General features: G+C 44.9%; 1 protein-coding gene and 1 pseudogene across 2 annotated transcripts; one reads left to right on the top strand and one right to left on the bottom strand.

Moving 5' to 3' along the window:
* The first annotated feature begins 858 nt into the window (after positions 1 to 858).
* LOC139172048 (fractalkine-like) lies at positions 859 to 32,660 on the top strand. 2 transcript variants are annotated; one of them, XR_011559830.1, is made up of 4 exons: positions 859 to 1,212; positions 27,362 to 27,482; positions 29,393 to 32,053; positions 32,216 to 32,660. XR_011559830.1 is itself a non-coding variant. In XM_070760711.1 (3 exons), exons 1-3 carry the CDS (start codon positions 1,134 to 1,136, stop codon positions 30,552 to 30,554), a joined length of 1,362 nt encoding a protein of 453 aa, XP_070616812.1. In that variant the 5' UTR covers positions 859 to 1,133; the 3' UTR covers positions 30,555 to 32,660. The 2 variants fall into 2 exon arrangements, 1 of the variants encoding a protein (XP_070616812.1); XM_070760711.1 differs by having other exon boundaries at positions 29,393 to 32,660.
* A 6,884-nt stretch (positions 32,661 to 39,544) lies between these two features.
* On the bottom strand, positions 39,545 to 47,951 carry LOC139172067 (nuclear factor related to kappa-B-binding protein-like; annotated as a pseudogene).
* Positions 47,952 to 61,420: the final 13,469 nt, after the last annotated feature.

Raw genomic sequence — 61,420 nt, 5'->3', positions numbered from 1 at the left:
AAGTGTTTTTAATAGAAAAGTGAACACAAGAACAAGGGGGCACAATCTGAGGTGAGTTGGGGGAAAGATCAGAAACAATGTGAGAAAATATTATTTTACTGAAAGAGTAGCAGATGCTTGGAACAAACTTCCAGCAGACGTGGTTGGTAAATCCACAGGAACTGAATTTAAACATGCCTGGGATCAAGATAGATCATTCCAAAGATAAAATACAGGAAATAGTGTAAGGGCAGACTAGATGGAGCAGGAGGTCTTTTTCTGCCGTCAATCTTCTATGTTTCTATTTCAAAATGGAGCAAGAAGATAGAATCATCAGGCTGAGGTCTGAGAAACCACCCAACTCAGAAACCCCGTGTCCAGATTAAGAGTATTTTTAAATTATGTTTAACAGACATAAGAACATACTTCCTGAAACTGACACCTGAATTCTATTCTATTCTACTCTACTCTACCCTACTCTACCCTACCCTGCCCTACCCTACCCTACCCTACCCTACCCTACCCTACCCTACTCCATTTCCATTTCCATTTCCATTTCCATTTCTATTCTACTCCACTCCACTCCACTCTACTCGGTGTGGTTTTATTTTGAAGACGTTTTGCTTCTTCCTTCAGCTCTGGGGGTGGGGATCACCTTTGGGACAATGGTTGCCAAGTTTTTCCTTCCTTCCTTCCTTCCTTCCTTCCTTCCTTCCTTCCTTCCTTCCTTCCTTCCTTCCTTCCTTCCTTCCTTCCTTCCTTCCTTCCTTCCTTCCTTCCTTCCTTCCTTCCTTCCTTCCTTCCTTCCTTCCCGTCGCCCGACTCCAGCCGCTCCGTATCGGGACTCCGGCCACCCCGCCCTACCTGGCGTCGGTTCAGCCCCCGTTACGGGATCCTCGTTTTGGAATCCCCGGAGGGGGAGGGAGGGGGAGGGCTGCCCAACACGCCTCCCCACCGTGACATCCGCACGAGCAAAGCCAGCCCGGAGCCGCGCGGAGTTTCCAACCTGCGCCGGTGCCAGCGACACAACCGCGGCGGAGCAAGCCGAGAGAGGTGGCAGAGGCGAGCGGACGCCGCCGCGGCTCCAGGCGACCGGGGTCTGTCGCAGTGGCTTTGGGGTGTCTTTCGGACGCTCCGCTCTCGGCGGCGGGACCATGCCGGGTGCCGCGCGGAGCCTGCTGGCGCTGCTGGCGCTGACGGTGACCTGCCAGTGGCCCATCCCGGCGGTGGCAGGTGAGGCGGGATTTGGGGGTGGGCGTCGGTGGGGGGGATTGGGTGTCCCCCAAACCAGCAGCCGTCGGGGGAGAGACCGTGGGAAGCGACGCGCTGGAAACCCGGATTAACTTCTTTGCACCAGACCCGGGTAGGAACGGGGGTCACACGTGGCCCGTCGATCCAAAAAGCGTTCCGACGGGTTTAGGGTTCGCGCAGCCTGCTAAAATGTCCCTTAGAGGGAACCCGGGGTCGTGAGAACGCAGCTTTTAGGCGTTCAGCCAGCTTGAGTTGGTTTTTTTAAAATTTTTAATGGGTTGCTTTATTACTGTTGCAACATTTTTATTGTTTTTATTCTGTATTACTCTTTTATTATCTCTGTAGGCCTCCCGAAGTCTGCAAAGGAGTTGGGTGGCTTAAAAATTCCATAAATTAAATTAAATTAAATTAGTTTAGCAAGCAGTAAACGGGAAGATGGTATAACCTGATGACTTTTTAAAAAAATAATGCAACACGTGAAAGCAGGAACTGGCCAGGAGAGAGTAGATTAATCCCTTGTGGCTTTTTTTTTTTAATGTAAAGCTTGTGGTTCCCCCCTACAGAATAATTCCGGATTAAATTTAAATTGTTTACCTACAAAGCATAAAAAGTCCCCCTTAAGTTTTCACTTTCTTTTCACCACCTTTTTCAACTTTCTTTTCCAAATTCTTCCTGGATTTCTCTGTTATTATTCATGTAATTACGCCCCCAGGCAGTGGGGCAATAAAGGGGAAGGCGCCGTTTTTTCCTCTAAGATTGTGCTGGGGTGAACGCTACACACTAGCAGTAGTGGCAGTTTTGTGTAGTGGTTACAGGCATCCACTAGCAACTGGGAGATGGTGGGGGTTAGTCCTGCCTTAGGCACAAAGCCAGCCTGGTGACTTTGGGTCCGTCACTCTGTTGCAGCCCTAGGAAGCAGGCAATGGCAAACTACTTCTTAGGAACTTTGCCAAGAAAACTGTTGGCAATAGTCCCTGCATTGTGACTCAAAAGCCCCCCACCAAAAAAACCCTCAATAACCCTTGTGGGCAAATACTAGCTTCTTTCATGTATACAAAAAACTTTGGGTGGTATTTGATGCGAAGAATCAAGAGGTTTCAGAGAATATCAGATGGATAATACACTGCCTGGGATGGACCTCACATTTAAGTACCATACATCTACTAGGGTATGGCTAGTCTAGTGAAGAGAAGGACCAGGGAAGACATATCTCTGTCTCCATCTCCGTCTCCGTCTCTCTCTCTCTCTCTTAATCTTGTATCCATTCATCCATCCATCCATCAAGCTCATATCCATTTATCATCTCTCTTTCTCTCTCCCTCCCTCCCTCTCTCCCTCCCTCCCCTCCCCCCCCCCTCTCTCTTGTCAAGTACGTATTTGTAACATACATAGGTTTAACATTGTTTATATGCATAAAATGGGTACTGATAAGAGGGAATAATTGGATGGGGACTGTAGGCACGCTGAAGCGCTTATGCACAACCCTTACTGACCTCTTTGGAATCAGGTGAGGTCAACAGTGGACAGTCTAAGGGTAAATGGGGGTTTGTCACAGAGAGGAGGGGGGGGTGTCAAGTTATTTTCCAAAGCACCTGAAGGCCAGACAAGAAATAATGGATGGAAACTGACCAAAGAGCGAGTCAACCTGGAACTAAGGAGAATTTTTCTGACAGTGAGAACAATGAACTGATGGAACAGAAGTTGCCTTCGGAGGTTGTGGGAGCTTCATTCCTGGAGGCTTTCCAGAAGAGACTGGACTGCCATCTCTCAGAAATCGTGTAGGGTCTCCTGCTTGGTTGAGGGGTTGGACTACATGACCTATGAGGTCCCTTGCAACTCTGTTAATAAAAATGGCAGGCAGCCTCCTCTTCCCTTTTCCTCTGACCAGGTCAAATGAGCTAGGAGGATTGTTGAATTCCTTAATGCAACTAGAAGGAAAGAAAATTGAAAAAGAAAGAAAGGAAGGAAGGAAAGAAAGAAAGAAAGAAATTGCCTCTTGGGAAGTATAATATGGAAGCACTGAACTAAGTAAGGCAAGGGGACATTTCTCTTGCTTATCCTTTGCACATGTTCAGATGCTAGAATTGGGGTGTGAAGCAGGCAGCACCCTCAATCATGCCTTGCTTGGTTCTCCAATCGCTTCTTTCCAGGCTATAGGACAGCGTTTCTCAACTTGGCCGATTAAAGATCCGGACACTGGGGAATTATGGGAATTGAAATCCACCAATCTTCAAGCCAGTTGGCTGAGGGAATTCTGGGAGTTGAAGTCCACATATTATAAACTATAATATAAAAGTCCATTTATTGTAAAGCAGGTTGGCTTGGCATTCTGGGAGCTGTAGTTTTATGCATCTTAAAGCCTGTGGGCTGGGGGATCCTGAAAACTGAAGACCACCCAAGTTCATCTTGCCAAGCTTAAGAAATATGGGTGGTCTCCGACTTACAACAGTTCACTTAGTGACTTTTTAAAGTTACAACAGTATTGAAAAAAGTGACTCGTGACTGTTTTTCACACTTGTGACCAGGGCAGTATCCCCAGTGTCACTTAACAACTGATTCTTATTTTATTTATTTATTTGTTTGTTTGTTTGTTTTGCTTTGTTTGTCAAGTACGTATTAGTGGTATACAAAGATACAGTGTAATATTTATGTACATGATACTAGTAAAAGAGAAACATTAGGACGGGGGACAGAAGGCACTCTGGTGCACTTATGCAGGCCTCTTACTGACCTCTTAAGAATCGTGAGAGGTCAACAGTGGACAGTCTAAGGCAGCGGTCCCCAAACTACGGCCCGCGGGCCGCATGCGGCCCACTGAGGACATTTATCTGGCCCGCAGGTGAGTGACACAACACAGTGTTCCATCTAATTTTCTATGAATAAAATGCGGTATTTTGTTAGTAACTAATATCAATCATCAAAAAAGTTGCAAAAGTTTTTTTCCTAATTTTATCATCCAGTTACATTCATTTTCTTTTAATTAAATTAAATTCCCTCCTTAATGTGCCTTCAAAAAGTACACCAATTATATTTCTAACTTATTAACCATTATGCCAAAGTGTTTCCTTCTTTCTTTATACATTTTTCTATAAGCCAAGAAAACCTACAATCAGATGTTAACAAAAGAAAATTAAAAACAAAACATAAACATATATGAATTTCAGACTTCTTCTCCCCCTCTAAATAGTACCTTCCCATTTTGTTTTTTACTTTAAAATATGGTATGTGCAGTGTGCATAGGGATTTGTTCAGGTTTTTTTAATAGACCGGCCCTCCCACAGTCTGAGGGACAGTGAACTGGCCCCCTGTCTAAAAAGTTTGGGGACCCCTGGTCTAAGGGTATAGTTTTTAGGTTAGATAATGATACTACAGAGTCTGGTAGTGAGTTCCATGTACCAACTACTCAGTTTGTTTATTTATCTATCTATCTATCTATCTATCTATCTATCTATCTATCTATCTATCTATCTATCTATCTATCTAGATTTGTATGCCGCCCCTCTCCGCAGACTCGTTACTAAAGTCGTATTTCCTGCAGTCAAGTTTAGAGCGGTTTACTTTAAGTTTGCATCTGTTGTGTGCTTGTGTGTTGTTGCGGTTGAAGCTGAAGTAGTCATTGACAGGAAGAACGTTGTAGCAGATGATTTTTTGGGCTATGCTTAGGTTGTGTTTAAGGTGACATCGTTCTAAGCTTCTAAACCTAGGATTGTAAGTCTAGTAGCATAGGGTATTCTACAAATGTCTCGTTAAGTGATGGAAATTTTGGCCTCAACTGTGGTCTTAAATCGAGGACTACCTGTCCACTCAGTGAAGCAGTGGAAGGGATGTCCTGGTGCCTGGAGGCTGTGAGGGTCTGGATGGGTGTTAACAGGCTCAGGCTCAACCCCGACAAGACGGAGTGGCTGTAGGTTCTGCCTCCCAAGGACACCTCCACCCGTCCATCCATCACTCTGGTGGGGGGGGGGGAACTTGGGCGTCTTCCTCGATCAACAGCTGACCTTGGAAAATCATATTTTGGCTGTGGCAAGGGGGTGGCGTTTGTCCAGGTTCACCTAGTGCACCAGTTGCGGCCCTATTTGGACAGGGAGTCTCTGCTCCCAGTCGCTCATGCCCTCATCACCTCGAGGTTTGACTACTGCAATGCTCTCTACATGGTGCTATCTTTGAAGAGTGTTCCGAAACTGCAAATTGAGCAGAACGCAGCCGCGCGAGCGGTCATGGGCCTTCCTAGGCATGCCCGTGTCTTTCCAACACTCTGCAGACTGCATTGGCTGCTGTTTGGTTTCCAGATACAATTTAAAGTATTGGTAGTGACCTACAAAGCCCTACATAGCATAGGGCTGGATTACTTGCAGGACCGCCTTCTGCCGCATGAGTCCCAGCAACTGTTCAGGTCCCACAGAATCGGCCTTCTCCGGGTCCCGTCAACTAGACAATGTCACTTGGCAGGGCCTAGGGGAAAAGCCTTCTCTGTGGGGGGCCCCGGCCCTCTGGAATCAGTTCCCCCCTGGAGATTTGCATTGCCCCCACCCTTCTCGCCTTCTGTAAGAGTCTTAAGACTCACCTATACTGCCAGGCTTGGGGCAATTAGATCAAGCCCCGTGGCTGACGAATGTTTGTAGAATTGTTGTTGAATGGGTATGACTGATTTTTAACACAGTTGGGATTTTTAGATTGTTTGTTTAATTTTAATTTAATTGATTTTAGCTATTGTAATTGTTGTTTTTATAAATTGTAAGCTGCCCTGAGTCCTTGGTGAGGGGTGGCATATAACTTAAACAAACAATCAAACACCCTAGGGAGTCACATCAATATCTCGGGTGGGTTTCTCCCAGTTTGGACTGATTCTCCCGAACTGGTAGCGACCCTCTGGTGATGTCATGATGATGTCACCGACCCAGTTCAGTCGGAGCGCTGCCATCTTTTTTAAAAATTTCTTTTTAATTTTTTAATTTTTTTAAAAAAATTTTTAAAAAAATTGATTTAAAAAAAAGTTTGATTTTTTTTTAAAAAAATGAATTTTTAAATTTTTAATGACTTTTTTTCCCTTCTGAGAATATGCAGAAGTGAAGTTCTGGCACTATGCATATGGTCGCTATCTTTATTTTGGCTTTGTTTTTTTTCTCTGCCAATTTTTCATTACTGCCCATGTGCTTCCATGGATCACCCACATGGGAGGGAGGGAGGGAGGGAAGGAGGGAGGGAAGGAGGGAACCAGCAGCGAGGTAAGTTGGAACCCACCACTGCTGTATCTGCACCCAAAGAGAAGAGCACCAGGCAGCCTCGGAGGCTGGCAAACAAACCCCTTTGCTGCCTGGATTTCTTATTGGGTGGGGAGAGCAGAGAAAACCCAGCCCCCTTTAATTTCCTTTCTGGAGTTATTTGTCATCCCAGAATACTTGGAGGAAACTGAGTGGCAGCCTGCCCAGCGCTGCCTGGAAATTCCCCCAAAGCAGAATCTTGTTGCTTCTTGTCACAAAACCGTTGCCACTCCTGCACACTCCTGGCTTTATGGATTCATGCCAGACAGCATCTGATGGGAGCCCATTGTCTCCTCTTTTGGGTGACTTTTCTTTGTGGAAAATATGCAAGTGGGTTGCCCACTTTGGTTTTGGTTTTTCTTTTCTGAGAAGGCTGATTGGACTGCTTGATGGGCTGCTAACCTGCAGTCCTGTGATTTCCTAGTGGTCTCCCCTCAGCCTGCTAAGCATTTACCGGGCTCCTCAAGGGCTCAGCAGTGGTGCGCTTGCATTAGTGGGCTGTAATTGTCGGATGTTCCTGAAATGTTAAATGCCTTTAAGATGTAAACCATTCTTCCTCCCGTTGTTGTTGTGGCCTGATGCAAACAGAACAGCTGGATCCCTTCAGGGTCTGGCCCAAAAGACCAACCAGAAGCCTCTGTTCTCCCTCAAACCTTGGCATCAATCCACTTCCTGGCTTCCAGTTGGCCGGCTTGAGAAGCCGCAGTCAGTCCTCATCTGGTCCTCCAGGGAGTTTCAATTGGGCTGCTTTTAAACATGCGGAGCAGGGCTCCCGTTCTCTTCAAACATCGGCCCTGGATGTTGCCATGGGGCACAGAAGCATGGGACACCTTTGGTGCAGAACCACACAACTGCCTTTGGTTCGTGTGTGTGTGTGTGTGTGCGTGCAATGGACCTTGCAAATCTGACTGAAAGAAAAACAGAAATCTTCCTTCCTGTTAGCCCCAGCGCAGGGGCAGATTCTGAATTGACATATTTTTGGGAGTATAATAATGGGAATGTTTTATTATTTATGTATTTATTTATTTATTGGATTTGTATGCCCCCCTCCCTGAGGACTCACAACAATAAGTTCATGATTTTAATAAGTTCATGGTTTTTATTAGCTGTGCTTTTACTGAGTGTATATATTACCTAATGAGTGTTACTGTCTGTCTACATCTATTGTACGTGGCTTGTTGTTATGCCCTTTGCCGCTCCAAGTCTTCGGAAAGGAGCGGCATACAAATCTAATAAATAATAATAATAATAATTATTATTATTATTATTACTACTACTACTACTACTACAAAAACAACAACAACAACAACAACAATAATAATAATAATAATTTATTAGATTTGTATGCCGCTCCTTTCCGAAGACTCGGAGCGGCAAAGGACATAACAACAAGCCACGTACAATTGATGTAGACAGACAGTAACACTCATCAGGTAATATATACACTCAGTAAAAGCACAGCTAATAAAAACCATGAACTTATTAAAACCATGAACTTATTGTTGTGAGTCCTCAGGGATCACAATCCAATAAATAAATAAATACATAAATAATAAAACATTCCCAACTGAATATTTTAAAGTCTGGGATAAGGTCTATGATTGGTTGAACAGAAGATTAAGGGATAACTAAATAACTAAATATATTATATGGAAGTAAATAGCTAAAAACTTGTAAATAGTAGGAAATATAAGTATATGTTTCTTTGTATGATATGATTTGCAAAGGTTTTTCTCTGGAAACTTCTGATAAGAGCGGAGCGGTAACAGCTGCTATATTTTGTTGTATGTTTGTTGTTCTCTTATACAGTGGTACCTTAAGATACGAAATAATTGGTGCCGGGGGGAGGTTCGTAAGACGAAAGGTTCGTAAGACGAAACATTGTTTCCCATAGGAAACAATGTAAAGTCAATTAATCCGTGCAACCAAAAAACCCCCCGCAAAAAAACGGCTTTCGGCGACTGCTGGGAAGCCGCGCGGCTGTTTTAAAAGGTGACAGCCGGCCTGGGGGGCTTCCCAGCACCCCCTGAACCCGGGTTCAGGGTTCGGGGGGTGCTGGGAAGCCCCCCAGGCCGGCTGTCACCTTTTAAAAGAGCCGCGCTGCTTCCCAGCTGTCTCCTGAAGCCGAACGCGGAAGTTCGGCTTTGGTGTTTGGCGTTCGGAGACAGCTGGGAACCCAGCGGTCTCCCGAACGCCGAAACCGGAAGGGGCAAGGTGGGGGGGGGGGGAACGAGAGGCTCAGCATTCCGTCAGTCGCAGCGCTGGCTGTCAACTTTTTTTTTTAGCGCTGGGGAGGCAAGTCAGCTCCTGCCCAGTGCTAAAAAGAAAAGTTGACAGCCAGCGCTGCGGCTGACGGAATGCTGAGCTTCCCGTTCTCTCTCCGCCCCCTCGCCCCTTCGCCCCCCTGTGTTCCTAGGAGAAGTGCTGGTGAGGAGCAGAAGGTCTGTCTTGTCTCAATCCCCAGCACTTCTCCTAGGAATACAGGGAGGCGAAGGGCGAGGGGGGGGAGAGAGAACGGGAGGCTCAGGAAGGGAGCTCGGGAAGGAGCCCACGGTCAGTCGGCTGCGGGCGGGAGGAAGGCAATTGTTCCACTGCTGCCAGCATGGCCTGGTTGGCAGCGGAAGATGTAACCGAGCCCACGGGGCCGGGCTCCGTGGCGGAGACCGCCGGCCGCTCAATCGGGCCGGCAGGGAACAGAATGAAACCGGAAGGGGCAAGGGGGGGGGGGAACGGGAGGCTCAGCATTCCGTCAGTCGCAGCGCTGGCTGTCAACTTTTCTTTTTAGCACTGGGGAGGCAAGTCAGCTCCTGCCCAGTGCTAAAAAGAAAAGTTGACAGCCAGCGCTGCGGCTGACGGAATGCTGAGCTTCCCGTTCTCTCTCCGCCCGCTCGCCCCTTCGCCCCCCTGTGTCCCTAGGAGAAGTGCTGCGGGCGGGAGGAAAGCGAATGCCACGGGGCTGGGCTCGGCTCCCCCCCTTACCAGCCCAGCAGGCAGCCGCCGCAGAAGGCTCCATTCTGTTCCCTGCCGGCCCGATTGAGGGGCCGGCGGGAGAAAAGCAAATGTCTCTCTTCGTTGCGCTGCCGCCAGCATGGCCTGGTTGGCAGCGGAAGATGTAACCGAGCCCACGGGGCCAGGCTCCGTGGCAGAGACCGCCGGCTGCTCAATCGGGCCGGCAGGGAACAGAATGGAGCCTTCCGCGGCGGGGCTGGTAAGGGGGGGAGCCGAGCCCAGCCCCGTGGCATTCGCTTTCCTCCCACCCGCAGCCGACTGATCGTGGGCTCCTTCGCAACCTCGGAGAGCTTCCTGGGCATGAAAGCTCGCGAATCCAACCCCGGACGAAAACCAGGAAGCTCTCCGAGGTCGGGAAGGAGCCCACAATCAGTCGGCTGCGGGTGGGAGGAAGGCGAATCCCCCGTGGGCTCCGTTATATCTTCCGCTGCCAGCCAGGCCATGCTGGCGGCAGCGGAACAATCGCCTTCCTCCCGCCCGCAGCCGACTGACCGTGGGCTCCTTCCCGAGCTCCCTTCCTGAGCCTCCCGTTCTCTCTACCCCCCCTCGCCCCTTCGCCTCCCTGTGTTCCTAGGAGAAGTGCTGGGGATTGAGGCAAGACAGACCTTCTGCTCCTCACCAGCACTTCTCCTAGGAACACAGGGGGGCGAAGGGGCGAGGGGACGGAGAGAGAACGGGAAGCTCAGCATTCCGTCAGCCGCAGCGCTGGCTGTCAACTTTTCTTTTTAGCACTGGACAGGAGCTGACTTGCCTCCCCAGTGCTAAAAAGAAAAGTTGACAGCCAGCGCTGCGACTGACGGAATGCTGAGCCTCCCGTTCTCCCCCCCCACCTTGCCCCTTCCGGTTTCATTCTGTTCCCTGCCGGCCCGATTGAGCGGCCGGCGGTCTCCGCCACGGAGCCCGGTCCCGTGGGCTCGGTTACATCTTCCGCTGCCAACCAGGCCATGCTGGCGGCAGCGGAACAATCGCCTTCCTCCCGCCCGCAGCCGACTGACCGTGGGCTCCTTCCCGAGCTCCCTTCCTGAGCCTCCCGTTCTCTCTCCCCCCCCCTCGCCCCTTCGCCTCCCTGTGTTCCCAGGAAAAGTGCTGGGGATTGAGGCAAGACAGACCTTCTGCTCCTCACCAGCACTTCTCCTAGGAACACAGGGGGGCGAAGGGGCGAGGGGGCGGAGAGAGAACCGTAAGCTCAGCATTCTGTCAGCCGCAGCGCTGGCTGTCAACTTTTCTTTTTAGCACTGGGCAGGAGCTGACTTGCCTCCCCAGTGCTAAAAAGAAAAGTTGACAGCCAGCGCTGCGACTGACGGAATGCTGAGCCTCCCGTTCTCCCCCCCCACCTTGCCCCTTCCGGTTTAATTCTGTTCCCTGCCGGCCCGATTGAGCGGCCGGCGGTCTCCACCACGGAGCCTGGCTCCGTGGGCTCGGTTACATCTTCCGCTGCCAACCAGGCCATGCTGGCGGCAGCGCAACGAAGAGAGACATTTGCTTTCCTCCCACTGGCCCCTCAATCGGGCCGGCAGGGAACAGAATGGAGCCTTCTGCGGCGGCTGCCTGCTGGGCTGGTAAGGGGGAAAGCCGAGCCCAGCCCCGTGGCATTCGCTTTCCTCCCGCCCGCAGCCGACTGATCGTGGGCTCCTTCCCGACCTCGGAGAGCTTCCTGATTTTCGTCCGTGTTGGATTTGCGAGCTTTCATGCCCAGGAAGCTCTCCGAGGTTGCGAAGGAGCCCACGATCAGTCGGCTGTGGGCGGGAGGAAAGCGAATGTCACGGGGCTGGGCTCGGCTCCCCCCTCGGCTCCCCCCCTTACCAGCCCCGCCGCGGAAGGCTCCATTCTGTTCCCTGCCGGCCCGATTGAGCAGCTGGCGGTCTCCGCCACGGAGCCCGGCCCCGTGGGCTCGGTTACATCTTCCGCTGCCAACCAGGCCATGCTGGCGGCAGCGCAACGAAGAGAGACATTTGCTTTCCTCCTGCCAGCCTCTCAAGTTGGATGCACCCTCGCTGGCCCGCTCGGCCGCGCCTCCTCGCCCGCCGCCCACCCAGGATGCAGACCTGCTGCCTCACCCCACGCCCGCCAATCCTGTGCCTCCTGCTTCCCCCTCCAGCCAAAAATACAAAGGCGGTCAGCCGCCGCCCGCAGAGCAATGGGAAGCTGAAGCTGCCGGCGGTTTCAGACTCCCTTTGCTCCAGGCTGCTCTGCCCTGCCTGTCAGACTGTCTTTGTGTTTTTCGCTGGGGGGGGGAGAGCAGGAGGACCTTCCTGACTCCCTCCCCCAGCGCCGGACCTCCTGCCCTCTCTCCCAGACAAAACCCCAAAGTGGCCTCCCGAACCCGGAAAGAAGCCCCGCCGCCGGCTGTCACCTTTTAAAACAGCCGGGCGGCTTTCTAGCAGCCTCCGAACGCTGAACCCGGAAGTTCGGGTTTGGCGTTCGTAACACGAAAAAAGTTCGTACGAAGAGGCAAATTTTTTCTGAACCCCGGGTTCGTATCACGAGTTGTTCGTAAGATGAGGGGTTCGTATCTTGAGGTACCACTGTATATATGTTATTGTCTTGTTTTGTCTTAATAAAAAATTTAAAATTAAAAAAAAGAAGAAAGAAACCAAACCTCTCCAATGTCTTCCCAACTTACTGATCCCCAGACAAGGATGTTTCAGTTTGGCGAATCAAAAAGGAATGTATTTAACACCTTACGAAAATGATGGAAATTCTTCTCTGCCCAAAGCTCCAAGAGAAGACATGGGGCCACAGAGAAGGGGACACATCTTGAAAGTCCTGCAGTTTGGATATTGCTATGCATGTCTGTGGGACAGACAGCAAGCCCTTCCTTGCTGAACGTAGGTCCCTCGATGCTGTGCACCAAGATAAGTGGGCCGCCAAGTAATTTGGTGTGTTTGAGCGCCGGGCCTTAAAAACCACCAGTAACAGTTTAAATTGGGCCCTCACTCCAATTGGCAAACAATGTAGAGGCCTACATGGGGCTGAACACATAGGTAGGCGAGTAATGGGCATTTTTGGCCACCTGAAGCCCTATGTCCCATTTTTGTGAAAAATGGGTCCAGTTTTCACAAAGATGGGATGGACAGAGGGTCTGGGAAGCCTGCAGAGAGCTCCTGGGTGCTGGAGGGGGTGGCAGAAATGCCCCCATTTTTGTGAAAAAATCAGGCAAAAAAGCAGCCCGTTTGTGCAAAAATGGGGGCATTTTTGCCATCCCCAGCACCAGAGGTGGGCTGCTAAGGTGGGATGGTGAGCTGTGCTCGCCCCCGTGGCTCTGGGTGCTAGCAGAGTCCAGCGCAATTCTGCTACTGCACCTGGGCAGGGAGCGAAATCGCATGCGGACACTCAGAGCCACGGGGGGCGAGCACATGACATGGTTCCACCTTAGCAGCCCACCTCTGCTCAGCACCCAGGAGCAGGTGTTAAGTTAGTCACACATTTGTTGAGTGAATCTGGCTTCTCCATTGACTTGGCTTATCAGAAGGTCACAAAAGAGGATTGTGTGACACACACAGGGACACTGCAACCATGTGTGTGACACACACAGGGACACTGCAACCATCATGAATAAGGATCGGCTGCCAAGTGTCCCAAGTTTGATCATGTGACACTGGGGATCCTGCGGTGGTCAAAAGTGTGAAAAATTGTCAAAAGTCACTTTTTTTAATACCATTGTAAATTCAAAAGGTCACTAAAGGAACTGTTGAAAATCAGGGACCACCCCTATTCCTTAAGCTTGGCAAGATGAAGTTGGATGATCTTCAATTCTCAGGATCCCCCAGCCAGCAGGCTTTAAGATGCATAGAACTGCAGCTCCCAGAATGCCAAGCAAACCTGCTTTACAATATGTGGACTTCAACTCCCAGAATTCCCTCAGCCAGCTGGCTTGAAGATCCGGGTCCCCATTTTACTGACCTCAGAAGGATGGAAGGCTGAGTCAACCTGGAGCCTGGTGAGATTCGATCTGCCAAAGTGCTGGCAGCCAGCGATCAGCAGAGGGAGCTTGCAGTACTGCACTCTAACCACTGCACCACCGAGGCTCAGGATAGCAACTTGGGACAAGGTTCCTTTCGAAAATGTTCAGGCAAACCTTGATAAGAATGGACTTTAGGGACTTCTGGGGCAGCCACATGAGAAGGGACTCTAAAAAGGGAGTGCTGGATTTATTTTATTTTATTTCATTTATGTTTTGGTCTCTTCTTCAGCGATTAACCTCTTTGTGGAAGGATTTGCGTGGTGGAGTTGGCTCAGCCTCCCCTCCCTCCTCACTTCGTTCCAGGAAGGACTGAGTTTTAGGAGGAGGAGGGAAAATGTCCATCTTTTGTCTCCCCCTTTGACGGTTTAGCTTCTCTTTTCCTCCTCCATTGTAAACTTAGAGCTATTGGTTTGTTGTTGGCTTCCTTGGGCAGGACCTCCAGAACAGGGAAGGGGGAAAAAATGCAAACCATGGGAATGTTTCTTTATTTGGAACCAAGAATGTTTAGCTGAGGCAGGAGTCTTCAAACTTGGCAACTTTGACTGGTGGACTTCAACTCTTGTTACCACTCTGAGTCCTTGTTGGAGTGGGTGGCATTTAAATACAATGAATGAATGAATCCACAGTAAAAAGGGAAGTGAGTCTTTGATCATGTTGTTGTACAGCAATTATAATAATTTATAACTATAAAAAGTAATATGATTAAGAAATAGAATAGGTCAGTAATACTAGAAGTATAAGTATATACTAGAAGTATAAGTATGTGTACTTGAAGTACAGTATGTGTTTGTATGTGTTTGTAGAACTACTTCTAGTATACTTATACTTCTACTATACAAGAAGCATAAGTACAATACTAGAAGTATAAGTATGTGTTTGTGTGTGTATATACACACATATATGTGTGTGTAACATATATATATTTCTTCAATATATAATTTGACACAAAAAAACATGTAACCTTTCCCTGGTACAGAGCTGAAGGGATTGGATACTGTAGCCTAGAGGTTAGTTCTTTGCCTTACAAGGCAAAGGTTGTAAGTTCAAGTCTCAGGGGTATGGCTAGCTGATGAGGCCAAAATAAGGTTGAAATAGATCTATCCTAGTCTCCCTTAAGTTTGAAATTCAGCAAAAACATGTAGGCTGTATGTTTTGTATATTGTGTCCTTTTTTTGTATTGTTCTTTTTTATATAAATGCTCAATAAAGACCATTTTTTTAAAAAAAGATCATGTGGTCATCGCAAACATCTTGACTTTTACACCCCCCACCCCCCAAGGGATATACAATCACAACACTCAGTGGCATGTAACACAGAAATGTTGCATTGAATTTCTGCAAAGCAAGTCTAACTCTGTAATTCCAGACTTGGGTAAGGATTTTTCTGCTCATTCTCCAATGCCTGAATTTTTTTTCCAGGTCTTACTATCTTGATAAGATTCCAGATATGAAGCCAAATAGCTTAGAAAACGGCTTTCTCCCAACAAAGTGATAGGGACTAAAAAATGTTGCCTCTTCATTTATATTACTCTATGCTTTGAAAATGTTGATAATAATCAATTCTGTCTGAGCTGATATCACAATCTGTGCCTTGAGACAGTAAAATGATATCAGTTTTACTGATTAACAGCTAAATCTTTTGATATTTGGCCACCTTCTCTTGCGTAAAAGGCTGTAATTTGATTTATATTATTCTGGACTTTGAAAAGACTGGTGTTAGGGAAAAAAATCTGTTCTGCCTGATTTTATTGCATTCTGGGATTTGAAAGACTAAAATGATACTGCTTCTACTGATTAACAGCTAAACCCTTTGATTCTTGGCACCTTCTCTGATTAAAAGGCTATAAAATGGATTTTTCTCTACTACCCCAGTAATACTTTTTCCTGCAGTCAGGTTGTAATTCTCTCTGCCTATTTGTTACCCCTGTGGTGGGTCCCTGCTTTGTTCTCAGTCTTCTCAGTTCCTCTCCACGTCTTATCATAAGGTGGGGTAAGAAGAAGATGAAAAGAGTTCACTTCAGTACATTTAAAGACAATTGAAATTAGTGTATTTTTTAAAAAAAAATCTTGGTGACTTTAAGATCAGTGGACTACAATTCCCAGAACTCCCCAGTCAGATGGCTAGGGAATTCTGGAAGTTGAAGTCCACCCATCTTAAAACTGCCAAGTTTTTTTTTTAAAAAAAAAACACCAATGAACTCACTTTATTTATTTGGAAAAATTATATTTTATTGTATATTAAAATTTATATTTACATTCTATATTTACCTGCTTCTAGAAGAAAGATACCTGATTGAAATCTAGGTAATTATTGCTTCCAATGTTGCCCAGTTGCACTGACCTTGATAGTTTCCCAATATTTCAGGGGTTGCCCCAAAGAAGAGGAAGTCAAGCTATTCTCCAGAGCACCTGAGGGTAGAACAAGAAGCAATGAGTGGGAACTAATCAAGGAAAGAAGCAACTTAGAACTAAGGAGAAATTTCCTGATGGTCAGAATGGTTGATCAGTGGAACAACGTGCCTCAAGAAGTTGTAAATGGTTTAACACTGGATGTTTTTGAGAAATTGGATAACCATTTGATTATTCTCACTGTCAGAAAATTCCTTTTTTTTTAAAGATTTTTTTTAAATTGAAAAAAATTATTTACAAATATAATACAAGGTACAGTACATAGAATACATAAAACATTACATCCAATAAGAAAAAGAAAAGAAAAAAGAAACCTATATGTTAAAATAACAGCGTGTACAGGATCAGTATCTATATTCTTCCGAAACTATGTACATTTTCTTTAGATTCAGTAACAGTTTTTATCGAAAAAGAAAAAAAAAACAGTTTGGGTTTTTTTAGACATTCAACTCATTTAGTAAATCATAACATTATCTTACTTGCTCTTTTTGTTTTCATCAGGGATATACATATATATACTGTATGTATGTACATAAAAAAAAAACCTATAGCCCCTCCCTGGAACAGAGCTGGAGGGATCAGGTCTGGTGGCTCAACTGCTAATTCTCTGCCTTACAAGGCAGAGGCTGCCAGATCGAATCCCAGTAAGGAAGGGTGTGGCTAGCTGATGAGGCCAGAACAAGGCCGAAATGGGACCATCCTAGTCTCCCTTAATTTTAAAAATTCCAGCTAAAAACATTTGATACATATACATATACATACATATATTACATGTTCATGACCCTAAAAATTAAAGGTAAAGAAGACTCACAATTTTATGATTGTTGGAATTTACTCTACCATTAGTTAGAAAAAAGAAAAAAATCCTTGCTAATTACAATATGAACATGTAAAATATTTATATATATAGAAAATTCCTCCTTATTTCTAGGTTGAATCTCTCCTTGACCAGTTTCCATCCATTAATCCTTGTCTGGCCTTCAGGTGCCTTGGAAAATAGCTTGACCCCCTTCCTCCTCTCTGTGGCAGCCCCTCAAATACTGGGACACAGCTATCCTGCAACCCTTCTTCATATGTTTTAGCCTCCAGTCCCCTAATCATCTTTGTTGCTCTTCTCTGCACTCTTTCTGGAGTCTCAAGTCTTTTTATAGTGTGCTCAATGCAGTGTTCTAGATGTAGTCTTACTAAGGCTTTACTGAATGGTAGTAGTACTGTACCTCTCTTTATCTTGTTCAGGCAAGTTAGGATTGCATTGGCTTTTTTGGCTACTGCTGAATTTCTAGCTGATATTTAGCTGGTTGTTCACTAAGATTCCAAGATCCCTCTCATCTTCACTGCTATTAAGCCTGGTTTCACCCAGTCTATACGTGGACTTTTAGTTTTTCTTCCCTAAGTGTAAAATTGTAAGGCTTTACTTTTCTGTACATTGAATTTCATTTTGTTAGATAGGATCCAGTGTTTAGGTAGGATCCATCTGGGTATTGAGCAAATCTGCAAGTCACACTGATTTTAAAGACTCTGAAACTGGGATTGTGTAGGTGACACCCCCCTAGGCATGTGTGTACAAAAGACCGAAAAGGGAAAGGGAGTGATTCATTCCTGGAGACTCACAAAACGCTGGAGTTTTTCCAGTTTGTCCTGAAGTAGAGAGTATCTTTCATCTGAAGATTGCCAAAACCTGCTAAAATTGCCTGCACAGGAATGAAAACATGACATCTGGCTGATGGGTGTCACCTCGGGCAGCCCCAGGCATGTGCCTTTCAATAATGCTGTTTATTATAGCTCGGCAGGTGAGAGCCACGAAGTAGCTGGTATGAACAGCTCCAGAAGTCTCTGCCCTAATTGTGTGGATGTCTTAAGACAAACAGACTCTTGCTTCATCGGTCACACATCTGCTCCTCCAAGACACATCAGCCTTTCACAAAGGCGCTCCAAGTGTGAAAATAAAGGCAGGATTGTGCAATTCCAGCCTAGAAATAAATAAATAAATATCCTGGCATCCAGAGCCCAATGGAGTGATAGATTTTGGCTCCGGGTAGGAAACCCTCTCAGGGCTGTTTGTCTGGAGGGGCATTTATCAGCGTGTGGGGCTATTTGCACCCAAAGACAGTTTGAAAGGGGAAAAAAAATCAAGAATCTATCCGCAGGATCAATCCCAGGGGTCCTTCTGGTTTTAGATGGAGAAAAATGCAACTGGCAATTTGCATCTGGCATTTTGTAGCTAAGCCAATATCTTTCTCCTGAACTGAACTGAAATTCCTTACTTTAGACTGTCCATGATTTATTCCTCTGGTGAACAAGGCAAGGCCTTTTTTTAAAGAGGCAGCATCTCCATTCTCTTGAGGAAGACAATGTGTGTGTGAGAGAGGAAGGGAGATAAAGAGAGAGAGAGTGTGTGTGAGAGAGACACACAGAGAGATGAAGAGAGAGACAGAGAAATAGAAAGTGAAAGAGGGGGGAAGAAAAGAGAAAGAGGGTGAGAGAAAGAGAGAGAGAGAGTTCTTTCAGGCCCATTCTGTTTTTGGGAATCATTTATATTGCACCATCTGATTTTTACCAGAGAAATTGATCTACTCAGATTCCTAATTCCTTGGAGCCATTTCTAGATCCCTAAACCAACGTCCCATTGCTCATATTCCCCTGTTTATGTAAGTAGCATCCAGAGAGGGAGGTGCAGTAAATAAGTTACAAAGGTGGCTGCAGTGATGTGCTCCAAGTCCCCTCCTCAGCTGTTTCTGGTTGCATAGTCTCTCCCTTGACAGGATCCCATAAAAGCGCCAGATAGTTTCGGATTCTGAAAGACACCATGTATCGATATTTCTGCATCTTGGCAATATGAAAACGTGTGAATTTCAACTCCCAGAATTCCCCAACTGGCAAAGTTTCACAGATGTAGATGTAGACCTTAGACCAGGGAGGGCCTTTTTTGGTTCGCTTGCCAAAAGAGTGTTTCCATGTGCTAGCATGCATACATGTGCCTGCACCAATTCTCTCCCCACACGCATGTGCACCACCCCTGCTGCCCCTGCACATGCGCACAATCCCCATCCCCACACATGTGAATGCGCACAGGCCTCACTGAAGCCTGGGATGGTGAAAAAATGGCCAAATGGGCAAAACATAAGTTCAGAAAAATGGACTTTTGGTTTGCCTGTTGTGCTGTTTTTTGCACTCTGCAGCCGTTAGGCAAGCTTCCTGAAGCCCTGGAGTGTGAAAAACAGTACAATGGGCAAACTGGAAGTCCATTTTTCCAAAACTCTGGTTTGCCCGTTGGGCATTTTTTTGTACTCCACAACTTTAGGAAGCTTCCCTGAAACCTCCAGAGGGTGAAACGGCCTTTCCCTAGGCCGAAAATTAGTTGGCATGCACACTGGAGCCGACATAGGGCAACACCTCCTGTGCCCTCTGATATGGCTCTGTGTGCCACCTGTGGCATATGTGCCATAGATTTGCCATCATGGCCTTAGACTGTCTACAGTTGACTTCTCCCCATTTCTGAGAGGCCTGTAAGGGGCATGCATAAGCACACCACTGTGCCCACCATCCCTGTCCTGCTGTTTATTGACCTCTTTTATTGTTACTTTTTATTTCTGTTTATACAAACTCATATCCTATACATGTTTGACAAATAAATAAATAAATAAATAAATAAATAAATAAATAAATAAATAAATAAATGGGTGAGATCATCTGAGGGCATGGGGTGAGTTGCTATCACTATGCTGATAATACTCAGCTATACATCTCCACTCAGTGAAGCAGTGGAAGTGATGTGGCTGTGAGGGTCTGGATGGGTGCTAACAGGCTCAAACTCAACCCTGACAAGATGGCGTGGCTGTGGGTTCTGCCTCCCAAGGACACCTCCATCTGTCCATCCATCACTCTGGGAGGGGAGCTCTTGACCACCTCAGAGAGAGTCCGCAACTTGGGCATCCTCCTCGATCCACAGCTGACTTGGAGCATCATTTTTTGGCTGTGGCAAGGGGAGGCATTTGCCCAGGTTCGCCTGGTGCACCAGTTGCGGCCCTATTTGGACAGAGAGTCTCTGCTCACAGTCACTCATTCCCTTATCACCTTGAGATTTGACTCCTGCAATGCTCTCTACATGGGGCTACCTTTGAAGAGTGTTTGGAAACTGCGAGGAGCAAGGAGAGAAACTGTGCAAGCGGTCCTGCCTAGGCATGCCCATGTCTCTCCAACACTCCGCGGTCTGCATTGGCTGCCAATTGGTTTCCAGACACAATTCAAAGTGTTGGTTACAAAGCCCTACATGGCATCAGACCAGAATACCTACGGGACGGCCTTCTGCCGCATGAGTCCCAGCAACCGATCAGGTCCCACAGAGTCAGCTTTCTCCAGGTCCCGTCAACTAGACAATGTCACTTGGCGGGGCCTAAGGAGAAGAGCCTTCTCTGTGGGGGCCCCAACCCTCTGGAATCAGCTCTCCCCCCAAGATTCATATGTCCCCACCCTCCTCTTCTGTCGCCAGGCTTGGGGCCACTAGACCTTAGCCCCCTGGCCAACGAATGTATTGCAATCCAGTTGACTGAATGGGAATGAGAGTTTTAATTGGTTTTAGATTTTTTAGATTATTAATTTAAATTAATTGGATTTAGGATGCTATATTATTTCTTTATACGTCTTAAGCTACCCCGAGTCCTCAGAGAGGAGCGGCATATAAATCCAATAAAATAGGTAAATAAATAAATGTTTAGATCACACTTTTAGATCTACAGATCACACACCTATAAATGTCTGGAAAACATTAGACATGTGGAAAAAAATGAATTTGATTCTCAATTGGTGATTTTCAACCTCAGCAACGTAAAGACATGAGAACTTAATTCACAGAATCCCCCAGCTGGCAAAGCTCCAGGATTTCAACTTCCAGAATCCCCAGCTGGCAAAGCTCCACTGATCTTTGGATCAAACTTTAGATCCAGAAACGACACATCTGAAGATGTCTTTGAAACATTAGAGACGTGGGGAGGGGGGGAGAAATTCTGGGAAATGAATTTAATCCTCAATTAGTCACACGAGGACATTCTGCTGGCTAGGGAATTCTGGGAGTTGAAATCCACAGACCTTCAAGTAGCCAAGGTTGAGAAGGATGGGTAGGGCTTAATGGGTAGAACGTTGCAAGGTTTCTGGAAAAAAACCTGACTCTTAACTATCCTCTGCTGTCAGAATGAAGCAGGTCTCACAGCGATGCAAAATAACAACCCGATAGAAGTGAATGTTGGGATTTCTTTCTCCCTTTGGTTCTCTGCATGGTGACTGTGGACTTCGCCTGTCTGTTTGGAATGCTGAAGCTGCAGAGTTATAAGAAACCTCAAATATTACAAAACGGAGATAAGCTCCTGGTGAGTGACTACCGTAGGGAGGAAACCAGATGCGGATGAGATAAGTGCATTCTTGGAAAGTTTACAATTTAGAGATTTGGGGAAGGCCTCCTGTGGCAAGGGAAATCCTCTCCTTGCTCCTCGGCTGATCAGATCCAGATGTCAGGGATTGACTGCTGTCCAGAATGAAACATACGCAGATACTGTAGTCCTTGACATACTACAATTGGTTTAGTGACCATTCACAACCACAACAGCACGGAAAAAAGTGACGTGGGGCCATTCTTCACACATGCAACATCCCCGCTGCCCTGTGATCAAAATTCAGACTCTCACCAACCGGTTTCATATTTAGGACGGTTGCATTGTGTGGGGGGAGGGTCGTGTGATGAACTTTCTGCAACCTTCCGACAAACAAAGTGATTGGGGAAAGCAGATTTGCTTAACAACCGGGTTAGTTAACAATGGCAATGATTCACTTAACTGCCGTAGCAGGCAAAATCGTAAAATGGGGCAAAAAAGCTCACATAAAAATGCTATAAATTTTGGTCATAAGTCGAGGTCTATCTGTACGTCATTGTTGGTTGCGAGGTCTTTTAAAAGGGATTTGTGGAAGAATTTGGGGTGGTGCTTCCCCATCTTTACTGTTTCTGAATCTTGTCTCCACTTCCGCATTTACAATGAGATCAGGAACCAACTTTTTATAGTAAGCAAATGCAAGAGTTCTGGAAATATTGACCTGTCTTCTTAAGGACGTGTGTCCAGCTATCAGAACTGCTATGTTTACTCTGTTGTCATTTAAACGTAGGAAGAAAAATGAAAGTTTATTTATTTATTTATTTTATTCGAGTTATAGGCTGCCCTCGCAGACTAAGGGGGCTCACAATGGTAAAAACAGTAAATAATAATACAGATTAAAAGATTAAAAATATATAAAACTCACTGTTAAAACAATCAATCATACCTCTTTCATTCAAGTGGTCAGAGCAAAGCTTATGGTCCCCAGACCTGCCAGCATAGATGTGTTTTTAAAGCCTTTCGAAAGGTAAGGAGAGTGTAGGCGGTGTGAATCTCCAGGGGGAGTTGGTTCCAGAGGGTCGGGGCCACAACCAGTCGACATTGTTTGGCCGATGGGGCCTGGAGGAAACCGACTCAGTACGACCTAACCGGTCGCTGGGATATGTGAGGCAGAGTTCTTAGTTGCAAACTTTGACTTCACCTTGCTGTAACCATTTTTCTTCTAATGCCCTACTCTTTTTATGACTTTCTTTTAGAGCCTTACTAGTTTATGATTATTATGACCTGTGGTTAGACCAATAAACACAACTCGGTCACCATGAAGTCTTCTCTGAGCTGCAGGGCACATCAGGGATTAAGGGGGTGAGGAGTGTCCCTAAAGGGTTGAATTGCAACCAGCTGCTGAGAACAATGTAAATCAGGAGTCCCCAAATTTTGCGACTCTGGGAGGGGAGGAGAGACAAAATGGTACTTTGCAAGTAACTTGCATGGACTGATTCCAAATGGGTCTCAGTCCAGTTCCAGACTGCCCTGCAGCCAAGGAGTTGGGGACCCCTGATGTAAATGAAGAAGCCCTGGCCCAACCACTGACTGGGATACATCTGTTGTGGCAGAGGTGGGTTCTGGCTTACCTCTCTGTTGGTTTGCTCCTTAATGCGATGCGTGGGTGTGCGTACATATGCAGAAGCAAAAAACAAGATGGCAGCACCATAAGTGCCACAGAGAGAGCTTGTTCAGGGATGGGGTGGGGGGTGACAGGCCTGGGTCACTGCCAGTTCCAGCGACTCAGGCTGCCAAGTTACTACCGGTTCCATAGAACCGGTCCGAATTAGGAGGAACTCACCTCTTTGTTGTGGGTGTCAATTCTGAAGCTGGTCTGACTGAGACCATCTTGGAGGCCTCAGTGTTGCCACAATGGTACCGAGGGATAGGCAGGGGAGAATAGAGATAGCCGGGGTTTTGTAGCCAAAACAAAACAATTTCCCCTGAGAACCAAGGTCATTCCCACAGATGGCTGAAGAGAGGAGGAGTGAAGTTTCCAACTGGGCAGTACCTTGATTGGACCATCCAGGTTACTGATTTTTGGGAAAGAAGGGAAAACCTTTCCTTTTAATTAGGTGTAAACCACAGGAACCATTAGAGCTGGTTTTATCTGTGCCAATAGGATAGAGCCAATTAAACTATTCTTTTGAGGAACCTGCTTGCATCGGAGTTCTGTTTGCTATGGGTATATTCAGTAGTGGGCTGTAAAACTCTTTGCTACCAGTTGATGTGCATGATGCTTTTGTGCATGCTCAGAAGCATCCCAGGCAGATGGGTGGAACATCCTGGGCTGTTGGGCAGAACCAAGGGGGGAGTTTCTACAGTCACCACCATCTTGTTTTGACTTCTGTGCATGTGCAGAAGCTGAGTTTTGGGCACTGTGCATGCATGCGCCCGCACCAGCATAGTGCAGCCATGTGGCATGCAATGCACGCACAGCCACACAGTGCGATGGGAAGTGAACCGGGAGAGAGATAAGTTAGAACCTACCCCTGGTGGAGCCTCCCACCACCAGCGCTACCCATTCACAGAATCAGGTCAAACTGGGAGCAACTCACCACTGGATGTATTATTCGGAACCTGACAGTGGGTTCACACCTCTGTGCTGGTCCTGGAGCAAGCATCTTCCTGTGTAAAAGACACCTGGCTTGGCCTGAAGACTACAGATAGATTTCCTGAGGGGGGGGGAGAGGGAAAGGGAAAATGATCTTTGGAATTTGAGGATGAGATCTGATTTGACTAGAGAAATATTGTGTAGTATTAAATATAAGGTTTGATATTCAAATTTAATTTTAATTTTCAAATTCAGCAAAAAAAATGTGACTATATATGTGTGTGTGTGTGTGTGTGTGTGTGTGTGTATCTATCTATCTATCTATCTATCTATCTATCTATCTATATATATATATATATATATATATATATATTTGTTTTCGTAAATTTTCACGGGTATATATATGTAGATTGTTCTGAGTTCGGGTTTTGCCCTGTGTAATATTTTGCATGTCTATGCGACGTTTCGGTGAAATCACATTCACCATCATCAGGCTGAAGTTTCAAGCTTCGTGCTGTTGTAAAATGGAATGTTTGCAACTGTCATTTCTTCCTAGTATATAGTGTGGGGGTGGAAAAATTCTGCACAAACATAACATCAAAACTTCATTTTGCACTAACCAAAAAATATCTAATATCCTAAGGAGCCCAAAAGATAAAATCCAATTGGAATACCAAGGAATCTATGAAATTCCTTGCAGAACATGTGCAGCCACATACATTGGACAAACCAATCGAAGAGTAAGTGCACGCATTGCAGAACATAAAAATGCAATTAAAAAAGAAGAAAAGACTTCCTCCCTTGTCCAGCACATTAAAAAAACAGGGCACGAAATTGATTTTGAAAAAACTAAATTACTTCACAAAACAGAGAATTTATATAGAAGAATTGCCTTGGAAGCCATAGAGATTGAGAGGAGCCCCCTTTGCATAAATAAAAGAGATGACACGTCCCGCCTACCAGAGATTTGGAAACCAGCCTTAAACAAAAAAACACTTCATAAAAATCACCATGTCAATCCTTCTAATAATTATGATTCCACCAACCAATCAGATCACTAAAACATAATCACCCAATCTATTTGCTACATTCAAACCAAATCTCCACCCCCACACTATATACTAGGAAGAAATGACAGTTGCAAACATTCCATTTTACAACAGCACGAAGCTTGAAACTTCAGCCTGATGATGGTGAATGTGATTTCACCGAAACGTCGCATAGACATGCAAAATATTACACAGGGCAAAACCCGAACTCAGAACAATCTACATACATATACCCGTGAAAATTTACGAAAACAAATATATATATATATATATATATATATATATATATATATATATATATATGATAAATGTTTTTAGCTGGAATTTTAAAATTAAGGGAGACTAGTATAGATCCATTTCGGATCACCCATACCAGGGTGATCCGACATAAGAAAAAAAAATATATATATATATACACACACATACATATACATATACATATACATATACATATACATATACATATACATATACATATACATATACATATACATATATATATATATATATATATATATATATATATATATATATATATATAATATGACAGTCTTGGCATATTCAGGTTTCTTCCCGTGTAGGATTTGGAAATTTCTGGCGACGTTTTGACAAGGTCCCACTCGTCATCTTCAGGCTGGTGCTTCTGTCCTTGTTCTAGGGCGAACACAGCGAGACCTGAGCTGCCTTCCTTCTATAAATACTGGTGGCTGGCTGTGGTTTGATGGCTCAGCAATTGCCTGCTGTGTAGAAACTTCCTGGTGAGTCAGTGGGGTAACACCTGGGGTTGTTGATGTAACTGAGGTATGCTGATTAGTTAATGATTGTGGATTAGGTCTGATATCCTGAGTAGTTGGGGCTTGCAGGCTACTTGGTTGTTTTGCAATGTGTGTTCTGAGTCTGGTTTCAGTTTCTATGGCTGGGATACGTTTAATGTCGCCAGAAATTTCCAAATCCTACATGGGACGAAACCTGAATATGCCAAGACTGTCATATCTGTACCTGTGAAAATCTACGAAAGGTTTTTAAGTACTGGTTCATTTAGAAAAAAAAATGCATTTTATTATCATCTCTGATCTGGAAAAAGTCACAGGTCACTTTTTAATATATTTGCTTTTTTGGTTTTCTGGGGTCATTTTTAAAGTTGTATTTATTGGTTTATTTGAAATTGAATAAAGATATTGTATGTCTGGCAGGCTCAGACAATCAGCGCTGATGAAAGGTCTATCAGAGAGATAAAGGAGATTTCATTGGCCCAAGAGGTCATCCAATTGTCTTTGATCAAAGAATGAAGGGCTGGCAGACTACAGAGTTTTATGAGTTCTTGTGACAGATTAGAAAAGGGAGATAGCAACATCAGAGGCTTCTATATGCAACAAAATAAGTTTTGTTTTTAAAGATCCATATATCAAAAACAACAAACACGGCATAAATACATTAAGAAGACTCTGGAAGTGTTAATTTTTTTTAAAAAAATGGTGTAGCAATACATTAAAAATAAATGATATATGAAGATAATTGCTAAAAATATTAAAGATAATAAGATGTTATATCAATACATAGAAAACATCAAATGGCCATTAGGCAGTTTACAAAGACATTTTTAAAATAATAAAAATGTTATCTATAAAGATATTAAAATAATAATAGAACATAAATTAATGTATTTTTAAACTGTCTTTTAATTGTTGGGGTTTTTTTTGTAAACTGCCCAGAGTCCACGTAGAATTGGACAGCATATAAATTTTACAAATAAATAAATAAATATGTATACAGTACTATATAGAATGCAACTTCAAAAGGTATGAATGTCAACTCCCAGAATGCCCTAACTTCTTAAATTTACCATGGTTAAGCAAGGCTGGGTTAGTTCATATTATGAAACCAGTGGGTGGGCTGCTGGGGGTTTGCAGGGGTCCAGGAGAACCTCTAGCTAGATTCTGTGCAGCTCACAGAACCCCGCACCCCACTCCTGTCTGGCCCCACCCTCCCTGCCCCTCCCAGGAGTAGCCCTGCGGCCAGTTTTAAGTGCAGAATGCATGCGTAGGTTCAGGGAGGGCAAAAACCATGTCTACTACAAGTTCAGGAAGGCCAGAAACGGGCCCATTTCTGGCCTTCCTGAACGTCTGGTGGGCCTGTTTTTCTAGTAGCCTCCCTGAATGTCCAGGCCCATTTCCAGCTTTCCTGAGGGCCTGGGGAGGCCATTTTTTGCCCTCTCGGAGTCTCGACAAAAGCCTCCGCAGCCCAGGAAGGGTAAAAATGCCTCCCCCCCCCTGTTTTGCAGGAGGCCGACTAGGCTATGCCCACCTTGCAACCAGGCAGAGAACTCCTTGCTAAAAAAATTTAAGCCCCTCCCCTCAGTGTGAATCCAGATTTCAGGTTTGTGGTGTTATATGAACTTAACCAATTGCGAGCTTTTATTCTTGCAAAAAATAGAATTGGTGTTGGTGACTTTTAATTCCTTGTTGGATTGTTTCCTTGCTCCAGGAGAACCTGATACAACAAAAACTTGTGAAAGGGAATGCCCTGGGTTTTTAAAGAATGCCATTCCGTTGAACCTACTAAAGAGCTACACAGTTAGCACCTGCAAAGCCAAGAAGTCGATCATGTAAGTGCCTTTGTGTCACAATATTTATCTCTCTTTCCAATTCAAAGTCTCGGACATGAAGTCTCGGACAATGTGGCAGTAAAAATTTTGGTAGCCCTTCACTGCTTACAACCATTTGAAGTTATGACAGGGTTGAAAAAGTAACTTGTGTCTGATCCCCAAAATTATAAGGAGTAATTAATAGCAGAAACTGTGAGAGGGATCTTGGATTCTTAGTGGACAACTAATTGAATATGACTCAACAGTGTCCAGCGGCCGCCAAAAAAGCCAATGCTGCATTGACAGAGGCAGTGAAGGGCTACCAAAATCTTTACTACCATCCTGTGGGTGTGGCTTGTGCAGGACACTCTGCATTTTCTTTCAACATCTTTCAGGGCAAATTGGGTGCTTTGAGGTGGATTCCATTTCTGCTACCCCACTGCTTACCCCACCCATCTGGGCAGCAGCCCACCCCTGGACAGAGGGATTCAATCAAGATCAAGGGAGGTACTAATACCACGCTATAAAGCCTTAGTTAGACCACACCTAGAGTCCTGCATCCAGTTTTGGTCCCCACACTATTAAAAAGATGTTGAGACTCTGGAAAAAGTGCAGAGAAGAGCAACCAAGATGATTAGGGGACTGGAGGCTAAAACATACAATGAACGGTTGCAGGAACTGGGCCTGGCTAGTCTAGTGAAGAGAAGGACCAGGGGAGACAGGATAGCAGTCTTTCAATATTTGAGGGGCTGCCCCAGAGAGGAAGAAGGGGGTCAGGCTGTTTTCCAAACATCCTGAAGACCAGACAAGGAATAATGGATGGAAACTAAACAAGGAGAGATTCAACCTAGAAATAAGGAGGAACCTTCTGACAGTGAGAACAATCAACCAATGGAACAGAAACTGCCTTTGGAAGTTGTGGGAGCTTCATCCCTGGAGGATTTCAAGAAAAGACTGGACAACAGTCAGTCAGAAATTGTGTAGGAGGGTCTTCTGCTTGGACTGTTGGACTAGACCTACAAGATCCCTCCCAACTCTGTTAATCTGTTAAAATCTGTTTACAATTATCATAGCATCCTCCTAGTCACAGAATTACAATTTGTGGGCTTGGCAACTGGCATCTATTTATAATACTTGCAGCGTCTTGGGGTGGAGGAAGTCAGATTCATTTAATCACCATGGGAAGAAAAGTTGTAAAATGAGGTGTGACTCAACTAATGACCACACTATTTACAGTAGCAATAGCAGTTTGCATTCCAGTGTGGTGATCGTACATTGAGGGCTGCCTGTAAAATTTATTTATTTATTTATTTATTTTGACTTCTATGCTGGCCAATCCCGAAGGACTCAGGGCGGCTAAAAATGTTTAGCCTGTTCTTATTTTAGTATTTCATTTGAGTTTAGATGAAATTGACCTATTTGTTATTTATGACTTCCAGGAGATTGTTTTTGCTTTCCAACCTTTTGAGGTTTTTTAGTCTAGAACTGAGCAGAGCAAGACAAAAAAAATGTTAAATTAAATGACAGTAAAACCGAAATCATCCAACACAGTGAACATGTAATTCAGGATTGGAACCTGTTGTCTGTGCTATTCAGATGAGCTATATTATTTTGTGAATTTATGTGATACACTAGACTCCGTTAAATTGGGATTGTGCCCATCAAACCCAACCGTTCTTTTCATTGGTTGTATGAATGTGGTTTATCTGTTTATTTGAGCATTTTAGTGCCTTTGGAATCCAGAAATTATATTTTATGATTCTTGAGTCAGGCAATGAGATAGGAATATCTTTCCCTAAATACTTCAAAATTAAAGGCATTCTGCTGAAACTCAGTGGGCTTTTAAAATGCTAAAATGTCCTGGAATGACTAAAATAATGTTTCTGTCTATTCTTACTTGGATTTTTTTTCTTAACCTTCTTTTTTTCTAGACTGGCAACAAAGAAAAACAGAATTTATTGTGCCGACCCATCCCATGACTGGGTAAAGAAAGCTATGCAGGCCATAGATTCAAGGACTAGATATGGCACCACCACAAAAAACCTCCCTGTGGCTAACAGACATTCAGGAGAAGCTAAGTTGGAGGTTGAGGGCCCTGCTCAGCCCATGAAAAAAGTTAGCATAACCTCCCACAAGACAGCAACACTCCCTCTAAGACCCACAGCAGATCCCCAGCCTTTTGCGGAAAGAGGGTTGTCTGGTGTGAAGGCCACCACATCTTCTGCACCATTGACTCCTCAACCAGAAACCGTTGCTGATAAATCTACTCTTTGGCCTGACTTGGTTCCAAATCTCGAGATAGAGTCAGAAATCTTTGAGGAGCACAAAAAACTGGGGGAGCATGTTATGCCAACAAAGAAAGGCCTGGGGGATTTCTCTAGAACAACCCAACAAATGGTGTCACCTCTTGTGCCTCTTCCAGGAACTGACAAAATGAGCACCAAAAGTCCTGCGTTTGTTTCAGAAACTCTTGCAAATCCTTCAATCCATCCTTCCACGAACAATTCCATTAGCAAGCTTCTCCTGGAATTTGTTACAATACCCACCAAACTTTCCAACTCTTCTGATCAACACAATTGGTTTTTAAGCAGCTCCAGTGCAGACCATAAACCACAGTCAGTTGAGAATTCCACCACTCAAGTTCCTACCAACTGTTCAAGCAGACACTCCAGCTCCAACAGAACCAGCCTCAATTCTGTCCCATTCGGAGGTGTGATTGATGAAGAACTTAAAGGAGACACCACGGAAACACCTTCATCTACTGGAACTGGTAGAACTTTCTCCAAACCTGAAGACACTCTTCAGATTCGAGGTTATCACCAAGAAACTTTTATTGAGAGTAGTTCAATATCCACCTCGAACACCATGCCAGAAACTCCAGGTTGCAATCCCCATTCCCAATCCATGGTACAAAATTACATTATCCCTGTGCTTTCTATTGGGGGTATTCTCTGTGTCCTCTTTGCAGTTGGTGGCTTAGTCTACGCTAAAAGTAACATATGTACCAAACGGTCCCCCAAGAGGCAGGTTCAAGGCCTGATGTACTACCCATGTGATTCCCAAGCAGAGTCAATTCCCATGGAAATGGCTTGACCTGTCCATCTTTTTTGATTGGCAAAAATCCATCTTATTTTACAAGAGGGGTGGACTTGGTTAGTAACACAACTGATGTGGTGGCCTGTCTGTCTTTCTTCTCTGACAAAGTCAAGAAGGTTTGCAACTGTTGGTCAGAGGAGCCAACCCCTTTTTGGTCTTACGAGATGTTGTAGCCCATTGGGCTATGGACCGAGGACAGAATCTTCAATGTGGGAGGCAGGCCTCCCTACCAAAGCAAGGACTGGAAGACAAGAGAACTATTCCTTCCTAGGCGGAATATGCCCAGGTGCCAATAGGTTGTCGGTACGGTTTGATTTTAATTGATGCTTGAGATGAGCAGGGTTGGCTCGGAACATGTACCTGCTTGAGGTGAAAGAGGTTCCCACCACCCTACTTGTTCTGACCTAGGCTTCACAAAAGCACCCAGCAGATGCCTTATCCTGACAAAACCCCTTTTTATTAAGCTACTGTGAGTTGCTCTCATTCACATCCTGCAAACGGTCTTTCAAAGGTGAACTTACAACCACTGCAGAGGTGGGTTAGGATAGCAACAGCACTTAGACTTACTGTATATACTGCTTCCCAGTGCTTTCCAGCCCTCTCTAAGAGGTTTACAGAGTCAGCCTCTTGCCCCCAACAATCTGGGCCTTCGTTTTACCCACCTCAGAAGGCTGAGTCAACCTGGAGCCTGGTGAGATTTGAATGACAGCCAGCACTCAGCAGAAGCAACTTGCAGTACTGCACTTTAACCACTGCACCACCAACGCTCAAACCGGTAACAACCCGCTGGTGATGTCACAATGACAGTTCTGTTGCTGCTGGTCTGTGGACGCCGTCATCTTAAAAAAAATTTTGGGGGGGGGGAAATGGGAAAACATCCCCCCCCCCTTCTGTGCATGCACAGAAGCCAAGTTTCCAGCAGTGTGCATGCGTTGCCATCTTGCTTTTGGCTTTTTTTTTTAATGGATTTTTTGGCACTGTGCATGCAGTGAAGGGAGGAAGTGAACTTGTAGCGAGGTAAGTTAGAACCTGAGACCTTCTCAGGCTTGGGGAGCCGCCAGGCCGATATCTTCCAAGCACAGTGCTGTGCAAGGAAAGACTCAGCAAGGAGTCTCTGAGAGTCACGCACAGATCTTCACACTACTGAAATGAACTAATTGTGTCCTACAAACTCCCCTCCCCTTTAGCTCCTCTTTCATTCCCTGTGGGAGGGGCCATTCATTGTCCCACTGGGACTTTGCTCCTGAGTCGGCCCTTGTTCCTTAACGGTTTCCTTCTCCTGGCAGCTCTGCACATGCACCCACCGGCAACAGGCTCCAGTTGCTTTTCAGCCCCACTTATCTCCAAATCTGAAGGTAGCTGATAACTGTCGGACGGCCATGGCCCCATCTCTGCCTCTGACACACAGCATTTATCAAAGCCTTCACCAGACTCCAGGACTAGCCCAGGTTCCTGCCCAATCTCCTCAGTGTCCGAGTCTGCCAACCACTCTGCAGGTGAGCCACAACACGACTCTACGCTTCTAGGTTGACCTTGGAGGTTGACTCAGCAGGTGGTTGAATTTTCTTCCATTGCTGGTGATAAAAGAGCACAAATCCAGGGGTTGGGCCCTGCAGCATTCCCAAAATCACATCTGTCTTTCTTAATCCTCTTGGTAGGTGCTGTTGAATCTTTGGTCGGTCTTTGGTTGTCCAACAAGAGTCTTTCGGATCATGAAAATCATCAGTTGATAGCAGATGCTGTAGGTGCTCGGGGGAAAGGCGCCCCTGACCTCTCCTGCTTAGAAATAGTCGTGTCGGGGCTGGGAAGTGAAAGTTATTGCATCAAAATTGCCATTAGGGGACGAGTGGAAAGAACAACAACAGAAAAAGCTATTTCACTTTTCTCAAAATGTACTTTGGTATTTTAAACCCTGCAGGTTTTGGGAAATCTGCTTTAAATGAGATCTGTTTTATATTACCTTTTAAAACTAATAAAATGAATAAAAGCACAATAAAGTAAATCAGGGCTGTTTTGCATTCTCTTCCAAACTAATCAAATAAATCAGAACTGTTTTCATATGAGCTTTAAAACTAATAAAAGAGACAATCAGACTCAACGCAAGCGGTGTGTCGTCTTTCATCGGTGTAAGTTAGAAATGACAGAAGAGATTTCGCGAATCAAAAAATGAGAGGACCAAATGTTTGTAAGGCCAAAAACCAGGTGTAAGCCACTTTTTTCTACACCATCATTTCAACATTAGGCAAATGGTCTTCAGTCAAGGACTACTATAAGTACTATAAGTAAGTCAATAGTCCCTGACTTAGAACATTTCATTTAATTACCATTCAAAGTTTCCATGGTGCTGGGGAAAAAAAGTGATGACTGTTTTTCATGCTTACAACTGTTGCTGCATCCTGAGGGTCACATGATTGAATATTCAGATTCTTGGCAACTGACTTGTACTCTGGACAGTTGCAGTGTCCCGGGTGACCTTCTGACAGGCAAAACCAATGCGGAATCCAGATTCACTTCAATCCAGATTCACTTAAAGCCGTGTGGCCGTGTGGCAGTGATTCACTTCAGAATTGTGGCAGGAAAGGTTGTAAAATGGGACAAAACTCACTTAACAGCCTGCCTCTCCTATCGACTGAGAATTTAGGGTTCAGTTGTGTTCCTAAGTCCACAATACAGTCCAGATCTACATGGGATTGGTTTCCTAAATCCAGTCAACCCGGACAGGTAGCTATTACATATGAAAACCTCAGTTTCAGCTTTGCCTTATGGCAGTGGTTCTCACCTAAGATCCTGGGGGGGGGGGGGGGGGGGGGAGAGACAAATTTTCCCTGGTGTTAGGAACTAAAGCTTCTATTCTGGCGCCTTGGAACATACAGTATTTTTACAATCCGACCAATCAGGTATTTACAGTGGGGGTATCCTTCTGACCTTCCTGCCAATCAGCTTAAAGCTCTGCTTGGAGAATTGGCACTAGGTTTATGGTTGGGGGTCACCACAACATGAGGAACTGTATTAAGGGGTTGTGGCATTAGAAAAGTTGAGAACCACTGCTTATGGTAAACCACTTGGCTTTTAGGAAAATAATTCCTTTTTCTACCAATGAAGTTGGGAGGAGGTTTTTTCCCTAGAAGACCAAGCCGGGATAGACCCAACATTAAGCTGGAAATGATGTTTTCCTATTTAAAAGCATCCTGGATAACTTTCCCCTGCCTCCTCCCTCTCCTGGCTATCTTCTCCCATCCAGTCCAATTAATTCGTTACCGGACTCCACAGTGTCATCCCCAAACCCCCAACACTTTACCCTTAGATTATCTATGGTTGACCTATCCAGATTCCTAAGAGGTCAGTAAGGGGCGAGTACAAGTGCACTAGAGTGCCTTCCGTCCCCTGTCCTATTGCTCTCCTATATCTCCTATACCTTTCTTCTATTCCTATATCTCTTCTTCTATTCTTTCATTGATATGTTCTATTACTATATCTTCTTTTCTATTATTTCTTAGATATATTTTATTATGAGTATCTCCTCTATAACCTTCATCATGTATTTTACTATGTGTATATAGATATATATACCCACTAAAACCCTCATAGTGTATTGGACTAAATAAACAAATAAATGAATTAATTAATGAATTAATTAATTAATGAATTAATAAATGAATTAATAAAATAATAAAATAATAAATAAAATAATAAAATAAAATAAAATAAAATATAATTTAAAATACATTGTTTTGGTAACTGTCCCTGTCTTGGCCTTGAAGCAGCCAATGGCCCTGAGGACAACACTACCAGTAGCTTTGATTTTCCCTTCCCAGCCCCTCCCCTTCCCCCTCACCCCCCCCTCTTGTCTATGGCAGACGGGCATTGAGTGAGGCTTGGCTGATGCGGCAGAATGACAGTTCCTGACAAACATCTTGCTCCGTGGCTTCGGTGAATTTCTAGGTATAATTCAAGGTACTGCTCATCAGCCATATATAATATATATGGATATAATATATATAATTTATGGCTATAAAAAGAAATCAGGTACAAATTAAAACAATAACCCCAGTTAAAACCCACAACTCAGCAATCCAATCAAAACATACACATCATGAATTGTACATTTTTCATGCCCCCGCCCCCCAGGCCTGCCAGCAAAGCCAGGTCTTCATGGCCATTTGGAAGGCCAGCAGGGTGAAAGCAGTATGGATATCATGGGGGAGTTGGTTCCACAGAGCCGGAGCGGCCACAGAGAAGGCCCTCCCTGTGTGCTCTTAGAGGTCTCTGGGAGGTATGTGGCAGGTGAAAGTCCCATCATTAGTCTGGCCCTGAGCCATGTAGGGCTTTATCGATAATAATCAACACCTTGAATTGTGACGGGAGACCAATCGGTAGCCAGTACAGCTCGCAGAGCATATATGGGTGTTGCAGAAGGATACCATGGTCAATGGCATCGAAGGCCGCTGAGAGGTCAAGAAGCACTAGGATAGAGGAATGACCCCTATCCAGGGCCTGCCAGAGATCATCCATCAGCAAGACCAAACTGGTTTCTATGCTGTGACTGGTCCTGAAACCAGACTGAAAAGGGTTAAGATAATCAGCTTCACCCAAGGACTGCCGGAGTTGGAGTGCAACCACTTTCTGTACAAACTTACCCAAGAAGGGTAGGTTGGAGACTGGTCTCAAGTTTTTCAACTCAGCTGGATGCAGGGACGGTTTCTTGAGGAGGGGTCATACAATCACTTCTTTTAGCAATTAAGGAAAGGACCCCTTGCTCAAGGAAGTGTTAATCAATGCCTGGATCCAATTGTGTGTCACTTCTCTGCTTGATGAAACCAGCCAAGAGGGACACAGATCCAATAAACAAGTGGAGGAACTCACAGCTCTCATGGCCTTGTCGACTTCATCAGGTGTCACCAAGTCAAATTCATCCCATAAAACAGGACTAAGTCCTGTCCCTGTCATCTCATTCTGAATTGCCCAATTGGAGTCCAGGTCATTCTGAATCTGAGCGACTTTATCTGCAAGAAACTGAACAAACTCCTCAGCTCTACCCTCTAAGAAGGGGCTCCACCATCTCTTCCTTGTTCAGAAGGGAATGCTTAAACAGATATAAGATAAGGTAAAGTAAAGTAAGATCAATGAGATGACATATGAAATGGGTGGGGAGGGGGGGAGAGGAGAGGGAATAAAATAGGGAAGAGAAGAGAGAGAGAGAGAAGAGAAGAGAAGAGAAAAGAAGAGAAGAGAAGGAGAGGAATAGGGAAGAGTTGAGAAGAGAGAATAGGGAAGAGAGGAGGAGAAGGAGAAGAGGGAATTAAACAAAAGAGAGGTGAGGAGGGAGAATAGGGAAGAGAAAAGAGGAGAAAGAAGAGAAGGAGAGGAGAGGTCATAACCTTCATTGTCATTTTAATGTGAACACTGATCCACATTAAAATAAAATTCTGTTGCCTGCTCTAAAAAGAAAGTATATATATCTACCCATACTCATACATAACACACCATATACATACATAAATATATACCTATCCACTTACATACGTACATACATAACATCTACATCTACATCTGCATCTGCATCTGGATCTGCATCCATCCATCCATCCATCCATCCATCCATCCATCCATCCATCCATCCATCCATCCATCCAATCATCCATCTATCTATCTATCTATCTATCTATCTATCTATCTATCTATCTATCTATCTATCTATCTATCTATCCATCCCTCTCTCTATATATATATATCTGTCTGTCTGTCTGTCTATCTATCATCTATCTAGACATCTACATATATACTGCTCAAAAAAATAAAGGGGAGCACTCAAATAACACACACTATATCTGAATGAATGAAATATTCCCCTTGAATACTTTGTTCTGTACAATGTTGAATGTGCACAACTGCAGGTGAAATTGATGGCCAATCAGTGTTGCTTCCTAAGTGGACAGTTTGATTTCACAGAAGTTGGATTTCCTCGGAGTTACATTGTGTTGCTTAAGGGTTCCCTTTATTTTTTTCAGCAGTGTATATAAATCACTGTTCATTTTGAATTCATAATGGAAAGAGGAAACTTGAGAGTTTGCAAGGTTCATGCTCTATGGAACAAAACTGTGACTGAATCTAGATGCCCTGAGTCTTCGGAGAAGGGCGGCATAGAAATCCAATGAATGAAAGAATAAATAAATAGTTGTTCTGCTTCAGATACCACGAATCTCCCTCCCAGAAGATAACAAGAGAAACAGGTCGTGAAGAGGCCGAGACAATGCCGCAGACCCTGCTCAAGCATCGCTTCTATTCCTTGTCCTGGAAAGAAGGAAGAAGGAAGTGAACTCCCAGGAATCTTTTCTGCCGTCTTCACTGTCCTCCCCATAGCCTTCCTGTCCGAAGGAGTAATAATAATAATAATAATAATAATAATAATAATAATAATAATAATAATAGAGAGAATTGAGGAGAAGCAGCTAGAGAAATTAGTGAAATACGAAGAATTGAGCGGCAACGACTCTGACATAAGCCAGTGAAAGTGGTCCCAGTGGTACTTGGCACGCTGGGTGCAGTACCAAAGGATCTCAGCGGACATTTGAAAACCATCGGAATTGACAAAATCTCCATCTGTCAATTGCAAAAGGCCGCTTTACTGGGATCGGCAAACATAATTTGCTGCTACATCACGCAGTCCTAGGTGCTTGGGAAGCACCCGACTGGTGATGAAATACGAAATCCAGCATAGTGATCTCATTTGCTGTGTTGTACTGACATAATAATAATAATAATAATAATAATAATAATAATAATAATAATAATTTATTAGATTTATATGCCGCCTCTCTCCGAAGACTCTGTGGAACATGGAGCCAATTATTAGCAGGGCCACTGACCCCCATGATCTGTACTCACCCCACTAGATTCCACAGGGATGGCCTGCTCTCTTTCCCATCCAACGTCATCAAGAGGCTCCTCGATGGAAATTTAATAATAAATAAATAAACTCACCATAAAGTGGTGACTTCTCAGGAGCCACATCTGTGCTATGAATCAGCAGCACCTGGAGATCCAGGATGGCCTCCCGACTCCCTTCGTCTTATAAGATGTTTGGACCAGAAGTCAAGCAGCTGGTTCATATTGTGTTTTTATATAGAGAGATTGTTGTTTCCTCTATGGATGTTGTCGTTTAGATTGCAAAATCCTTGTTTTCATCTCGTGTACCACCCAGAGTCACCGTCTCAATTCAATCACTCACTTTGGGTCAACTTTCAACAAACTGGTCTTTCCATGGAAATTAGAGATTACAATTCCCAACAGTTCCCAGATGGCCATCCATAGGCACAATGGGAGTTGCTAGAGTCAGTTGGGGTGGGAATGTGGTTTTAAATACAAAAGGTGAGGCCCTTTGCATTTAAAACAGCAAGTTTTAGCCCCTTCTAAAGTGTTGCAGTTTAGAAGAGGTTTTAAAAAATGAAAAGCTGGGTAAATTAAAAACCGTGATCTTGTTGAGATGATTGTATTTTACTACATTAAGATCGGCAACATGATCACCAACATCTGATGACGGATATGGCACAAGAAGAAGAAGAAGCCAAGAAGATTGTTTAAATTGGACTTGCATCCTTTCGGCGCCAGCCTTGATTAAACCAGAATTTGGCTTTGGAGGAATGTTACCAGCTTTAAAAGAAAAAATCCCCTACCCTCCCAAACTTGATTAATATGAAATTGTTAAAGTTTTGTTCCATCAGTTTTTCACTTGAATGAAACAATGTTTTTGGCTTAAGAATCTGGAACATTTAGGGCTGGCGGGGGGCATCTGTGAAAAAACTCAAAGTAAGGGCCACAGCTACACAAAATACTGCCCTCTCCCTTTTATAACTAACCGCACTCAGCAGTGTTCCCTCTAATTTTTTTTCGGTGTGGGAGGAAAAGTATAACGTCTGAGCAGCGCATTTTCATGCCTAGGCATGGATCGGTTAGAAACAAAAGGGGGTCACGTGACCTCAGGACATCAACGGTCATAAATATGAAATGGCAGCAAAGTTTTGATCCTGCGACCATCAGGCTGCTGCAAAGGTCCTAAGTGTGAAAAGGGTGCATAAGCCACTTTTTTCAGGGCCGTTGCGACTTTGAACGGTCAGTAGATGAACCATTGTAAGTCGAGGACAACCTGCCTTCCCCCCAGATGTGTTTTGTGGAGCTTCAAAATGGACTCCTGATCTGCTTCTAAAAGAGTGCACTGGTCAGACAGATAATCCTCGACTTCTGTTCTGACCCCAAGACCCCAATGGAGGCCAATGTTTCTATCTCCTGAGTAAGACGGTTATTAAGTGAGTTCTGCCTCACTTTACCACCTTTCTTGCCACAGTCGTTAAGTGAATCCCTGCAGTTGCTTGTCAGAAGATCCCAAAAGATGTTCACGAACCCTGGGACATTGCCACCATCATAACTACGTTGTCAAGTGTCCAAAGTCTGATCCAATAGCCCCTTTATTTTTCTAACAAAGTCCTTCCTTCCTAGAAGGAAGAATAGAAAGAATAAAATGGAAAAGGGGATTAAAAGGTGATACAAAAAAAGAAAAAAGAAAAGGGTTTGGTTTAAAGTTCTGCTTAGATTTTAAAAATTGGACAGACAAAAACATTGGGAACAAATAATAACAATCCAGATTGCAGAAAGTCCAATCCAGTGTCCACCACTTCCAACACTGCTTCTTCTTGTCTCACTCAGAATCCCTTGTAGAAACATACATTCCCAGCAACATGAGCCAAAAATTCAAAGAGACTCTTCATCACTCAAAATTCAATCTGGATTTCACTAGCGTGCTACATTAGCTGGTCTTGTATTGGTGGGTCTGCCTTCTTCAGAACCCAAGAGACCACCGAAGATGCTTCTAGTTACATTGGGACCCAGCCTGCACCTCGCTAAGTCCCACCTGAGCAAGACATTAACTCAGGTGAAAATGGCGCGAGGGAACTAGAAACTTCATTGAAAAAAATATAATTTGGATGACACTTTCAAAGCTGATCCGGGATCCGTTTTGGACACGGGGCTGCTGTGACAACTATAGTGGATACTGCTTTTGTAGTGCCAGAGACTGTCCCCGACTGGAGATGGGAAGCTGGAACAGTCTGAATCCGCACCTGGGCAGCCTGTCCTTCTTGCTGCAGCTGTTGCAACTGCTGAGAAGTCAGGAAGATCACTGGTTTGTTCCCAGCAATCAATTTTGTCCCAGCTGGCATAGTGGTAAGGATGATATTTCACCCCAACCCGCTAATGTTGGCCCCCAAGTTGCCTTTGATGATGGGAGCAGTCACAACATTCTTGCCTTTCATAGGCTGGCTGATGACCGAGAGGGGCACAGTGATTTGGGTAGGCAATTTCCCTGGTTGGGAGGCGGAAACCACTGTGGTGCTCACAGGAACCTGTCGCACAGTGGAGGTTCCTGGTTTTATAGATATGGGTGTCCCTGCCGCTGACACCACCATGACTGCCTTGGAGACAGAAGCCGACATGGTGGGCAGAGAAACAGCTGAGCTATGGCCATTCCCAGGCATGCTGACTGGAGAAGAAGAGGGCATATGCTTGGTGTGGGTGGCCACTGTAATTGTCTGGCCGGGTTTGGGAGGCATCACCCCCATACCCTGCACAATCCTTATGGTGGCCGCTGGCTTGGCTTCTGAGGACGCGATCGTGGTCATGGTTCTGCCCTTGCGGTCTGCCACCGACATGCCCAAAGCAGGCATCAGTCAGAAGGCGGAACTGGCAGACTCCACTGTTTTCAAGTCCGGTGTCACTTTGACCACGGTTGGTCCAGCAGGACCGGGGGAAGCAGAGGTGTTGGGTGTGCTGGTCTTGGCGGGGGAGTCTGAGGACTGGGTGGGGCTGAATGTCACCCGCAATGTGGCGCAGATGCCCTTCCCTGTAGGGTTGCTTCCAGAGCTGGCGGCCGTGGTGAAGAGATCTTGAGTCAGCTTGATGGTGGTGACCTGAGATTTGGCCAAAGTGGCCATCATGTCCGGAGTGATGCGGAGAACTGTCTGGCCCTTGGCATCTGTGGTGATGGAGGATGGGGGCAGGCGCAGCACATCCTTGCCTTGAATATGGAAGTTGGAGGTGGTAAGTGGGAGGCTGCTCCCTGTCTGGCTCTTCATGCCTAGCTGTCCAGTAATAGAATAGAATAGAATTTTTATTGGCCAAGTGTGATTGGACACACAAGGAATTTGTCTTGGTGCATATGCTCTCAACGTACATAAAATAAAATATACATTTGTCAAGAATCATGTGGTACAACACTTAATAATTGTCATAGGGGTCAAATAAGCAATGAAGAAGCAATATTAATAAACATCTTAGGATATAAGCAACAAGTTACAGTCATACAGTCAACATGGGAGGAAATGGGTGAAAGGAATGATGAGAAAAACTAGTAGAATAGAAGTGCAGATTTAGTAGAAAGTCTGACAGTGTTGAGGGAATTATTTGTTTAGTAGAATGATGGCATTCGGAAAAAAACTGTTCTTGTGTCTAGTTGTCTTGGTGTGCAGTGCTCTGTAGCAACGTTTTGAGGGTAGGAGTTGAAACAATTTGTGTCCAGGATGTGAGGGGTCAGTAAATATTTTCCCCGCCCTCTTTTTGACTCATGCAGTATACAGGTCCTCAATGGAAGGCAGGTTGGCAGCAATTGTTTTTTCTGCAGTTCTGATTATCCTCTGAAGTGTCGATCCTGTTGGGATGCAGCACCAAACCAGACAGTTATAGAGGTGCAGATGACAGACTCAATGATTCCTCTGTAGAACTGTATCAGCAGCTCCTTGGGCAGTTTGAGCTTCCTGAGCTGGCGCAGAAAGAACATTCTTTGTTGTGCTTTTTTGATGATATTTTTGATGTTAGGTGACCATTTTAGGTCTTATTTTATATATATTTATTTTCATTTATTTATTTATTTATTTATTTATTTATTTATTTATTTATTTATTTATTTATTTAATTTTTAGATTTGTATGCTGCCCCTCTCCGCAGACTCGGGGTGGCTCACAGCAAAATACAGCAAATCATGACAAATCCAAATAAATTTAAAATATTTAAAAAGATTTAAAAAGAACCCCATTTATTAACAAACACACACACAAACATACCATGCATAAATTGTACATGCCCGGGGGAGGTGTTTCAGTTCCCCCATACCTGACGGCAAAGGTGGGTTTTAAGGAGTTTACGGAAGGCAGGGAGAGTAGGGGCAGTTCTAATCTCTTGGGGGAGTTGGTTCCAGAGAGTCGGGGCCGCCACAGAGAAGGCTCTTCCCCTGGGGCCCGCCAACCGACATTGTTTAGTTGACGGGACCCGGAGAAGGCCCACTCTGTGGGACCTAATCGGTCGCTGGGATTCGTTCGGCAGAAGGCGGTCTCGGAGATATTATGGTCCAGTGCCATGAAGGGCTTTAAAGGTCATAACCAACACTTTGAATTGTGACCGGAAATTGATCGGCAGCCAATGCAGACTGCGGAGTGATGGCGAAACATGGGCATACCTAGGTAAGCCCATGACTGCTCTCGCAGCTGCATTCTGCACGATCTGAAGTTTCCGAACACTTTTCAAAGGTAGCCCCATGTAGAGAGCATTACAGTAGTCGAACCTCGAGGTGATGAGGGCATGAGTGACTGTGAGCAATGAGTCCCGGTCCAGATAGGGCTGCAACTGGTGCACCAGGCGAACCTGGGCAAACGCCCCCCTCGCCACAGCTGAAAGATGGTTCTCTAATGTAAGCTGTGGATCGAGGAGGATGCCCAAGTTGCGGACCCTCTCTGAGGGGGTCAATAATTCCCCTCCAGGGTAATGGACGGACAGATGGAATTGTCCTTGGGAGGCAAAACCCACAGCCACTCTGTCTTATCCGGGTTGAGTTTGAGTCTGTTGACACCCATCCAGGCCCCAACAGCCTCCAGACACTAGAACATCACTTCCACTGCTTTGTTGACTGGACATGGGGTGGAGATGTAAAGCTGAGTATCATCAGCGTACTGATGATACCTCACCCCATGCCCTTGGATGATCTCACCCAGCAGTTTCATGTAGATATTAAATAGCAGGGGGGAGAGGACCGACCCCTGAGGCACCCCACAAGGGAGAGACCTCGGAGTCGACCTCTCACCCCCCACTAACACCAACTGCAACCGGCCAGAGAGGTAGGAGGAGAACCACTGAAGAACAGTGCCTCCCACCCCCAACCCCTCTAGCCGGTGCAGAAGGATACCATGGCCGATGGTATCGAAAACCGCTGAGAGGTCAAGGAGCACCAGGACAGAGGATAAACTCCTGTACCGGGCCCGCCAGAGATCATCCATCAACGCGACCAAAGCAGTTTCCATGCTGTAACCGGGCCTGAAACCCGACTGCTGGGGACCTAGATAATCGGCTTCTTCCAAGGACCGTTGGAGCTGGAGCGCCACCACCTTCTCAATAACCTTCCCCATAAAGGGAAGGTTGGAGACTGAATGATAGTTATTAAGTACGGCTGGGTCCAGGGAAGGCTTCTTGAGGAGGGGGCGCACGTGCGCCTCTTTATAGAGTGTTGGAAAAACTCCCCTCCCCAAGGAAGCTTTGGTAATCTCCTGGACCCAGCTCCTTGTCACCTCCCTGCTGGCCGAGACCAACCAGGAGGGGCACGGATCCAGTAAACAGGTGGCGGAACTCACAGCTCCAATGGCCTTGTCCACTTCATCAGGTGCCACCAGATCAAACTCCTCCCAGACAGGTGGACAAGTACGTGCCCCAGTCACCTCGACTGACTCGTTGTCAGTCGACTCTGTTTTCCAATTGGAATCAAGGTTGGCCCGGATCTGAGCGATTTTATCAGCGAAAAAACGTATTAAAATCCTCGGCACTGCTCTGCAAGGGCTCCCCAACTTCCCCCTGGTTAAGAAGGGAGCAGGTCACCCTAAACAGAGCGGCTGGGCGGGATTCCGCTGATGCAATCAAGGCGGCATGATACGCGCATCTTGCCGCCTTGAGCGCCACTTTGTAAGTCTTAATAAAAGCTCTTACAAGTGTTCGATCAGATTCAGACCTACTCTTCCTCCATCACTTCTCTAGACGTCTCTTCTGGCGTTTCAACTCCCGGAGCTCCTCGTTGAACCATGGAGCTCTACGGGGTCTAGCGCCACGGAGAGTTCGCAAAGGCACAATCCGGTCAAGAGCCTCCGCTGCAGCCTTGTTCCAGGCCTCCGCAAGAGACTCCGCCGAACTGTGGACGAGTGCCTCTGGAATAACCCCAAGCGCCATCTGAAAGCCCTCTGGGTCCATCAGGGGCGTCTGGGGCGGAACATCTTAATTGGTTCCGCCTCCCTGCGGGGAAGGATTGGAGCCAGAAAGTCAAGCCGTAGTAGAAAATGGTCTGACCATGACAAAGGCAATGCTTCTAAGCCCCTTAGTCTCAGACCATTATTCAATTGCTCAGAAAGGAATACCATGTCAGGTGCGTGCCCTCCCTCGTGAGTCGGACCCTGTACTACTTGAGTCAGGTCCATGGCTGTCATGGTGGCCATGAACTCCTGTGCCAACCCAGAGGTTTTGCCGAGTGATGGCAGGTTGAATTCCCCCAGGACAATAAGTCCGGGGAACTCCACCACCAACCCGGCTACCTCCTCGAGTAGCACAGGCAGGGCTTTTGACACGCAGCTGGGAGGCAGGTACATGAGAAATAAGCCCACCTGAACCCCTAAGTCCAACTTCATCAAGAGAGACTTGCAACCCGCAATTTCCGGAGCAATGAGTCTACGTAGGCAAAGGCTCTCCCTGGCTACAATAGCCACTCCTCCCCCCCCCTTCCCTGGGGTCGAGGTTGATGCCATATCTGAAAACCGGCTGGGCAAATTTCAGAGAGAGGAACACCTCCCTCTGGGCCCAGCCAGGTTTCAGTAATACATGCCAGGTCGGCCTCCTCATCCAGGATCAGATCCTGGATGAGGAGAGCTTTATTTACCACCGACCTGGCATTGAGCAGCAGCAACCTGAGCCCAGGGCCAGAGTTACACCCATCACCAGTACCCAAGATTGGGCTCACGGAGCCAGACCAAGGGATGATTATTAAGCAACGATCCCTCGTTCCCCTGGAACGGCTAACTCCGTGGCCCCCGCCATATCTGCCTCTCCCCAGCAACACTGGAATATTCCGACCCTCTGCCACCCCAGAGATCGGTGCCCCTTCCTCTCCCACCTCTCGAGCGTCAGGTGGGCCAAATCTATCATTCATACTGTTACCATTCATCTCATCCATACCGTAACCCCGCCCACCCCAGCCATCCCAATCATACCAGCCATTCAACTCATGCACACAGGTATAACTATCCCAATCAACCATTAATTAAAAAAACCCCAATAATATATGTTCCCAAACTCACCCCAATTATTCATTAATTAACCCCCCCAATAATTTAATTAGAATATAGATTGAATTGATTATTAAAACACAAAATAATAATAATAAAAAAGCATAAATAACTAAAAACTCTATATAAAATCTTATTAATAGTCTTGAGATATGATAGAACCTAGAAATTTGAAGGTCTCTATTGTTGATACTCTGTTGTCTAGTATTGTGACAGGTGGAAGGATGGAAGGGTTTCTCTTAAAGTCTACCACCATTTCTACGGTTTTGAGTGTCTTCAGTTCTAGATTTTTCTGGTCACACCACAAGGATAGTTGTTCAACTTCCCGTCTGTATGCGGATTCATCATTGTCTCGAGTGAGTCCGATCACTGTTGTATCATCTGCAAACTTCAGTAGTTTAACAGATGGATCGTTTGAGATGCAGTCATTAGTGTATAGAGAGAAGTGGTGAGAGTACACAGCCTTGGGGGGCACCTGTGCTAATTGTATATGTATCTGATGTGATTTTTCCTAGCTTCACCTGCTGCTTCCTGTCTGTTAGGAAGTTTGTGATCCACTTACAAGTGTGTTCAGGTACCACTAGCTGATTTAGTTTGGTTAAGAGAATGTCCGATACAATGGTATTGAATGCTGAACTGAAGTCCACAAAGAGGATATTTTGGCCAGCAATGTTCTGGAGGACAGTAGTGGATGAGGAGGAAGATGATAAAGAAGCAGAGGAAGACAGGGGAGTGATAGAAGGGTTGAGCACTGCGCTGTTCGGAGAACTATTTGCTGACTTGGGGACAGGAGTAGGTGTTGCAGGAATCCCTGTCCCGGTCACATTGGCTGCTCCAGTTACAGCAACGGTTGTCCTCTGGACTTGGACTGGGCTGGGCTGAGCTTTCACTGGAACAGTCATGACAGCAGCCTGAGAAAATACTTTGCTTTGTGCGGAAGTGGAAGGAACCTGGGTCTGAGGGACGGATGCTAGAGGTGGCTGTTGTTGTGGTACCACCTGGGCCAGCTGAGACAGAGGAGGAAGGCTAGTCTGTGGGGCAACTACTCGGACTTGAGTAAGGCCTGAGGAAGTGGTGTGGCTAGCTGTCCGTGGGGTTGGCAGCTGAGATCCAGGCTGAGCCTGAGTGCTTTGTGTGGTCGAGAGCAACGTTCCAAGCTGGGGCATCGTGGGAGAAGATACCAAAAGGATGCTCTGGCTGGATTTTGGTGGCTCTGTTGCAACGCAAGACAAACTCTTGCTAACCACAGGAGGGACAGGAGGGGGTGAAATAGGCATCGCTGGCAAAGGGAGTGCAGCAGGCATCACTGGAGTTACCGGGGTTGGCGGCATGCTGGAATCGCTAATGCTCATCTGGCTGGGTTCGGAGATACCGGTGGTCACCCTTTTCGATGAACTCTCCTTGGTGCTGGATTTTGTCTTTGCAGGAGGCTTTGGCTTCTGCTGAAGTGCCTTTTTGGCCTTGGCTGCAGCTGCGTGGGCCTGATGAATCTGCTCAAACTCATCTTCACTCCTATCTCGGTGTAGATATATCCACAGTTTGCGACCAGTATCGTATTTAACGCAAGGGTCTTTCTCATAGTGCAATCGATCTAAAGCACCACTCACCACAGTGCTAACCTGAGCACTGGTGACATCAGGAGCAAGAAACTGGGAGTCCTTCAGAAGCACGAGTTCCCTCTCCATTTGGAAGACGAGCTGCAGCATCCCAAACAAGAGATAATATGGTGACATATGCATGTCTATCTGATCGCAACAGAGAATGTTCCCGGGGTTTGTTTACATAAGTTTCCTTATCAAAGACTCCTTTCACAGGGCCCACCACTGACTCAAAGCTGTGCATACAGAAGGTAAAAGCTTTGTGAGGTTGGCTGTATCGATAGTGTTCCTGTTCCTGGAAAACACGTTTCTCTTCTCCAGTGCTGGGCCGGACTATATAATCTGTCCTTACTCGGGGAACTGGTGTGGTAGCATCTGAACTATCTTCATTGTCCTTGAAGAAAACTTGGTCTTTAGTTTCCAATCAAAGTTGGAAGAGAGCTGCTAGCTCCTTCTCGTGGTCTTGGGAAGAGCCTTTCAGTTTCCACTGCTGATTTTTTCCCTTGAATTCCACAAAAGGAGAATAACTGGAAGAAGCATCTCTGCTGACTCCAGTGAGATATTGCAAGGCAGGTAAAACCAGTTCTGACCAGTTGGGGGCAAAGGAGAACCAGCTGTTTAATGTGCTGGCAGGAGAAGATTGCCAGTCCATGACTTTATCTTCCAGCACTGAGAGACAAGCAGGACCCTCTAACAACAGGATCTCCAGAAGCAGAGAAAAGAAGCTGGAGGAGATTTCATTCAGGCCTAGGCAAGGCTTGATGTCTTCAAGAGGCTCTTCTTTAACAGATGGGAGGGATGGGGAATCCCAAAGCGGAGGAATGGGGGAGGGGTTTTGAGAAACAGGAGGGACCCCTTCAGAATTGCCGAGAGTTTCAGAGAAATCTTCAGCCTCTGATTTAATCACTTTTAGTTTCTTTTTCTTTTTCTCCTCCTTTTCCTTCACCTTCTTTTTGAGGACTGCAAGGTCAAACAAGGCTGCCAAAGATCCTTTCCTGCCAGCATTCACACGTGTCATGATGTCATTCAGGGTCAGGTCCCCTGTCATCAGATTAGGGTGATTTGGTTGCCGCTTGCGCTTTTCATGGTGTTTCTTCAGCATCATCTTCAAATTATTCTCACCGAAATCCAATTTATCTGCTGTTTTCATGTTTTGGGTTGATAGTGGGTATTACTCTGAGAGGAAGAGCAGGACTTGAACAGTGAGTTGAAGAGGTTGGAATCCAAGAACTCAAATCTTCTTCATCAGAGGATAGTGTGGTGTCTCCACATTCTTCTTTAACTTCCCTGAGGATTTTAAGGTATCGCCGATTTGTTTGTCTATCTCGTTCTTCAGCAGAATAAGCAGCTGTGGAGTATTTTCTCTTGACAGCCAGATCCGATCCTCCTTTCTTAGCGAGTTCTAACAGATGATTTCGGGAGGCAAGAATCTGTTTCAGCAGTCTGTCCTGTGTACGTTTATGATTGGGGTTTTTTTGAGATCTGACATCACTTTGGGTTAATGGTCTTTCTGTGGGCAGATGTTTCTCTCGGCTGCACCAGATTGCACAAGGAAATATCTTACGTAGATGAGCTAGTTGTGAAAAAAGCTGAAAGTTAAATTGCTTTATTCCCTCTATATCAACATTTTCAACATTTTGAAAAATGTTGGTGGCCTTAATGGGACAGGAAAACCGCTTCTTGAAATCACAGGTAAAGTCAACCTCACCGAGAGTTTGGTGACCACTTGCCTGCTCACTTCAGTGGAGATTGAGTCTAGTTAGTGATTTTTATTGCTTTTTGAATAAAGATTACTAAACAAACGTCTGCTATCAGCTTAGCTGTATTACCTGAACTTTTTTTGTTGTATTGTAAGCTCTTCCTTTTCAAAAGTGACCCTAAGCGCAGAAATGAATATTCTGTCTGTATTTTTGCTAAGAGAAAAATGCCACGTCTATGAACCACAATAGTTATGGCATACCATGTTCACAGTTTTGCATGGTCTTGGTTTTTTTTTAAAAAAAGTTGCTAGCTATTACCATGTCACCTGACATTAAAATCAGATGTTAAAATAAAAAAAAAGGAGTTTGAAAAGGGTTGATTAAGCTTGGAGTATTGTTTTGTTTGCTCTTTTTTTAACTTTAATTATTTTTTCTATTTAGATATATGAATTTAGGAATTTCTGATCTGTTTTAATAAAGTTAGAAGTAGTGATTATAATAAGATATGTAGTAGGTGATACTGATTTGGATTAATGCATAAATGGAATTGAATTTAGAATTTTTGGGGAGATTAATGATATTAATGATTTTTACTTGATTGAAAATAGAGAATATTTAGAATTTTTTTCCTTTTTTTCTCAAATTGAAATTTAAGATTAATAATTAAGTAAGAAGTGTAGATAAGTATTAATTGGCTAAATGTTAGATGGGCTGAAATAATGTTTAAATTTTGGATTAGGTAAATGTACTATTTAGAGGGGGGGAGAAGTCTGAAATTTGTATATGTTTATGTTTTGTTTTTAATTTTCTTTTGTTAACATCTGATTGGCTATACAAGGTTTTCTTGGTTTATAGAAAAATGTATAAAGAAAGAAGGAAGCACTTTGGCATAATGGTTAATAAGTTAGAAATATAATTGGTGTTGTACTTTTTGAAATAACATTAAGGAGGGAATTTAATTAAAAGAAAAGTATGTACCTGGATGACAACATTAGAAAAAACCTTTTGCAACTTTTTTGATGATTGATATTAGTTACTAACAAAATACCACATTTTATTCATGGAAAATTAGATTATTTGAATGTATGTTGAGAGAAAAAATTTAAAAAATTTACCCCCCCCCAAAAAAGTCCTTCATTTCTCCATCCATCCATTCATTTCATTCTTCCTTCCTTCCTTCCTTCCTTTCTTCCTTCCTTCCTTGTTCCCTCTATTTCTTTTTCCTTCCTTCCTTCCTTCCTCTCCTTTTCTCTTTCTCTCTCTCTTTCTTTCTTTCTCTCTTTCTCTCTCCCCAGTCTTTCTCTCTCTCTTTCTCACTCTCTCTCTCTTTTTCTCACTCTTTCTCTCTCCCTCTCTCTTGCTTTCTCTCTCCCTCTCTGTCTGTTGCTCTCTCTTTCTCTTGCTTTCTCTCTCTCTCTCTTTCTCCCCCTCTCTTTTTCTTTCTCTCTCCCTCTATCTCTCCCCCTTTCTTTCTCTCACTCTTGCTTTCTCCCTCTTTCTCTCTTTCTCCTCCTCTTTTTTCTTTCTCTTTCTCCCTCTATCTCTCCCCCTTACTTTCTCTCTCTCTCGCTCCCCCCAGAGGATCATTGTGCCGGCGCCGGCAGCATGCAGGGTGTGGATCCGCGCCCCCCCAGACAATCATCGGGCCGGCGCTGGCAGTACACGCGGCGTGAATCTACGCCCCACATTGGCTGGCAGGGGGATGGGGAGTGCACGTGCATGCGGGCGCAACATTCAAAACAAAAAAAATCTTCGCTGGCCTGCGCACTTTCGTCGCTCCCCACCCCCAACTCCAATGCCCGGCTCCATTGTGCACGGCCTTGGAAAAGGCTGCGTGGGGGGTTGTTTTTGCATGTGCAGCCGCGCGCCTTAGAGGGAACATTGCTCAGATTCTAACTTACATTGTTGCACCTCGTAGGTTAGGGTTAGCCACTTGGGCAAGTGCATGCTAATCCTAAAATAATAATAATTTTTTAAAAGCCAAAAACAATATGGCGACTGCATGCACAGTGCCAGAAACTTGATTTCTGTGCATGCCCAGAAGAAAATTTAAAAAAAATTAAATTGTTTAAAAAAAAAAAAAAAAGATGGTGGTGCCCACAGACAGGCATTGATTGAACTGAGTCAGTGAGGTTATTGTGATGTCACCAGCGGGGCACTACCGGTTCAGGAAAACTGGTCCAAACTGGGAGGAACCCAACTCTGACCCCACTACAGCATGAGATGGCCCTGGATACCATTCAAATTTAGATTCCCCCCCCCCCAGAGTTAAAACCTTTTATTAGTTTATCCAAGTATAAAATAGAAGAGGGAAAAACATGGAATAGTAAGAAGAGAGGAAGGGAAATAATAATAATAATAATAATAATAATAATAATAATAGTAGTAGTAGTAGTAGTAGTAGAAGTAGTAGTAGTAGCAGCTTTTATTGTCATTGTACATCATGTATACTTGTGATGCTGAACCTATGACATGCGTGCCACAGGTAGCATGCAGAGCCATACCAGAAGGCATGTGAGGCATTGCCATGTTTCGGTTTCAGCAGGCATGTGCATGCTGGCCAGCTGATTTTTGGCCTTGGGAAAGGCTGTTTTATCCTCTGGAGACTTTAGGGAAGTTTCCCTGAAGCCGCAGAGGCAAAAAAATCCCCCAATGGACAAACCGGAAGTTCAGAAAAATGCACTTCTGGTTTGCCGTTGTGCTGGTTTTGCATCTTGTACATGCTTGTCAAACTAATAAAATAAATGAATAAAAGATCTATCTCACATTATAAAGTTGACTTGCGTACTCGCTCATCACAAGACTTAGCCTTAAATACCCAAAAGGCATGGATCTATTCACACAGAGACTTCCTCCTGCTCAGCCACTCATGCCTTCTGATACTGGCATACTCTGGCATCAAGAAGAGGCTCTCACCCTTCTCTCAATCCTCAGAATCCGTGATCAATTCCGCAGGATGCTGATGGGTCACAACACCTTCCAACCTATGCTCTAAGGATAAAGCTAAGCCGTGGTTTTGGAAGAATTAGGGGCAAGTACAGGCCATGATGGGATTGTCAAGAGTAGCTCAAACCTCCCTAAGGAGAAGAAAGAACATTTCTTAGTTGCTGCAAGGAACTATAAATAGAACTTTGCAATGTTTTATGAATATCTATTTCGTCTTGACTCATCCACAGAAAATCAGGCAGCAGGAAACTAAATTACTGATGAATTCTGAAGTCTTCCTCTTTTAAAAATAGGATTCTTACCAAGTCAAGCCAGTTGAAGTGTGTATTTTTCAGTGGGAATTGTCTTAATCTGAAATATGATGCAGATTAGAGCAATTCAATCCCCACGAAAAAGAAAAGCAGAAAAACTAAAATGAAACCAGCATGGCTAAACAAGGACCTCACAGACAACGTAAAAGAAAAAAAAGCCAAATACAACAAATGGAAAGAAGGACTCATAACCAAGATGGAATATTAGCAACAGCCGGAACCTGCAAGGAAAACATAAGAACAGCAAAAGCTCAACACGAACAGCACCTCACAATGAAAATTAACGACCAAAAAAAAAGCTTCTTCCACCACATAAACAACAAGAAAAAAATCAAAGAAACAGTCACCATACTAAAAAACAAAGATGGTAATGAAATCACCAACAACAGAGACAAAGCACAGCTGCTCAATACCTACTTTACATCAGTCTTCACACATAAAGGAACCACCAACCAATCAACCTACAACCTAACTGCAAATAACAGCCCTGGAACCGAACTCAACATAGACAAAGCTACCATTAGGGACTACTTGAGGGAGCTTAACAAGTACAAACCACCGGGACCTGACGGACTCCACCCCAGAGACCTAAAAAACTGGCAGACAACATCGCGGAACCACTTCTCCTCATCTACCAAAAATCTTGGGCCACTGGAGACCTACCAGAAGACTGGAAACGAGCGGACGTAGTTCCCATCCACAAAAAAGGGGAAAAGACGGATCCAAGCAACTACAGATCTATTAGCCTGACTTCAATACCTGGAAAAATACTGGAGAAAATAATTTAAAAAACAGCTTTGCCACTACCTGGAAACAAACAAGATTATATCCAACAGCCAACACGGGTTTGTCAGAAACAAATAATGTCAAACCAATCTCATATCCTTTTTCAACGCCATAACCAAATCAGTAGACCAGCGCAACACAGTGGACCTCATATACTTAGACTTCAGCAAAGCTTTCGACAAAGTCGACCACTATCTCCTAATCAACAAATTAGAAAAAAGCGGAGTAAATTACAACACATGAAGATGGATCAATAGCTGGCTGAACAACCGCACCCAACAAGTTGTCCTCAGCGGTTCCAAATCCACATGGAAGAACGTAGGCAGTGGGGTACTACAGGGTTCAGTTCTGGGCCCTGTGCTCTTCAACATTTTTATCAACGACTTGAATGAGGGAATAGAAGGGCAACTGATCAAATTCGCAGACGACACCAAGCTGGTGGGGGTAGCCAATACCCTAGAAGACAGGCTCAAATTACAGAAAGACCTAGACAGACTAACACAGTGGGCCCACACCAACAAAATTATGTTTAACATCGACAAGAGCAAAGTCCTTCACCTAGGCAGAAAAAACCCTGGACACACATACAACCTGGGAGAAACCCCTCTTAGCAGTAGCGACTGCGAAAGAGGCCTCGGAGTCTTGGTGGACAATCAACTAAACATGAGCCAACAATGTGCAGCAGCAGCTAAAAAAGCCAACACAATCCTAAGCTGCATCAACAGGGGAATACACTCCAAGACCAGGGAAGTCTTAATACCACTCTACCATGCCCTGGTCCGACCACACCTGGAGTACTGTATTCAGTTCTGGTCACCACACTTCAAAAGAGACATTGAAACTCTGGAGAAGGTGCAGAAAAGAGCAAGCAAGATGATTAAGGGATTGGAAACCAAGACTTACGAAGAGAGACTGAGGGAACTGGGCATGGATAGCCTAGAGAAAAGGAGGGCCAGAGTGGACATGATAGCAGTCTACAAGTATACGAGGGGATGTCACAGAGAGGAGGGGATCACTTTATTCTTCAGGGCACCAGAGGGTCGGACGAGGAACAATGGCTGGAAGCTGACCAAGGAGAGATTCAACATGGAGATAAGGAGGAACTTCCTGATGGTCAGAGCGATCAACCAATGAAACAACCTGCCAGCGGACGTTGTGAACTCCAACACTCTGGACATTTTTAAGAGAAGATTGAACTGCCACTTGACTTGTGTACTATAGGGTTCCTGCTTGGGCAGGGGGTTGAACTCGATGGCCTTCATGGTCCCTTTCAACTCTAACAATAAATAAATGAATAAATAAATAAACAAATGTATTTATGTCCGAATTGCAGTGTGGGTTACAGACAGTATTCAAGGATTGGTCTGGCGAGAGTTGGGACACCCTGCACAAACAGGGGCCCCTATATTATTTTGGACAAATGCTTGACCAGTCGCTTCTTAAAAGCCTCCAGGGATAAAGCCTCCACAACTTTTGGAGGCAAGCCGTTCCACTGGTTAATTGTTGCAACTGTCAGGAAATTTCTCCTGAGTGCTACGGTAGCAGTAATCTCTCCTCAATTAGTTCCCATCCATTGCTTCTTGTTCTGCTGGATGAGATATTGGCAATCTTCAAGGAGGGGAAGCCAAGGGAACATCATACCAGAGTAGAATTGCTATTTGGGGGCCTACAATGATTCTCAGTTCCATCTGACTTGAAAAACCTGTTTTATTTCAAAAACGGTCAGAGCGATCAACCAATGGAACAACCTACCAGCGGACGTTGTGAACTCCAACACTCTGGACATTTTTAAAGAGAAGATTGAACTGCCACTTGACTGGTGTACTGTAGGGTTCCTGCTTTCAACTCTAACAGTAAGTAAGTAAGTAAGTAAGTAAGTAAGTAAGTAAGTAAGTAAGTAAGTAAGTAAGTAAGTAAGTAAATAAATAAATAAATAAATGGTTTATGCTCTTTTAATAGTGACCCAACTCAACCATTGGTTTAGTTTGTCTTGGTTTGCAGAACATCTTAATTTGGCCACTAAAATAAACATTTATGGCTTTGCATGATAACAAGTAAGGTTCTCTATCAGGTCAAGCTTGGTTCCTGGTGTCTTCATGGACATGTTTGTGGAATTTTTCCTGGCTACTGGACAGAAGACATTTGTCAATGCAACTTCCTAAGATGCCTTTGGACTTCCCAGTCTGGCCTACCACTCTGGAGTATCAGGTAGTCTCCAACGGTGGGTTCTAACTCACCTCACTGCTGGTTCGCTTTCTTCCCATGCCACATGGCCATGTGTGAGCTTCATGTATGCATGTGTGCGCAGTGTAAAAAATCTGGAAAAAAACCAAAAAAAGAGAGCCAAAAACAAGATGGCAATGCATATGCAGTGCCAGAAACTTGGCTTCTGCACATGTGCAGAAGAAGAAAAACATGGGGAGAAAAAAATCCCAACTTTTTTGTTAAAAAGATGACGGTGGCCACAGACCAGCACCAACTGATCCAGTTCTGTGATGCCATCATAATGTCACCAGTGGTTTGTGACCAGTTCAGGTGAACCAGTCTGAACCGGTCTGAACCCACCTCTGGTAGCCTCACATCTGAGTGTGAACAGATCCAATCTTACCTAGCATCTGATTTCAGCCAAGGTCAACTTGGTACAGAATCACAAAGTAGCCCAAAGTATTGCAGCTCCTTAAATATTCGAACACTGCTAGTTCTTCTTTTTACTAGACTAGACCAGAAGTGGGTTACTTCTCTGGTTCACAAGAAGAATCCTCCACTCCTCTGCTCTCATCAGAATACATTATTCCACCAGACTTGAAATTTTAGCCTTAGATGGCTTAGAACTTCATCGCCTTCGATCTGACCTAAATATAGCTCATAAAATCATCTACCTCCATCTCTGTCCGTGATTTCTTCAGTTCCAATTGCAACAATATACGAGCACACAATCGATTCAAACTTAACGTAAACCGCTCTAAACTGGAATGAATAAAATACAACTTCAGCAACAGAGTGATCAGTGTCTGGAATGCCCTATCCGACTCTGGGGTTTCTTCCCCAAGCCCCCAAAATCTTTAACCTTGGACTGTCTACAGTTGACCTCACCCCATACGTAAGAAGTTTGTAAGGGGAGTTGCATAAGTGCACCATTTGCCTACAATCCCTGTCCTACTGTCCTATTGCCTAATTTACCTGTAACTACTTTGCTAATGTTTACACTAATACTACTATCTTGTACATGTTTGACAAAATAATAATAATAATAATAATAATAATAATAATAATAATAATAACAACAACAACAACAACAACAACAACAACAGGTGGCATAGTGGGTAGAGTACAGTACTGCAGGCCACCAAAGCTGACTGCTAGATCTGTAGGTCAGCGGTTCAAATCTCATCACCGGCTCAAGATTGACTCAGCCTTCCATCCTTCCAAGGTGGGTAAAATGGGGACCCGGATTGTGGGGGCAATATGATGGCTCTGTTAAAAAAAAGTGCTATTGCTAACATGTTGTAAACTGTCTTGAGTCTAAGGAAAAGGACGGCATTAAAAAATTTGAATAAAACAACAACACCAACAACAACAACATGTTAGAAGCTACCCGTGGACTAAACATCCCCAATTCCTGCAACCATACTTCATATGTTTTAGAGTACCTTTTTTCTGCTCTCTTTCCAGAATCTCAAGATCTTCTTTCTATCATGGTGACCAGAATTGTTGGTTTATGCAATTAGATAGCTGATTCTATTACATATTACACTCACAAATTTAAAACTCAAAAATGACTAAAATCATACAACAAAACCATTAAAACCCCCAAAAGTTAGGAAACCATCAAAATGACACGGGAGAGTGCCCTCCGACTGCATAGCCCTTTAGCTGACTTTATTTCACCACTACCAGATGGCAGATGGCAAAGTGGCAGCGTCACATTTTCAGAGTCAGTATCAATCTAATGATGCTGAGAGGGGAATGTGTGGTGCTCTATCCTCTCCTTGTTTTCTTCAACAATAACTTTAAGAAACAAACTGGGTTAAGAAAAAAAATCCCATAGGGAGTTTCCACGGTTGACATGAAATTCAAAACTGGATAGTCTCCAGGGAGTTTCTGTGGTTTTAGACATTTCACTTTTCACCACTACTACTCCAGATTGGCTATTGTTCTGAGAAGTGAGGGCCGGCTTCCAAGGAAAGTAAGGCATCTAGGACCTGAGTTTCCTTGCTCCTTAATCCAGGGCCTTTGCTATGGCACCTTGCAGGTTCTAGGTTAGAGAGTGGATACTGTTAGGTACTGTCATACAGAGTAAATTGCAAAGCCACCGCTGATAGGCCAATGTAGCAGCGACAGAAATAAACTGCTGTTTCAGTTCGAGCTGATTTCAATAAAAGGTACTGAATTGTCCTACACCATGACTCTCCATTCCTGCACAAATTTAACAGATACCGCATCCAGTTTTGCTCACCATACTATAAAAAATGTTGAGACTCTGGAAAACGTGCAGAGTAGAGCAACCAGGATGATTAGGGGACTGGAGGCTAAAACGTATGAAACATATGAAGAATGGTTGCATGGATAGTCTAGTGAAGAGGAGGTCCAGAAGGACATGATAGGAATCTTCAAATACTTGAGGGACTGCCACAGAGAAGAGGGGTTCAGGCTGTTTTCTAAGGCACCTAACGGCCAGACAAGGAATAATGGTTGGAAGCTGACCAAGGAGAGAGTCAACCTGGAAATAATGAGAGATATTCTGACAGTGAGAACAATCAACCAATGGAACAGAAGTTGCATTTGGAAGTTGTGGGAGCTTCATCACTGGAGGCTTTCAGGAAGAGACTGGATTGCCATTTGTCAGAAATGGTGTAGGGTCTTCTGCTTGGGTGGGGATGGAGTAGATGACCTGCAAGGTTTCTTCCAACTCTGTTAATCTGTAATCTGAGTGGAACTGTAAGAGAAGAAGTGGCAGAACCTGAGAGTAGACTGAAAAGAGAAATAATCTCTATGTAGCCACAAGCAAATGATATCTAACCCTCCTTGAATTCCATTGACCCTTATCTAACCCCAAGAAATATGAGCCATTCTATTTCTATTAGAAAATTCCTGTGCATAGGCACGAGTAGCAATAAATCAGTTAAATTGGACTTTCATGTGTGGACCTGATTTTTTGGGCCTGATAGGGTTTGGGTCAAAGACATTCTGAGAGCTTCCAACCATAAGCAAATATGGACTAAAAAAAAGACCTCCGAGTCCACCATCCTCATCTATTATATTGCCCTCACTCTCATGCTGTGGATTGTTTTCATCTGAGAACTTTCTTCTTCCTTGCTTACATATAAAACATAGGAACAATGTAGACCAGGGATGTCCAACCTTGACAATTTTAACACCTGTGGACTTCAACTCCCAGTAGCTGTGTTAGCTGGGGAATTCTGGGAGTTGAAATCCACAGGTCTTAAAGTTGCCAAGGTTGGACACCCACGATGTAGACTTTAAACACCAGTTACTGTGACAACATTTTTTTCTGAAGCATAGGCTCCAATCCTTCCCCGGAGGGAGGCGGAACCAATTAAGATGTTCCGCCCCAGACGCCTGATGGACCCAGAGGGCTTTCAGATGGCGCTTGGGGTTATTCCAGATGCACTCGTCCACAGTTTGGAGAAGTCTCTTGCGGAAGCCTCGAACAAGGCTGCAGCGGAGGCTCTTGATCGGATTGCGTCTTTGCGACCTCTCCGTGGCGCTAGACCCCGTAGAGCTCCATGGTTCAACGAGGAGCTCCGGGAGTTGAAACGCCAGAAGAGACGTCTAGAGAAGCGAAGGAGGAAGAGTAAGTCTGAATCCGATCGAACACTTGTAAGAGCTTTTATTAAGACTTACAAAGTGGCGCTCAAGGCGGCAAGATGCGTGTATCATGCCGCCTTGATTGCATCAGCGGTTCTGTTTAGGGTGACCCGCTCCCTTCTTAACCAGGGGGGAGTTGGGGAGCCCTTACAGAGTAATGCCGAGGATTTTAACACGTTTTTCGCTGATAAAATTGCTCAGATCTGGGCAGACCTCGACTCTAATTGGAAAACAGAGTCGGCTGACAACGAGTCAGTCGAGGTGACTGGGGGCCGTACTTGTCCACCTGTCTGGGAAGAGTTTGATCTGGTGACACCTGATGAAGTGGACAAGGCCATTGGAGTTGTGAGTTCCGCCACCTGTTTACTGGACCCGTGTCCCTCCTGGCTGGTTTCGGCCAGCAGGGAGGTGACCCGGAGCTGGGTCCAGGAGATTGTCAACGCTTCCTTGGGGAGGGGATCCTTTCCATCATCCTATAAAGACGCGCTCGTGCGCCCCCTCCTCAAGAAGCCTTCCTTGGACCCAGCCGTACTCAATAACTACTGTCCAGTCTCCAACCTTCCCTTTATGGGGAAGGTTGTTGAGAAGGTGGTGGCACTCCAGCTCCAACGGTCCTTGGAAGAAGCCGATTATCGTGGTCCCCAGCAGTCGGGTTTTAGGCCCGGTTACAGCACGGAAACTGCTTTGTTCGCGTTGATGGATGATCTCTGGCAGGCCCAGGACAGGGGTTTATCCTCTGTCCTGGTGCTTCTTGACCTCTCAGCGGCTTTTGATACCATCGACCATGGTATCCTTCTGCACCAGCTGGAGGGGTTGGGGGTGGGAGGCACTGTTCTCCAGTGGTTCTCCTCCTACCTCTCCGGTCGCTCGCAGTCGGTGTTAGTGGGGGGGTCAGAGGTCGACCCCGAGGTCTCTCCCTTGCGGGGTGCCTCAGGGGTCAGTCCTCTCCCCCCTGCTATTTAATATCTACATGAAACCGATGGGTGAGATCATTCAAGGGCATGGGGTGAGGTATCATCAGTACGCTGATGATACCCAGCTTTACATCTCCACCCCATGTCCAGTCAATGAAGCAGTGGAAGTGATGTGCCGGTGTCTGGAAGCTGTGGCGAGGGGGGGCGTTTGCCCAGGTTCGCCTGGTGCACCAGTTGCGGCCCTATCTGGACCAGGACTCACTGCTCACAGTCACTCATGCCCTCATCACCTCGAGGTTCGACTACTGTAATGCTCTCTACATGGGACTACCTTTGAAAAGTGTTCGGAAACTCCAGATCGTGCAGAATGCAGCTGCGAGAGCAGTCATGGACTTACCTAGGTATGCCCATGTTTCACCAACAGTCCGCAGTCTGCATTGGTTGCCGATCAATTTCCGGTCACAATTCAAAGTGTTGGTTATGACCTTTAAAGCCCTTCATGGCACTGGACCAGAATATCTCCGAGACCGCCTGCTGCCGCACGAATCCCAGCGACCGATTAGGTCCCACAGAGTGGGCCTTCTCCGGGTCCCATCAACTAAACAATGTCGGTTGGCGGGCCCCAGAGGAAGAGCCTTCTCTGTGGCAGCCTCGGCCCTCTGAAACCAACTCCCCCCGGAGATTAGAATTGCCCCTACTCTCCTTGCCTTTTGTAAGCTCCTTAAGACCCACCTTTGTCGTCAGGCATGGGGGAACTGAGACATCTCCCCCGGGCATTTACAATTTATGAATGGTATGTCTGTATGTATGTTTGTTTAGAAAATAGCCTTTCTTGTAAGGAAGGACTACAAAAACAGGTTCAATCAGAAATCCCAGAACTGCAATCCATCAAGAGTTTTAACACTATAGTTTTTTCTTCAACAGAGACATATCTTAACACAGGAATATCGGCTCTTACTGCCCCCTGCTGTTTGGTTTTAGAAAACTTCACCTTTAGGTGAAAAAAAAAGATGCTCCTCATGGCGTTTTCACAATTATTTTGCAAACTTTTAAGAGGAGTTGGCTCCAATTCTCTGAATTCCCCAGCCAGCATGCAGGAAATTCCAAGAGTCAAGAAAAATCAAGATGGCAGTCATAGACTTTTGTTAAAGCCCAATTTTACCTCACAAATGGCAGGCAGCTGGGGACGCCCTTCGACCCTCCTTCCCGTCCCAGGTGGGTGGAAAGGGGGAGGCTTACAGAGGGGGCATTAAAACACAGGCAGTCCTTGACATGTAACAATTCATTTAGTGACCATTTGAAGTTACACCAGCACTGAAAAAATAGGACTTATGGATGACCAGCAAAGAACCTGCTGTCTTTGGGGCTACCACTGTGCCCTCCAAGGCTGTCGCGGGCGCTCACATGTCCAGCAGGCACGTGCGTGCTCATCAGTGCAAGATTGGGCTCCTGCGCATGCACAGAAAGTGAAATCTCACATGAGGATGCATGTGTGAGTGAGATTTTGACAATTTTTGCCGATATTTTTGCTTCAGCACATGAGCAGAAGTAGGAAGTTGGCGAAAAGCATCAAAATCTCTTGCAGCGTTCCTGCCCTCAGCATTCAGGGAGGGTATGACAGCGTGCACTTCGTCCTTGGAGGGAAAGGGAATGGGGACGCTCACCTCTGACCTTCCCCACAACGCCAGTCGATCTACTGACCACTGGCACTGCCCGTTCTCTTCTGTTGTCTTCCTGCTACACAATAGTCATACCAACTTCCCCCGCAAACATCCCCCATGAGAGCTATGTGCCTTCCTTTCTGGATAACCTTTGTATTTACAAAATGTGAGGGAGTGTACCCACTTCTGTGATATACTATATTTCTCCCTAGTACAACATTTCCAGGAGAGGGCAATGCATCCCCAGAAAAAAATAGGAGGCAGTTGCTAAACTATGCCACATCTGCGCAACATCACCTCCCCTCCCCTCAACTAAAGCTGTCTTTATTCTTCAAAAGCCCTGGTCCGTACCTTATAATGGCTTACCAGTTTTGTTTGCTGCTGCTAGAAACCTTTGCTTTCTACTTTTATCTCAGGGTGCTTGAAATATTTATTCAAATCTTCCTTGGGCTGATCTAATATAGAAGTCTGTGCTTCTAATTGCACGGAACAGCTGCAAAACTGGATTTTCAATTAATTAATTAATATCAATAATCAATGGGATTAATTAATTATCAATAATAAATCAATTAATATCAATAATAAATCAATTGATATCAATAATCAGTTTCATCAAATCAATTACTATCAATAATCAATGGAATTAGTGAATTAATATCAACAATCAATCAGTCTAACCATAAATAATCAGTTAATAACTATACTAATTAATGTATAGTTAATTGATATTACCTAACCAAATCAAGTGATCAATCATACCA

This window comes from Erythrolamprus reginae, chromosome 9, assembly GCF_031021105.1.
Source record: "Erythrolamprus reginae isolate rEryReg1 chromosome 9, rEryReg1.hap1, whole genome shotgun sequence".
Lineage (NCBI taxonomy): Eukaryota > Metazoa > Chordata > Lepidosauria > Squamata > Dipsadidae > Erythrolamprus > Erythrolamprus reginae.
The sequence above is the reverse complement of the archived record's forward strand: the minus strand, read 5'-3'. Positions and strand labels throughout refer to the sequence as shown.

Excerpts from the sequence above, each read along its gene's own strand:
- LOC139172048 (XM_070760711.1), top strand. The coding sequence starts at position 1,134 with ATGCCGGGTGCCGCGCGGAGCCTGCTGGCGCTGCTGGCGCTGACGGTG. Across the intron at positions 1,213-27,361 it reads GCCCATCCCGGCGGTGGCAG|GAGAACCTGATACAACAAAA; the intron begins GTGAGGCGGGAT and ends TCCTTGCTCCAG. Across the intron at positions 27,483-29,392 it reads AAAGCCAAGAAGTCGATCAT|ACTGGCAACAAAGAAAAACA; the intron begins GTAAGTGCCTTT and ends CTTTTTTTCTAG.